Source organism: Magnolia sinica, chromosome 2 (genome assembly GCF_029962835.1).
Source record: "Magnolia sinica isolate HGM2019 chromosome 2, MsV1, whole genome shotgun sequence".
NCBI classification, from domain to species: Eukaryota; Viridiplantae; Streptophyta; class Magnoliopsida; order Magnoliales; family Magnoliaceae; genus Magnolia; species Magnolia sinica.
This window is the reverse complement of record NC_080574.1, coordinates 78,928,988-79,001,076: the sequence shown is the minus strand read 5'-3', so window position 1 is coordinate 79,001,076 and position 72,089 is coordinate 78,928,988. Positions and strand designations below refer to the sequence as shown.

General features: G+C 41.1%; 1 protein-coding gene across 1 annotated transcript; it reads left to right on the top strand.

The window, feature by feature from the left end:
• Positions 1–67,185: 67,185 nt before the first annotated feature.
• On the top strand, positions 67,186–71,450 carry LOC131237211 (NEP1-interacting protein 1-like). The gene is made up of 5 exons (XM_058234888.1): positions 67,186–67,533; positions 68,555–68,733; positions 70,032–70,115; positions 70,331–70,498; positions 71,062–71,450. Exons 1-5 carry the CDS (start codon positions 67,362–67,364, stop codon positions 71,182–71,184), a joined length of 726 nt encoding a protein of 241 aa, XP_058090871.1. The 5' UTR covers positions 67,186–67,361; the 3' UTR covers positions 71,185–71,450.
• Positions 71,451–72,089: the final 639 nt, after the last annotated feature.

Below are 72,089 nucleotides of genomic sequence, written 5' to 3'. Positions count from 1 at the left end.
CGTGGGTCCCGCTGTCCGTCTGCCTAACGCCGCAGGCATTGCCTGCCCGCCTCTGACAGCAGCAGCGTCTGCTGCATATATATATATATATATATATATATATATATATTACATCTTATTTTTTTTCTAGGTTTTTCATGCGTGGGGTCCACGTCTGGAGAATCCACCCATCCACTGATTCCCATAGCTCAAGACAAGCCAAACAAGCCCAATATCCGAGGTGTTTTGGAGTATAGAAACATTAGGTGGTTTTTCAATGGTAAAAATGCCATTTTCCTTTGTTGTGGCCCACCAGAAGGTCGGATCAGCTTCATTTTTTGGCTCAACGCCTAAAATGAGGTGGGGAAAAGGATGGATGGCTTGGATTGAATCCATACATCAATGTGGGGCCTACACAAGTGGCCCATCCAAAAGCTTATGAATCAAGCTAATATTTGTATTTTCCCAGTTCACGTCCAGACGTATATAAGGTGGGCCTTGCTCATGTCGGCCACCAAATGGTGGATGGTGTGGATACAACATATATAAAGTGGGCCCCACCTACAAATGGCTTGGATAAAATACATGCCCCATGGTGGGGTCCATCCGAGTGGGCCATATGGCCACATCATCACATATAATAATTAAAAAAATGAAAGAGGGAGAGAGAGAAAGAGAGAGAGGGAGACACACATATGATGGAGGGACCCCAAACTATGGGCCCTCCCTTTCAAGCATTCAATCATAATCAAGTGGGTCCCAATACATGTGGGCCCACCAAATCAAAAATCAACGGTGGAGATTACTTCTCCCCCAAGATGAAAGGTCTAGATGACCTCTTTAAATCTTAGAAAAGTAAACATCATGATAGGGTCCATGGAGAATGGCCCCATCATGGAATGGTAGTGAAAATCAAGGTGGGTCATCGGCCACATTAAGGGTCCAAAGTGAGATCCATACCATCAATCGGTAGGCCTCACTTGGCTCATCATAAAAACATGAAAATCTAACCTATAGAAGCACCCACCGTTCGATCTTCTCGGTCCGATGGAACGCTGGTCTCCTTGTGCTTCACTTTGATGGAGGGTGATGAGGTTTGAATGGCTAGGATGATGCTTTTTTTGGGGCTGGGAAGTGGGCCATACACGTGCACTTTTCTCTCACATGGGAGAGCTTGGACATCCCCTTTTTTACTTAGCTTAGAATGTGTTGAGAAATGAGAGAGAGAGAGAGAGAGAGGGAGTTGTAAGGAGTGATGGATGTGAGGTGAGTGATGTACTTGACATGTATGGGTGTGTAAGAGAGAGGGTGAGACAAAGTTGACTTGGTGGTTGCTTGACTTGGGGAGAAAGAAAGCATTGATTGATTGATTGATTGATGGGACATGTTGTAGAGATTCTCTTGGGGTTGCAAACGCGTGGCGTTTCTTCGAAATAAACGTCGGCCCACATCTCCCTGCCAGGGTATTGGATCGGTGAGTAATACACGGCATCGGAACTGCAACGACGGCGCAGTCGCAATGGCACACGTCTCGAATTAAGCCAACTCAATCTACGGGATACGACTTAGGGTCGCACGCAAATGTCAATTATAGGTCACAGATTGCCGAAATTCGTCAGGAAGGATCGCGGAAGTCGACAGAACAGTACTGGCTAAGACACGGGCCTTACACTGAGAGATGTCAATGATATCGAATTTGACTCAATAGCATCTGACACTACTGTTGTCAGACGTTGCAGACACTAACAGAGGCGCGCAGGCAGCGCTTGCGGCGTTAGGCGGACGTACATCAGGACCCACGGTCCAGCCATGGGACCCACCATGATGTGTGTTATTTATCCACACCATGCATTCGGTGGGCCCCTTCTTGAAGTGGACCCCCTCCAAAAATCATCCACATATATGACTCAGGTGGCCCACATCATAGGAAATAGCGGTGATTGAACGGCTGTCATTGAACCCTTTTGGGTAGCACAGAAGCTTTGGTCAATATGAAATTTGTTTTCCTCTGCCTCCAGGTCTGCGTGACCTTAACAGCAGGTTGGATGGAAAATTGATTTTATGGTGGGCCCCACGTGGGACCCATAGATGTATGTATTGTATCCACACTTCCATTAGTGTGGCCACCACACATGATGTATATGTTTTATTCATGCTGCCCACCATCCAGCAATGGACGGTGGAGCCCTCTGATGTAAGTATTTTACCTACCCTATCCAATCCAAGGGACGTGGACCCCACCTCGATGCATGTGCTTCCTTATGTGTCATCCATCTCAAGGGCCCACCATGATGCATGTGTTGTATCCAACCGTCCAACCATTTTGAGATATCATTTTATAGCATGGGAGGAAGGATGAGTCAGATCTCAAGTTCAAGTGGACCCACCATTGAAAATAGTGGGAACATGACATTCACCGTTCAAAACTTCTTAAGGGCCACGGTAGTTCCAATCAAGCTGATGTTTTTGCTTTCACTTCATCTACCTCTATGTTAACTTATGAATAGGTCAGATCTCAAAAATACAGAAGGGTGACCCTGATTGATATACATGAAGCCCATTTGATTCGGCCCATTGATACGACCCGTTTGATGTATTTAGGGCCCATGGGTTGAAACCCATTGTGATGTATTAGGGCCCATGGGTTGAGGCCCATTGTGATGTATTAGGGCCCATGGGTTGAGGCCCATTGTGATGTATTAGGGCCGATGGGTTGAGGCCCATTGTGATGTATTAGGACCCATAGGTTGAGGCCCATGGTGATGTATTTAGGGCTCATGGGTTGAGGCCCATTGTGATGTATTAGGGCTCATAGCTTGAGGCCCATGGTGATGCATTTGGAGCCAATGGGTTAAGGCCCATTGTGATGTATTAAGGCCCATGGGTTGAGGCCCATTGTAATGTATTTCTGACCCATTTTCCAAGGCCCATTGTGATGTGTTTCTGGCTCATATGTTGTGGCCCATTGTGATATATTTTCAGCCCATGTGATGAGGCTCATCTTGATGTATTTGTGGCCCACATGGCTAGGCCTGATGTGGTGTACATGTGGCTCAATGCTAGGAATGTGCACCCGATGTAATGTGTGATTTCACTATAATGCAGGTAATGATGTTTATGGCAGGCCGTGCCTTGGGAGCAATGTTGGTTTGACGTCCACATTGTAAGAATAATTTTAGTTAAATGTCCGTATTATGACTCTCCCTAGGGCCCATTGATAGGCCCATACTTGTGTGTAGGCCTCTAGGCCTATCTTTGTTGTGAGAGTAGTTCATCACCTTATAACATACTTAATGTAACTCCATGATTTATGCCCATATGCATCATATGTATGCTTGATATGAGGAGTGACCGATCATAGCATAAGCCATTGAGCAGATTATTTATGAGACTCAGTGATAGGAGTTACCCACATGAGCGCATAATACGCGCAAGATTGTTGCATGACTGGATAGTGTGACTCATGCATCTCGCATATGTGTGACTTGATCATTGTATGCCCTAGGGACATCGGGGTCGTGGCCTCCACAGGCACATCGTGGATGGCTAAGTGGGACACTGAAAATACTTGGTTCTATCACTATGAGCACTTAGGATGTCCTTGGGTGAAAATCCCAGAATTTTTGAGGCCAGAAGGTGCCCCAACGTCTAGACCGAGTGGAACATGAGCGCCCGAATACCGAATACCAGTAGGCCGCGTCTCCTACTGTGTCATGGTCGATTAGGAGGGGGAGTAGCCTTATCCGCCTAAGTGAGGGGGATATAAGCTAGGCTGAGTATGACCATCTCATAAATGGGTCCACTATCGACGAGCCGAGTAGGTATTGGTAGACTACTGGCTAGGCAGATAGTGAGGTCTCTTCCACTCGCTGGGTTATGCAACTAGGGAGGAGACAGTCGGTGTGGAGTGTAATAGACCCCGATGATTTCTCTAGAGAACAACCGTACTGATATATGGACTTATTGAGTAGGAATTGCATATCCATTCATTCATTCATTCACTATCCACTCGGGCTGGTGGTGCGTAACTATTTGTTACATATACCATCACATGGCCAGGATTTCGGTTGGGCACGTGATTAACCTAAGATTAGGAGTTTACCATATTAAATCTGACTATCTAAATTTAGGTATAGGACTGGTTTGGATAGAAGTCCCTTGTGGTGGACCTCATAGCCTGTGATACTACATACTACCATCCCGACTTCACATTCCAGCATGGTCATTTCATTTGCACCGCATATTACATTGCATCCGCAGTACTTAGCATTTTGGGTTACTATGTTTTTACAGTTATATGGCCTAGACGAACTTAGCATGATTTGCATATTACATTGCATCATCGGCATCTGATATTTGGCTTCCACATTTGCATAACTGATCCACATTGCATATGCTGTTATAAAATGATTTATGGACTTACCAGTATCTTTCTGCTTACTCTGATATCGTATGATTCATGATCTTGTTAGTATTTCTGCTTATTCCAATGATGTATGATTTATGGGCTTTAGCATTCATGGACTTACCGCATATTTCTGCATTACTCTGATATTATACACTTGGCACTTGCCTTACACACACTCTCACTACCCTCTAAGCTTTCTATAAGCTTATGCACAATAGATGCTTGCAGGTGGCGTTAGGTTGCAGTAGCATTGAGCTTGGAGCGTGCAACGGTCTTCTGGAGCTTTAATTTTTGATTTATGTATTTCCCTTCCAGCATTGTACTCAAATGATTATATTAATGGATATGTGATGATGATGTTGCCTTTATGATTTGGGTTATGCTTGTGGTTATGCTCCATTATAAAAAAAAATCATACTGAAAATCCTCGTTGTAGGATCCCAAGATCGGAATCGGGCACGTGAGTGCCGGGATCCGAGAATGGGGCACTAGGAGGCTATCAGCACCAAATTCGGTGATCGAAAATTTTGTGAGCCTGTTTTCTGAGTTTGGGGCGTGACACTCAGGAAGACAAAGTCTTAACCATTGGTCCTTTCCAACAGACATTGGAAATAACTGTTGGTTCCTCCCAATGGACATCGGCACAGTCTTTTATGTCATTATCAGCCCAAGCTCGATGAGATCAAAACTAGTTCGATGTCATCGACACTCTCTGCTATAAAAAGGGAATGGGAGCATGAAACATTTCACAGCTTGGTTCCATCTCTTCTAGTTTTCTCTATCCTCCATCCTTATAAGCTCACGCAAATGGTAAATGGCAAAGGTAAGGAACTTCTTTCTAAATCTTCAAAAACCCAGAAATCTAAGAATAAGACACCAACAACAAATAGCTCTCCTCCTAACCAATCAGATTAGGAGCAAGTAACGATAGCAGAATGCATTATCCTTACCAGCGTTATAGATCTATACAGAGTGGATCTTCTATTGGAAACAATAGGATGACAGAATATACTCAATCTACGTGGTCCCTACCAATATGAGTTGATTCTTCAATTCTTCAATAGCTGCCACATTGTTCATGATAATCCCCCATGTATTCGACTAGAGTTCATGCATCAAACAAAACTCATTACTCCAGTCATAATTGGTCGTCTCCTAAACATTGAAGTGACTTGAATCCTAGTCACTAAGTGAAATCTGAATCGGTTAAGAATATGGGGGGAGATTACACGTGTATTGCGCCAAGGTGCCACAGTTCCTAGAGATGATGAAAATATGCTTCAAATCAACTATCTTAGAACCACTTCCAAGATCCTCCACAGTATCTTCAATACCAATGTGTATCCATGTGACACAAAGGGAAGTAACCTCACTCCTTTTGCACTCAATGTACTGTATGATGTGTATCAAGAGGTTCCTGTGTCTTCCGACCCTTATACTAGGGCAATTGACTTGTATAGTCAAAGGGGAACATCCTAATACACTCCCTTTTCCATCACTCATATGTAAGCTAGCACATTTTGTGGGTCTGCCGCCAACTTCAGATAAAATACAACTAGAGGTATGGTTCGATGATGATGCATTCCACTAGTTGTACCTAACCACTTCATACCATCCGGATAGGCCTCCTGTTCCTAATCCTGAGGTAGAAAACAGTTAGCAGCCAAATCTGCCAACACCATGGGGATCTAATCAGACGCCGCTTCACAGTTCTGAGTCCGTCACCAATCGCCAGCATCGCAAACTTGAACATCATCTGTTGAATGGACAAGCTGGTATTGACAAGTGCCTTCACAACTGCGAGAAGCACTTAATTGGGATCGAGGACAAACTCGTTGCACTCAAGCACACTACATAGCAATTCCTTTACTTGCTGACAGATGTAGACACGCGAGCACCTTAATTGCTAAAGGAGTAGTCGGTATGAATGTGCCCATAAATGGAAGTGTGGTTACCCTTTATTTTTGCCTATGAATGAGGTCCAACATGATGGTTGTTTTTAGTTGTATAGCCCATGGTTAGGTTAAATGTTTTGGATTGATCGCCCTCTAGATGAGGAGCATACTTCATTTTTGTGTGCCCATGAATGGGCTCGATGATATCTTTTTGGATGCTTATCTTCTGCCAAGCTTGGGCAATTACTTTTGATTATGCTTAATATTTCCATTGATGATAATATCTCTGAATTTACATTTCTATGGGAATGCATACTGGTTATGGATTAATGATTACTATTCAACTGTTCTTGAAAGGATTTAATTATGCCGTGAAAGAATGTTTCTAGTACTCTATATTCTCCTGCATGTCTGTGTATCAGCTGTCATCTATGGAATACTCACTACTTTTTAAGGATATATTTACATACTAGAAACTGCTAATCATTTATTCCTTGAACTGCGATGGCTCTTCCTATTGTCTTGATTCTCCTCGTTGCTTCAATTTCAACTTCAGTCAATCGATCTATTATAGGTATACATTAACCTTTGCCAATGACTGACAAAAGGGGGGAGAACAAAATCCCACCATGAGAACAATTTTTGTTGGTTTATATGCATGGTGATACAGTTGATAGGGGGAGCAGCTGCAAGATAGGGGGAGCAGCTACATGAAGAATGTGTGTATGAACTCAATAGATTATTTGTAAAATTGTGTAAAGTTCATGTACATACAATTTAGGATGTTGTTCTAAGTGTTTTGTGTTTTGTCATGTAATTGACAAAGGGGGAGATCGAAAGTGCCCTGGTTTGTCAATTAGCATGAGTATTAAGTCAGTGAGTCAGGTAAGCCCCGTATAAAGATTGATCAAGCTATAGCCTCAACCGGATGTGTGTTCCGAGCTAGTCACAGGTAAATCAAGCCTCACATCCCAAATCCCAAAACACCCAGGTAAACAAAAGTCTTAAGAAAAACTTAAAACAACATAGGTGTTAAAAGTCTGAAAACCTGGTTCCAAAATGGAAAATTCTCTAAGTTTTCAGCTATGTTCGATATCATCAATTCTTGGTCGATACAATTGAACACTCATTCTCGATAAATCAAACTGCTATCCATAACATCGAATTGAGTCCTCTTTATGTCTAGCAACCACAAAGTATTTTGGACAAAATATTTAATAAATCGAAAGCACTTTCGATAAAATCGAATTTCAAATATCGATGTTATCGAAGGACAGTCGATGATATTAAAAACCTCAAAGCTCTATCCAGCAAAGGCTTGGAAAATATTCTTAATATTGGTCGAGAAATCAAAGGACAGTCGATATCATCGAAATTCAAATCTCAATCATATCGACACAGTATCAATGACATTGAAATGGGACAAGTTATGTCCAACGAGTTTATGAAAGAAAAACATCTAAATGATCGAGGAATCGAAACCTACGTCGATGTCATCAAAATTCAAATCACAATGATATCGATATATACTCGATGCTATCGAATCAAGACAAAATTATTCCAGTAAACTTGAAAGGAAAATCTTATGTGAATGATCAAGGAATCGATATTGTCTCGATATGATCGTAATTCAAAAATTGATGAAATCGATATGGGATCGATATCATCGAATTAGGTAAAAAATGCCCAGCAAGCTTTCTAAAATATTCCTTGAAAAGATCAATGTATCGAACCACTTTCGATGAGATCGGAATTCAAAATTCAATAACATCGACGCATGTTCAATGTCATCAATCTTCATTCAAAAAGTTTCAGGTATGTGCTTCAGCTGAGTTCACATCATCGAACCCTGATTAGATGAAATCGAAAGTATACATTCAATGATATCGAGTCAGGTCCAATAAGATCGAACTCAATTAGACTTTAACATATTTATTACTGTTGGGACTTTTTGCCTATATATAGGGAGCTTGCTCTTAATTGTTGAGTGAGAAAAATAGAGAGAGCTTGAGAGAGTTTTGCATACTACCTACACTAAGCTCATTTTCTCATGTAAGTTAATCCTTCAATCTACCATCATCATTGATATTCAATAGAGCAGATTGAGGAATAAACTTCCCCATTCAAGGATCATCCAACTACTATCTTAATGGCAAATCATTGAGTTAGGATACCTTGAATGACTGAATGCTTGAAACCACTCCTTCTCTAAAATAGGAAAACATTTAATAGAATAGGATTCCAACATATTCTTGACCCAACCCGTCACCTTTATTGGAACATCTTCAAGTGTTGCGGATCAAGGAAGCTGAAGAATCTTCATCATCAAGGAGAAGATCTTCATCATCATGCTTAACCGGGCTCACCTACTTATCTGTAAGTCATTAGAGTCTAGAGACCTTGTTGATCATTCCTTGTGTAGGTTTGGGTCACAGGTGCTTCTCACCCCTTTAAAGTCCCCATAGGAGGCCTCCAATGGGAGAGTACATGTGGGTGTTGTGTGTTGACCCTTGCTCTTATGTAGGGCATAAACTCTAAGTTCCTTGTGTGGATCATTGGCCTGTGTGGATCCTTGGCCGTTGTGGCCTAAAATGGAGGTTCCTTGTGTGGATCATTTACTCTTGTGTAGGGCATAAAACTTAGGTGCTTCGTGTTGGAGAGGGAACAACCGTGTGCTCAGAGGGTACACCTGTCGAGAGAAGGCAGCAATCCGATTACCGCCGGTGGTAGTTAGACTACCGCTCGCGGTAGTCAGACTACCGTTTAGGTACAGTTGCTCCCGCAATTTGGCCGGTGGGCTTATTTCGGGCCCTGAGAGCGGCCCGAAGCCCTTTTTAGATATTTGGCTCAAAATGGCTCAAAAATGGCTTGGAAACACCTCAAGAAATGGATCGATTTTGGGCATGCTCTGGCTTGGGTGATGGATTAAGTTAAGTTGGGGTTCGGGGTAACAGGATGGTTCGAGTTCGACCAGGGTTTGGATCAAGTTTGGGAAATGGCTGCAGTTTTGGGTAGGCTACGGGGCTCAAGTTCAATTCCTAAGGATCATCCATGCCTTGTCAAGTTGCTAGCCTAGGAGGGGTGTCTACAGATGCCCCTCTTTGGCAGAGGTTGCGAGCAACCGAATGCCAAAGCAAGTAGACACCCCACCCCTCTTATCAGAAAAGATTATGGTATAGATCTGTTACCTGCCATGGTATCATTATTAGTTTATTTTCTAGAAAAGAGATAATTTGCACAGATCATGAGGGTTTTAGGAAAATGTTATGATTGTCCTTGCGCTTTGCAACATTACGGGCCACGAATCACACCCTTTTCGTATCGGCTCAGTAATAGCATCAGAGAGTAAATCTGAAAAGTAGGGCCCCAACGCTTTGCAGCTTTATAGGGATTCTCATAATGTTTGGATGTGTGATGTTCATTTATACATGATCACCCTAAGAGTACTTGTTCCATTTTATCATCAAAGTGGTTAGCTGCCCTGCACGTTCTGCGGCCTTACGGGGAACTCACTACGCCGACTTGGACTTGATCAGACTTTTCAAGCATCCCGGACTAGGTATGTGCAGGTGACCTTTTTTCCATGCAGCCTTCTGATTTTGATAAGTTGGTTACAATTTGATTTTTTCCATTCTTTTGAAATGATCACTCTGACCAGAGTAGGATCATGCTTATCATCACTTGCATTGAACTTCATCGTTGCACAGCTGTCCTGACATTGAGATCTAGGTCAACCGTGCTTGTATCGCATATGGATTTGACAACTCTTGGGAAAATTGAAAGTGGTCGAATCTTATTTTACTGTTCGCGCTAGATGCCACTAAGAGGTATAGAAGACCTAGTATATTGGATACCAAGCGCCATGTTTTTTTTAAAAAAAAAAATTGTTCTTAAAACTATCCAGAATGAGGAGCTGCACTCCTTGGGATTTTATTGCAATTTTTGAAGATTTTTTCGAGGCTTTTTAAAAGGATTCATCTGATCTTGCAGGAGGGTGTCGTTGTTCAGTTTTTATTGTGGCCTTTTTTTTAATAAGGCCAGATATTCTGTTGGCTCCACTGGTTTCATGGGACTGTTTGACTAATATGGTTTTATTGGAAGATTAATTTATCAAAAGACATGGTTTTACAATTTTTGAAAATGGATCTGATCCGTCATTTTGCATTCTATCCCTTATGATCAAGATCAAATTCACTAGGGGTGCGTGTGTTTTTTTTTATAATTTTTTTTGAAGGGATAAGATCATATTTGAAAAAAAATGAAATGAAATTTTCTCACCATATATGTCTGTGTGTGCTTGTGTCTGGATGGTGGAATCAGAGTATTGAACTTAACCCATGTCGAATCCGGTATTCTGAGTTGTTTAGTAGGGATCCCGGTTTCCTGAGAGTAGCGCATACCTGGATCATGCCCATTGGATTTGGGTAGAGTCTGGCAAAATTCTGATCCGGGACTTATCGTTTCCTTGTACTTCTTCACTTTGCTTGTTCTCTTGGCTTCCTCTATACCTACACTTTTTAGTTTTATATTTTTTTTCTTTTCTATCCATTTTTGCTCGTAGTGCCTTTTCAGGTTTTCACCACGACTGAATTTCCCATCATCTTTGCTTGGCGCCCTTTCAAATTTTCACCACGTCCCGGGTCCTATCTCTTACCTGCCCCTTGGCAGCTGTACTCATTTTACCCTTGGTGTCTTTTTAGGTTTTCGTCAAGTTCGCTACATGCCCGCTATTTTTACTCGAGGCACCCTTTCAGGTTTTCTCCTCGCCTATTTCGCTTAGACATGTTATTTTTCTTTTGATTTTGCTTTTCAAGTTATAGAAGCGAGAGGCTAGATTCCATTCATTGTCGGTCGACTGGTGAGCGGCCTGACTTTGTCTTCAATCATGATCGTGAAGTTGCTAACATTGAGATAAACTACCCTGAGGGGAAATAGGCTGGTGACTTGTGTTCTCACTTATTGGGTTCGACTCTCTTTTTTTTTTTTGCTTTTCTACTTCTTCTTCTTCTTCTTCTTCTCACTTTTCTTCTTCTTTTTTTTGGACCGCGCTCTTTTATTTGTCCATTTTTTTAACCCTTTATTTTTTTTGGATCACTTTATTGAAGGCAATAAATAATGATGGAATATACCTCAGGATGCTAACCTCTTGTTGTTTGACCTTAGCTTTACAACTGTAGTTGCTGACATAGTGAGGTAGATTACACACGATAGATATTCACGTTGTCAACGTTGATGGGCTTTGGAAGATCTTTGCCCCTAATGATGGCGAGATGAAGGGAATACCCAGATGAATTTTGCGAAGGATCAATGGATCATCCCAGGATTGCTTGGACTTGCCCCCCTTGATCTAGTAGGCGCAATGATAAGATGTGTATTATTACCATGTTGCTAGCCTTTCTTTTAGACTTGCTTATCGTTGGTCCTAGCGATCGTTGTGTGCGTTATGTCTGCGAAATGTAGTTGGTTGCATTGAGCTTACGACCACTCATTTTCCTTGACTTCTTTCTTCATTTGTATCGATGATGTGAAATGTTGTCGCCACCCACTTTGTCTACCACGAGAATGCACTCATGACCATTGGATGCCTTTGGGTTCATTCTTTTGATGATGTTGACACCCCATAATGAAAAAGAGCTAGGGTGTTGCCAAGTTATAACGCATGCACATGGATCCTTTATACAAGCTTTAAATACTTGAAGCACTTCCCAACATGTCACAATAGCTTATCTCCATCGTTCATCAGCAGCTGCTTAGTCGCAAGTTCTTCTTGAACATTACATGTTCATTTATGCACGAGTTGTGGACTCCATCATGGACTTCAGACATGAGCTTGACAGATTTGATGGGCTTAACTTCAGGCTTCATAGCAGATGGTGTATGACTAGCTCTTCATTCGATCTGGGTAAGGCTTCATAAGAGAACGTGAGGTTAGATAGCCCTAGCCATAAGAATTCTCTCATCCTCTACTTGTACTTTAGAAGTGAGGATTTCTTGATGCATACCATTCTAGGGAGCTCAAGGGATCTCAAGTTCACAATTTCAAAATCGTCCATAATGACATTAGCCTTTGTTTCAAACTTTCTGAGGGAATCCTCTAGCTCGAGAGTTGGATCATCATTTTACACATCATGAGCTCCGTCCAAATCCATAAGTTTGAAATATAACTCTAGATCGAAATCATATGAGTTGACTTTAAACTTGGGTGTTGTAATAGACTCATTTGGCACATTATTGCTTGTGAGTTTTGAAAGATTTTCTATTATTTTTGTGTTTTGTGAAATTTTTGATTTTTTGGATTTTGACAAGTATCTGATTTTTTTTGGCATTTCGGAAATATAGTGTTTTTGGCTTTTGGGAATTTTCTAATTTTTTTTGGATTTTGACAAGTTTCTAAATTTTTTGGCATTTCGAAAATATCGAATGCTTTTGGCTTTTTAAAATTTTTTGATTTTTTTAAAATTTTTTGAGAAAGATGGCGATGTGAATCAGGGATTGCCTAATTTGGCTCGAGGAGCCAAACACTGTTTTCTTTTATTGTGACGTCTTGGAGATCACAAACCAGCTACTGCCTACACTCCCTCCCCTCGGGAGGTAGGGCCAGACAGATTAGTAGGTGGGCCCTCACCGTCGTGCCCAAACATCATGATGAATTCAAGATTAGGTTTTGAGTTGGTGCTGGATGTCTCTTTTCTCAGCTCATCCCCGATGCATTGTGAATCTTTGGATTCTTCTAACTCGGGTGGGACCTAAATTGTGGTCCAGTTAATCAGGGGCAATTCTTGCCCCTTGCCCAAGTCCTTTTCAAATAGCTCAGTTAGGCTCATTCCGCTCATTTGATCCTCCATGGTGGATCTCGACCTGCCCACCGGATAGATGATCCCTTCCTTGATGGATCTGATTGATGTTTAGATGAAGGGATCATCTTCCTCTTGCCGACTTTGCCTTCCTTTGATACATCTGTGTTTTGCTATCTCACCCATTGGAGGCTGATATCCCAACCCTCTCATGCTTGCATTCTCTTGATATTTGAGCTGATAAAAATGTTGGCGCTCGACTGGAGGGAGACATAGTTTGATCCGATGGGACATGCAAGAGGAATGTAATTCACAGTCTCAATCTTGAAACTTTGGTATGGGATGTCCTCATCGGAGCAATGTATGTCTATGATCGGGATATTTAGCTCTTGATGGTTGGTTACTTCTATCAGGAAGATTTGTTTGGGATCATCTAAAATGGTCAATTCCTTATCTCTAAAAATGTACTCGGCCTTTTGGTGAAGAGTCAAAGAGATGGCCTTAACTCTGTGGATCCAAGATCAGTCAAGGAGGAGATGAAATGAAGATGTGATTTCGAAGACCTGAAAAGTGATGGTCGATGTTTTGGGACTAATCAGAATCTCGACTTCAATCTCTCCCTTGTCCTGTCTCCTAGAGGCAGGAACCACCCTCCTAAACTCTTCTTTGGAAGGATCGAAGACTGAGTACAGCTAGTCAAAGCAGAATATCCTTCCTAGAAAGTCACCGCATGATTGAAGCTAGGCCCTAATTTTGTTAGGGGATGCGGTATGTTGATCGAAGAAGGGGCATTTTCTTAGAGCATGATGGTTTGTGTAGGGGTCAAATGGGCAGATTGTACCCCTTACAAGATAGAGGATGTATGGACTGGATTGATTGGACGTGCCTCTTGTAGACTTGGGGGCATATAGATTGGACTGACTGGAGATGCCCCTTGTATATCTCAATGCACAGATATTGGACTGGCTGGGTTTGCCCTTTGCAAAATTGGGGGCATTGGTGTTGGGTTGGTGGTGATCGCATAGATGGATTGAACTGGATGGCAAGGGGATTCTCCCTAGATGATATTAATGGCAAGGGTGCTCAACGAGATGGAACTTACTTGATACAGTGGCAGGGGATTCTGGAGGGTGTAATTGGTGATGACAATAGCAGGAGAGGTAACCACAATCGTTTGGTTGTTAATTAGATCTTGGACTGCATGCTTCAAGATGAAACAACGGTCCGTTGTATGGCCTCGAGATTGGTGGTATGCATAGTACTCATTCTTATTATAGTTTGGTGGTAAAGGATTTGGTGGAGGCCTAGGCAATAGCAGGGTAAGTATTTACCTTTGGACTAGCATGGCTAGTATCTCGCTGTAGGTTTGGGCTACTTGTATGAACTACCTAGACTCTTGGGCCATCACCATCTGCTGACCATGATTAGGGTATTAGACATTCCCTCTTGATTGTTGTTGTTGTTGTCCTTGTTGAGGGGTGAATGGTGTGCCTTGGGTAGAGGCGACAAGATTATCTTCTTCTGTTGGATGGAGGTCAGGAACACTTTTTTTACCGTTCTCGTATCCAGTAGGCCTTTCTTCCACTATCCGTTATACCAGGGAGGCCTGATGAGGCCACCAAGGGGAGATCGTCCCAACCCTTATTCCGGCTTCGACTCGTTCCCCAACAAGGATGAGTTGGGTAAAGTTGGCATATGGATATGATACGAGGTATCCGGAGATACTCAGCTTTGCCGAGTGGATGATCATGTACATTTGCTCCTTGTCATCAATGGGTGTTTTTATTCTAGCGGCCATGGCCCGTCACTATCCAACTAAGCTGATAATGACTCACCATTCCTCTGCCTTAGGGCAACAAGATCCGCCCTTTTGGGCGCTACATTAAGATTGTACACAAAACTATTAATGAAAGCTTGGGAAAGTTGTTCCCAAGTTTTAATTCGATGGTAGTCTAATAACGTGTACTAATCTAACACATCACCTTTCAAGAATTTTGAAACAAACGGATCAGCGCTCTGTTGTTACCTACCACAGTATTAAGCTCTCTACAAATTTCTCTTAAGTGGTCCATAGGACACCCTATACCATCATATTTGTTGAATTTTGGTACCTCAAAGTCTTAAGGTACCTTTGGATTAGGGAAGGGACAAAGATCCCTGAACTTGGTGGATGGGATATCCACCCCTTGCTGCTTTCGTAGCTTCCTCTGCATATCTCTCAATTTCTCACAGAGTTCTTCAATTTCAGAGGGACTAGATAAGAGGGGTTTTGCCCCTTGGAATTAACTGGATCTTCTATTAAGAAGAGGATGTTGGAATTGCTTAGGTTTCTTGGCTGCGGTAGGTTGATTTTGATGGCGGCTCTCATCAATGAGAGACTGTTGGAAAGGATTGCCCGCTATGAAAATTTGACCTTGAAAGTGACTCCCATTATGGGGAGGATGCTGGAAAGTTGAGATGACTGGGGCACTAGGTGATGACACTTGCATAGTTTGGACAGACTCTCTTTGGATACATTGGGCAAAAAGGTCCTACAAAGCATTAAAAATTTTAGGCCACATTGGCCATGAATGCAGTGGTTACTGTATTACTAGTCATAAGCTCAAGTGATCTAAGGGGTGCCTTTTAGGTGCAATGGTTTCCTCTTCTTGGTTTATCGTGGCATCTCTGGATTAGGTAAGCATGGGGTGAGCAGAAGCCTTGAATTGGTGCAAGCCAAAGATCGATGCTCATTGTTTTTTATGAGAAGAAAAATGCAAATGTTTTTGTGATGAATATCTCTTAAGATTGGACTATCACATTCTTTCAAGTTGGGTCTCAGCTAGTGTTGACTAGCAATTCCCCAGTGGAGTTGTCATTCTGTGAATGCTAGGAAATTGGCACCCATGCTGGTTCTGGTGATTTTTGTCGAGGTTTCTGTTCGTTTGACAAAAGGGGTGATTGAATATGATGTCTTGGAGTCGCCACTAGCCACTTAATCCAAAATTCCGCAGTCGGCTAAAACCCATAGAATATGCAAAGCTAGAGAATCCAAAGACTCCCTTGCTTTTAATTGACTCCTGGTCTGCGATCCAAAATCCTGAGTAAGGGACCTCGGTTATAAAAAGGGAAGGTGTTAGGCACCCTCTCTGCCTATTCAAGTGTACGGTCTCTACTCCGTGTGGTAAAGTAATCTTAAGGGATGAGGTGATATAATCGAAGTGGGACTAGGCAAACCCAGATTTTTTATGTAGCAAGATCCGGAATTCTGACAAAGTACAAAGCATGCGTCCAATGAATGTCTAGAAAAGCGGATGCGATGATGCTAATTTAGTAAAAAAGTGGACTAGACTACCATGAGTTTCTGTTGTGATAGGATCCGATATTCGACAGGTCACAGAGCATACATTCAATGGTGATCTAAAAGAGCAAAGGGGTTGAGAAGAGAAATAATGATATGATGAATGCTTTATGGAGATATAATGACCCTGAAAATTTTGTGTTATTCTTTCCTTAGTAGTTGTTTTTGGGGTAATTAGCATTATACTCGATTGCTTGTGAAATTTGCATCAATCACTTTAAATTTGATCTGCATGACTCAAAACTTGTAGATTAGTTAGCACTATGTTACTCTGAAATCTGGGATCCATCACTTAATCCAGTTGTTCTTAGGAATTTTTGGAAGATCTGGATCGGACCTGGATCGCGCGTCAAAAGTACGATAGCAATGATCTTAGGCTGTTGCGGTCACCATGTTGGGCTTGACCATCACCTCGAAAATCAAGTCCAGATGATGTTCTGGGTCGATTTGATTGAGTCTGGAGTGAAGAGTGTGAGAACGGTTGGAAATTTAATAAGATTTTATGAAATCTGAGTCGTGTCGGTTGCGCGATGATTTTAAGCAATCTGACCGTTGGATTCTGATCCAATTTCACCCTCTGATCAGGAAAGGTGGCACAGGCATGTCCTTGTGCTTGTGGACCTGTTCGAGATTCTATGACTGTTGAATTGAGTGTGATCCGCCACGGCTGATCTGAAGATCCGGTCGGTACGAGAACTCAGCTTGACCTAGATCCATGGTCAGTGAGCTTAAGTCCGACCTTTCGTGGTTATAGGCCCACCGAAAGTGCTTCGTTGGATTGCGAGAGGCCGGTTTTGGTTATACCCTAAGTATACCTTGGCCCTGGGTTATTTTCATCAATGTTAGGCCTATTTATGGACCTTAAAACCCTAGCTCTCTTTTCCATACGAATTTCCTAACCCTACCTAAGAAAGAGAGTGAAAAAGAGAGAGAAAGTGAGAGAGAAGTTGGTGAATCATCTTAGATTCTTTCCTGTTCTTCTTCATCCTTGAACCTTCACTTTAGAATTGTTATTCCGGCGATTCTGAGTTCATCTTTGGGTAAGTTAACCTAACCCTAATCTGTGTTAGAGCTTAGAATAGTCTTGGTGTTGTTGTATCTCATTTCTATTCTTGCTTTAGGGTATTCTATCGCCGTTGACGAAGACATATCGTCTGAAATCAGTTCGGTGTTCTTTTCTTGATTAAGGTGCGGACTTTAATCGTATAGGTTATGGTTTTCAAGGCTTTCAATGCCAGTGAATGGTTTATTCTTGCTATGGATGAGATTTCACATGCTAAATATTATGTTTATTTTGCATTCCTGATATGCATGTGTTATATTGAGGTTTGTGTATTCTATATGTATGTATAAAGTACCATATGCGTATAAAATATGAACATGTGATTGCCATGATTATTTGTCGTGTACTTATGCTAATGGTATGTGCTGCAACTCCTTGACAAAAGGAATTGTCCAAATGCGTGTATTTCAACATACGTCATGCATGTTGTATTATGTATTCTAAGTGTTTGTAAAAATGTCTGAATGATCTAAAGTGTGATATATCAACCTAGTATGGGCGTTGAGAAGCGATTCCCAACTCTCCCACTAGTGTGTATGATTTCCTTCATGCGAGTTACATTCCTTGTTGTTTAAGTTCAAGCATTACTTATGCTTACATTCATGTTAAGTTGATATTCTTCAAGTACTCTTATGCTACATGGTTGAGGTTGTTGTTCCAATACTGTTCTACATTTAATACGAATATCTGTTGTAGTGTAATGTGTTTGGGACTATGATTAGTCCAGGAAATCGGTAATCGGCCTTAAGTTCGTGGCTGAGATTACTTTCGCCACGTAGGATGTGATTAGACGAACCCGAGTCATATTAGAGTTTTCGGCAGTGGTTTGGCCACGTGGAGTGTTTGCGCACTCTATATCGTTCAATTCAATGTGCGCTCATGCTAGTCGAGTTCGTCAAGTAACCTGATTTTTTGATGTATGTTCACCATGTATGGACGCTACTGTATGAATCTAGGGTACCGAACTTACCAATGGAATCCTATTAACCATGATACCTTGATCCGCTAAGACTCATGAGCCGGACATGGTGGTATGGGACACCGTGGTCGAGATGTCGGCCTACGCTGGGGTGACGAGCCTCCCCGTAGTGACCAGTGAGCAACCAAACTCGTGAGCCGATTATGGTGGTATGGGACACTATATTCATGCTGTCGGCCTACATTGATTGGTGACGAGCCCTTTATAGTGACCTCGAGCATGCCTGGATACCGCATTGAGGTGACGAGCATTGGTGTAGTAACAAAGGTATGATAGGGGTGCATTGATTGGTGACGAGCCATTTGCTAAGACTTACAACCATATGATCGTATGAGATGTCTAGGACTGACGACCCTAGAATGGATTACTGTTTGGATGGTGATATGAGGAAGGTATCTTAGCTTCCCAATCCTGCTGTATGAAAAGGACTAATAACAACTTGGTAATCATGTTCATGCACCGCATTTGCATGTGCTTTGTAGACATGGCGCACTTTGAGGCGATGTCATGCGTAACGTAAGATGAAGACGCTGAGGGTGTACGCGCGAGGGCACGCATCATTCTGCATACATCCTTACATTAACAAGAGTACTTAGGACTTGTTTAATTGTTCTGCTTTATCATTACTGCTTGATCAAACTGTTAACATGTTAACCCTTGCTTTATTGTTCCACTGAGTTGATCACTCACTCCCACGTTCTGGGGCGGTGTTAAACACCCACCAGACTCTGTCTCAGTTTCTGATGTTGCTGATGCTGATGCGACTTCTGAGGCAGACCGGGAGATGGATGATGATGAGGCTGCTTTCTCTTTTATGCAGTTTTCAGACGGGTTCTAGTGAGCCTTGTTCTGATGCGCGGGATGCTGGGACTTCTTTTGGGATTTAAATGATGTAATTTTATACTTGGAATTTTGATAATAACACTTGTCATATGACCTGGTATGTGTATGTATTTCAGGGATTCGCACATATACACATATATTTCTTTGAGTCTTCCGCTTGCTTTCTTCACTTATCCCTGAATTATATTTGCACTTTGGCTTAATTTATTCCATGTTTTATGCACTAATACAGACAACATACATCCATCATTAAATATGTTACATAAGTGATGTTTTGGAACTCGGGAGCTGAGTTATGCTCGACCCCCGAATTTCAGGATATTACAGGAGATAACATGATCTTTGACTTGTACTTGAAATAGCTAGGACATGGATTACACCATGACTAACCCAGATGGGATTGTAGGAGTTGAGGATGGCTTGGAGGAGGCAGGGGAAGGCTAAAGGGTGGGGCTTGAAAACTCAAGAGCTCCCTTTCACTCTCACTCACTTTCTCTTCCTCTCTCTCTCTTACTCTCCCTTAGAAAATTTTGAGAATTTTATCTCTTGGGTAGAAGTCTTGTGTTGTGTGAAATGAAGAGAGGTGAATGCTATTTATAGCCTTTTAGGATGGCACTTTGGTAATTCATGGGTTTATAGAGGGTAAATGTTGAAATGGCGACTTGCGATTGGTTGAGGAGAGAGAAGTGACATGTGAAATGTTCTTAAAGGCTCTTTGGGTTTGGTAAAATGGTAATTAGGGTGAACTTCAGGGGTAATTTTATAAGAAATTTGACTTTAGGAGGGGGGACAGCTGTGTGCTCAAAGAAGACACCTGTCGAATAGGGGCGGTACTCTGATTACCACTGGCAGTAGTTAGACTTCTGCCCATGGTAGTCAAATTACCGCCCAGGCTGGGTTTTTCCTGGGTTTTGGCTGGTGGGCCTGTTTCGGGGCCTCTAGTTGGCCCGAAGCCTGTTTTCGGATGTTTTAGATCAAAATAGTCGGGTATGTTTTTTAGGAACTGGATCGATTTTTGGATAGGCTTTGGTCCGAATGATGGTTTGAGTTAGGGTTTAGGTTGGCGCTTGGGTTAGAGTTTAGGTTAGGGTTAGGGTTTAGGGAATGGTTGTGGTTTCCGACTCTTTTCCTAAGAGTCATCCTTGCCTTGTCAAGTTGCTAACCTAGGTGGGGTGCCTACAGATCTGTAGCATTCTCTGATCTATCATTTGACTAAGGACATGGTAGATGCTTTGAACTCTCTACAATCAATACAATAAGACTGTTATATGTGGAATTATTACTATGAATGTTCAGAATTTGTTTTAAATTATTTATGATGTTTTAACTGCTCTATCATCCAACTGGATAGATTAGGACTTTGATTCCAATTAAAATATTGATTGAATCAAGTAAGCTGGCATTAAAATGACTGCACGTGGATCCTTGGCACTCTAGTTTTTTCATTACATTGATAGTTTACTTCATGACAATATTCTTCTTAAATTCCAAATTTAGTTTAGTTTCTAGTTCTAATTCTGAAGTATTCAGAAAGTCATAACATATTCAATCCCAGTGGATTCGACCTCGGTGAGACTGAGATTATTACTACCTCACAACCTTGCACTTAGGGTACTAGTGAATGGGGTTGTCAGTCAATCCATTCGAGATAAGGCGTATGGTGGATCGAGATGGTATTGTGGCTAATGAATTTTTCTACAACTTCTTAGACCATTTGCATGATCTGGTCAGAATCTATCCACTGTGGTTCAACCATGGGCGGTGGATCAACACTTATTCGGTTTGTCCCTCATGAAATAATGAATTTATAGAAAAATGCTGGAAGGGTTGTCCTCCTGGCATACCTTGATTCCGAACTTAAAGAATAAAATTCTTAACCTCCCTCTTTGGTTGCCTGAACTTGGCGTACAATAGAGCATTCCACCCCTCTTAGATTGGGACATGAGGTGAACTCCACTATAAAGGATGCATCAATGGTGGTTGAACCATATTAGCGAAAGAACATCCTTCAGCATGATACTGCATTGCCGTTAGTGCTCTTTCGGTCATGATGGCCATCAATCGATGTATGGCCCCAGTTTGGTTAGCCATCTATCTATTCACAATCTCAATTTGAACACGAAATTGCTCGGCTTGAGCATGTAACAAATCTGGTTGAGCTTTCCCATATTCTTGAACGTGCTAAATACTCATTTGCACATCTCAGAGTCTAACCATTATCTATTCTAGAGATGCGGCCCGAGAGGTTGACGCCCCTTTCTAGTTCGCAGGACTGGGTGTTGTGCTATTATTCAGATTCAATGATTTGTGAGTTACATAAACCGGCACATCCTCGGTCGAAGGTGGTGAGGTTGGTGTTGAGGGTTCAGCCCCAGTAATTTGATTACTTCTTCTATTAATATTTCTGATTGATCGATTGGCAATGTCATACCGATAAGTAAACTAGGACAAGGGTCCCACCGGGCTTGCCAAACTTATTTTGTGGTTCGATTTTAAATTTGGTCACGTGATTAATGCGAGCATGCCAAAATTGAATGTGTGACACAATTCAAATCGAACAACTATGACCCCAAGTGCTAACATAGGAAAATACATCAGAAATCAATTGTATATGACCGAATTCTAATAAGATCGGTCACCTATTCAACCATTTGCACAACATTACTTAAGATGATCAGGCGATAGTCAGAGAGTGGGGTTCATCCTCTGAAAATGGGTCACACCTCAGCCTTCCGTATGAAATGACTTCTTCTCTTCAATACAAATAAAACAAAATGGAAATTCTTATAGTTGTTCATACATTGTTTCCTACACTGGGTATGCAGGCGTACCAAAATCGAAATTGTGGCTCCAATTCAAACCAAACAACAACGACCCCGCGCGCCGAGGTAGGCAGACATGTAGTGTATGACCGAGATCTGGAGAGATCGTTCACCTATTCAACCACTCGCTAGATGTGTAAATTAGATCAGGCGACATTCAGAGGGTGGGGTTCGTCCTCTGATGATGGGTTACTCCTTTGCCTTCCGTACGAAAGGACTTTTCAATATAGATGAAATGGAAAGAGAAAGAAATTCTTACAGTTGGTCGCAAAGAGCAACTAAAGACTACCTTTCTGATCGATGAACTAAGCCCAATGTGTGAGCATAGACTCAAACTATAGCTAAAATTGTGTTACAGGATTATCTCTACGATTTATGCTAAGTAATGTAAATCAATAGACTTGAAAAGTAAAGATCGTGCTGGAAATGTAAATTTTCTTGATAAGGAAAGTAACATATTACACTAAGAAATGTAAATTTACATGATAATTTAAAAGATAGATTTGGTTTGTTCGGGTTATTCTGAAATGATTTTTCTTGCTACATTCTTCTTCTATTTATAGCTATGATCCAGCCGTTCTGGATCCTTTCCATGTTCTAACTGTTATCATAATTGCTTTCCACTATTCGACTTATGGAGGCTTCCCACGTTCTGTTTCCTTTGCTTCCTATTGCACCACCTATCATGCAATCAATCAAGCTCGACCACTCCCCTCTTGGCCGCCTCAGTGATACACAACACCTCCTGATATGTCCTAGCTCCACTCACTGAGAGATCTCTGTACATATAAGCAGATCTCTAGTCTTGTCATGCCCATCCGTATAAATCACACGTACTCCCCTCTGAGTGGTCGTTCCAGGGAATGGTTATAACGGGGACGAATAACAATTAGCCATGGAGAACAACTGTAGAACACCTCTCTGGATGGAGAACTTTACTTGATACTCAAATTGAATCCAACATATGAGCCTAGACTCAAATTACAGCTAAAGTTAACAGTTACTTGATTACTACTACGGATTATACTAAGGAATATAAATAGCAGGTAAAGGTAAAGATTACACTAATAAATGTAAATGACAAATAAAATAAGAATTAAACTAAAGAATGTAAATGACTAATGCTTGAAAGGATAATTGAAAGATTGATTTGGTTTGGTTTGGTTTACTTGGTATGAGATCATTTCTTCTTATAAATTTCTTTATTATTTATTACCTTAACTTGGCCATCAGGATACTTCTCATGTTTGGATGATTCCAATAATTGTAAGGCCCGTATCCTAGTCCGTACCATTTCTTAGACTCCCGTGGTCCTTCCGGTCGAATTCTGGCCACCCACAACACATAAATAGCATTTACGCGCGACCCTGAGTCACACCCTGTCAACTCGAGTCGACTCGACCCGAAACTTGTACCCTAGCGACCATGTCGTCACCACGGTTCTAACTCCGAGTCTCACGCGCCAATGTGATACCCAGGCTAGGAGTTGTAGGCCTGTGTATATTTTGAGGAAATGTTGCACGTTGCAAATCCCGAGAGAATCTCTACCACCTTTCACATCAACTAATCAATCAAAAGCAAGTACACAACCCATTCCTCGCCCATCTCTTTCTTATCAATAAAGACAAGCAACCCATACCCCATGCCACCTCACCCCCCACAAGTCAACTCTCTCTCTCTCCACCCATCCCTTTCTTACACCACACCATCCCTCTCTCTCATCCTTCCCATCCTTTTCATCCCATCACCTTCTCTCTCCCTCTCATTCTCTCCACCATTCCAAGCAACCAAGAGAGAAAATCCTAAGGAGAGAAAAGATCAAGGCCCACTTCTTACCCCCTCATCTCACCATCCAACCCTTTAAACTTCATCATCCACCCTTAAAGAGGGAGCATAGGAGCCAAGGATTCCAAGGAACTAAAGAAGAGGACCATCGGTGGGTGTTTTATAGGATTAGATTTCAATTTTTGTGATGGACCAAGTGGGGCTTACCGATTGATGGTATGGATCCTATTTGGGACCCATCTTGATGTATGCATGTACATGGAGGAGCTCATAGTGGCGGAGCTCCTCCCATATCCACCTCTCTCTCTCTCTCTCTCTCTCTCTCTCTCTCTCTCTCTCTCTCTCTCTCTCTCTCTCTTTCCATGTTTTGTGGACCCCACTGTGATGCCCACCCTGTCCAGCAACTGGGCCCATGGTTTGGACAGCCAGCACCATCCACCTGGCCAAAAGGCCTGAACGGGCCAGCTGCTGGGACCATCCAGCACCCCTAGATGGGAACAACAAATATCAACTTGATGTAAATGTGGGGCCCACCTTAATGATGTGCTACCTCCAGCACGTGGGACCCACCTGCCGTGGGAACAGATTGCTGCTGTGCTTCACATCAACTATATAGCTGTTGTATTAACATCAACAAGTTACGTGGGGACCATGTGATGTTTATCCATACCGTCCTTTTTCTGGATAGGTGGGAGTCCACCATGATGCATTTGTACACCCATGTTGTCCGTCCATGGGTCCTACGTGGGACTACCATGATGTATGTGCTTCAGATCCACACCGTTTAGACCTCTGGACGATGGGTCTGATCATAAGGCATGTGTTATATCTGGACTATCCATCTGCTGGACGGCCAGCAACCTCAGCTGTTGTATTACGTCAGCAAGTTCTGTGGGACTACCATGATTTTATGTGTTATATCCTAACCATCCATTCATCTGGACGTGGACCCCACTCCAGCTATATAGCTGTTGTTGACGTCAACAAGCTAGGTCGGTCTGATCATGAAGTATGTGCTATATCCTAACCGTCAATCTATATAGACGTGGACCCCCACACCAGCTATATAGTTGCAGTATGATGTCACCAAGTTCTGTGGGTCCCGTTTGATGTATGTATTACATTCCATGTCGTCCATCTGTTCCATCCATGTCGTCCATCTGTTCCATCCACACCATCCATCTACGTGGGCCCCACCAGAACATTCTGTGGGTTTGATCATGAGGGATGTGTTATATCCCAACCATTCATCTGAGACCCACCATGATATATGCATTTTATCCCACCGTCCATCTGGATGATGGGGACCACCTATATAGCTGTTATTATAACGTCAGCAAGCTCCGTAGGTCTGATCTGAGGTGTGTTATATCTAAACTGTCCACCCACTTGTGAGCTCGTTTTAAGGCTTGAGACTAAAAATAAGACAAATCTGCCTATCGGGTGGACCACACTACAAAAATCAGCGTAGGATTGAACATTTACCATTGAAATCGTTTGGGGGTCACATAAGTTCTGGATCAATATGAGATTTATTTTTCCTTTTAATTCAAGTCTTTGTGACCTTATGAACAGATTGGAGGGAAAATAAACATTAATGTGGCCCCCGTGAATTGTTAAGGTGAAAATCATTATCTCTACTGCTATTTCTGGTATGGTCCAGAAGATCTTTCAATATGATTCATTTTTTTTGGGTAATGCTCTATAATGATCTCTAAAAATAGATGAATGGTGTAGATATAATAAAATGAAAGTTGTTTACCCACACGTGTGGGTCCCACCTTAATGTGATGTATATTAGTCCTAGATATGAGGCCTATTGTGATGTGTTTGAGGCCCATGGGTCGTAGCCCATTGTGATGTATTTGAGGCCCATGGGTTGTGATCCATTGTGATGTATTTGAAGCTCAGATATGAGGCCCATTGTGATGTGTTTTGAGGCCCATGAGTTGAGGCTCATTGTGATGTATTTGAGGCTCAGATATGAGGCCTATTATGAAGTGTTTGGGGCTCATGGATTATGGCCCAATGTGATGCATGTGAGGCCCATGAGTGAGGCCCAATGCGATGTATGTGAGGCCCTTGTGTGAGGCCCAAAGTGATGTATATGAAGACCGATGTGATGTGTGATTTCACCATGATGTATGTAATGATATTTATGATGGGTCATGCCTTGAGAGCAATGATGGTTAAATGTCCATACTGTAACTCTCCCTAGGGCTCATTGTTAGGCCCATTCTCACCTCCCCTTAGTGGGCTAACCCAAACCGTTGGGCCCCCGTGATCGTTAGGCCCATTCTTGATATGAGTAGGCCATCTAGGCCCATCCTTGATATGAGGAGAGTACATCATCGTCATATAACATGTTTAACATAGCTTCACGATCCATGCCCATGAGCATCATATGAATGCTTGATATGAGGAGTGATTAATCATGGCACATGCCATTGGGCGGATTATTATGGGACTCCCAAATAGGAGGATTTACCCACATGAGTGCGCGGTACATGTAAGATTACTGCATGACTGGATTGTACGATTCATGCATCTCGCATTTGTGTGATATGATTTCTGTACTCCCTAGCGACATTAGGGCCATAGCCTCCATAGGCATATCATGGATGGCTGGATTAGACACCAAAAATATTGTTACTAGTATCGAGGCACCATAAATGTCCCTGGGTGAAAATCCCTAAACCCGATAGTACCAAAGGAAGACTCCAATGTCTAGACCGAGTGGATACATGAGTGCACGAGAGCAGTATACCAGTAGGCCGCATCTCCCACTATGTCGTGGTCGGTTGGAAGGGGGTGTGGCTTTATCCGCCCGAAGGTAGGGGGCATAACTAGGCTAAGTTTGACCAGCTCATAAATGGGTCTACTATCGATGTGTCGGGCTAATATTAGTAGGTAGATAGTGAGGTCTCTTCCACTTGCATGGTTACGCATCCAGTGGGAGGTAATTTGGTGTATAGAATATTAGACCCCAGTGATATATACATTCCAGAGATAAACTGTATTGATATAAGGATGCAGATGAGATTTGGTGTGCTTGAGTTGCACCTCACATATGACATTAGACCTGTAGGCCTTGCATCGCTTAGCCTCGTTATGGCCGATAGCATTCATGGACTTACCAATAAGTTTTTGCATTACTCTGATATTGCATCCTGAGCACGCTTATATCGTGCACATACTTACACCACCCTCTAAACTTTCTATAAGCTTATGCATGACCGTTATGTGTAGGTAACATTTTGTCATAGCTGAGTAGGAGCAGGACCGTACCGCAGAGCTTCTGGAGTTTTATTACCATTATTATTATATTTCTCTTTATGTACATTGTACTCAAGTTTTGATCATAGTGGATTTTTGTGATGGTGTCCTCGTTATTGTTCGTGGGTTATGCTTATAGTTATACTTATTACAAATCAAATTCATGTTCAAAATCCTCCTCGTAGGATCCCATGATCAGAACCTGGTATATGGGTGCCGGGAGCCGAGAATGGAGTGCTACGGAGGCTGTCGGCACTGAATTCGGTGATCAAAAATTTTGTGAGCCTGGTTTCCGAGTTTAGGGCGTGACAATAATCATCTTAGTACTACTTGCATTCCCTAATTCTAAACTTGCCATTTATTCTTATAACCGCTTCAGCACGACTACTCACTACTTTTTACTGATAGATGAGGTGTCACTGCTTGATAAATACCATATATATTGTCGTAAAATTCTCTCCATATATCTCTAAAGTTCTTCAAATACACCGCCACCTTTCCTAATTGGCCCTTACATGAATAGATAAAGATAGGGATGAACACCTGCTACCATTGTTGGTCATCCAGTTTAATATTGGGATCACCACAATCTAAGAAAGGAATCCAGTCTCCACCACCAAAGCTACTCTTCGGTATAACATTGGTACAAGTTTGTATCATTCATTACTTAAAGTGGGTGTAGATAGCAATTCTTTAAGAACGGTGGAAAATGGCGTACCAATGCATGTCGTATCAATGATCAACCAAAAGTTGGTGCATGTTGAGGCATAAAAATGAGAAGAAAGAATTGAAGAAAAAGAAGATTAAAAGTGAAAGATGGAAGGAAATAGAAAATGAAGAAGAACAAGTACTTTTAGAGGGGGTTTACGTGGGTCTACACAAATGATATTGATTGCACGGGTCTGCACAACCCATATACCAATTGCACAGGTTCGCACAACTGACTCTGGACTTGTTCTCTGTAAATGATTTGAAGCAATGAAAGGTGGGCCCCTAGGCACCAAGATCGAGGTTTCACACCTGCGGAGGCCTATAAATACCCCCCTTCCCCCCTCATTTGGGGGATCGAAGATTTTAGAGGAGGTGCAGAGCAGCAGAGAAGACTGAAGGTAGGACTGAAGAGAAGCCAGTGGCTTGCCCGGACCCATGCAAACCATGACCCACACAACCAGACTGCCATGCAGTCTATAATGGTGATCGAGCCGAAATGATCAAGCTCCAGCTCTTCTTCTGTCTAAGCTTCGAGGAGAGAAATCAACTGATATGATTCGTACAATATTCCTCTTAAAGAAATGATCAAATTACGAGTCGAAGTACTACCGAATTTGACATCCGGCTTGGACATTTGAACTTTGTCAATTTCTGTATTCTAAATAATCTATCTTAGAATCAAGGGATACCCGAGGATGTAAATGAAATCAGTATTAATAATATGATGATTGTTCTTAATGGACTCTTTTTTCTATTACATTTGAATAAGATAATCTCACAAATCAAATGCATTTGTTTCTTGTTCGAAACAAAATGGCAACTCTACTGGGGACTCTATCTTATTTTATGTTAACATTGAGATAGCTATAGAACTTTCATTATAGTTTGGCATCTTTCTGACACCAAAATGGCAACTCTCAGTGGAAACATCCTCCCCTTCATCTCTTAGATAGATTATATTGATTATCCAAATAATGATTACAATTTTTGTCTCTCATTTTGAACGTAAAAAAGATAAGGTTCCGAACTATGATCAAATGGTGAACTCAGCGACGTAGATAAACTTCTATTTCACTGTGACTGGATTTATGGTGGAATATGCACTGGACCAGCCATTGAAGTGTGAGACTTAGTCTCCCGTAGATAAAAATGACTCAGATCGAACAATGGTTGGAGTCGTATCTACTTCACCTCGAGTACCAAAAGATGGTGAGAATTGGACTGTCGTGACATCTCGGAGAAGCAGGGCTCGAAATGCAAGAAGCTTTAGAATGAGTATGCCTTCGCCGCGAACTAGGGGACCGATAACACGGAACGCTACCAAAAAGAATCCTGAATTGGCCCCTCCTACCATATATCTTCGGCATATGGCTCCACAATTAGCATCGGCTCTAATTGCTCTAAGAGCTTGATGGACAAAAGAACAAAAGGGAAAAGTGTTACTCGTGCGATCACCTACTTCTGTGTCATTTCAATCAATCAATTGCAGTGGAAGTATGGGAAAATCAAACAGGACTCCCCTCCTTGTGAGCCCCATTACGTCAACACGTTCTTATCCCACTCTGAATACGGCTTCATCAGGAAGTGGGGAAGCCATAGTACATATGGTCGGAGCAGATCAGGGGACTATGCCGACTACGGAAGACTGCATGAATGAAATGGCGCAAGCATAGAGAACATTGATAGAAGAATGCAGAAATCTTAGGGAAGCCCTAGCAACTCTTGCCCACAACATAGCCTAGATAGCGGCTCCTCCGATGATGAGCACAATGAACGGACAAGAACATCGACCTGAAGGTTTTCAGCCCCTGGGGGTAGGATCACTCAGGTCTACTCCGGCAGTAAGGACTATAACTTAAGAGGAAGTGCGGCAAGTTGTTGAGGAAGCCGTCAGGGTGGAAAGGGAGCGTGAAAATGATAGTTGATTCAGATATCGAACTCCATACCCATGGGAAATAGAAGATGTCCCATTCCCAGTTAACTTCAAGCACTCGGATTTTCAAAAGTTTAATGGGGAAGGGTCGCCGAAAGAGCATTTGATGCACTTTACTAGTATGGGGAATTTCTCCACGATACCACAATACTGCCTACGTTTGATCGGATCATCCTGGACAAGCAAAGCATTTCGATGGTATACTAGTCTGGCTCCAGGATCGATACACACATGGGAACAGATGCAGGATGCCTTTATGTCAAACTTCTTCTCTTCAGAGAGTGATGTCAGCATCACAGAGTTGGCTTCAGTACAGCAAAGAGAATGGGAATCAATGGAGAAGTTTATAGACAGATGGAAGACATTAGGGGCCTCGTGTAAGCAGTTACCGAAAGAAAAAGAACAAGTCAAGATGTGTTTAAATTCCATGGAAACGGGAATTGCGTTCGTGTAACGCCCTGAAATTCTGGGGTCGAGCATAACTCAGCTCCCGAGTTTCAAAACATCACTTATACAACATATTTATTGATGGATGTATGTTGTCTGTATGAGTACATAAAACATGGGATAGATTAAGCCAAACTGTAAACATAATTCAGGGATAAGTGAAGAACGCAAGCGGAAGACTTAAAGAAATATGTGTGTACATGTGCAAATCCCTAAAATACATATATACATACCAGGTTGTATTACAAGTGTTGCTATCAAAATTACAAGTATCAAATTACATCATCTATTTCCAAAAAGAAATCCCAGAATCCCACACATCAGAACAAGGTTCACTAGAACCCACCTGAAAACTGCATGAAAGAAAATGCAGCCTCATCATCCTCGAACTCCTGTTCTGCCTCAAAGGTCTCATCAACATCTGCAGCTAAGACAGAATCTAGTGGGTGTTTAACACCGCCCCAGAACGTGGGAGTGAGTGATCAACTCAGTGGAACAATATAGCAAAGGTTAACATGTTATCAATTCAATCAAGTAGTAATGATAAACCAGAATAATCAAACATGTCCTAAGTACTCTTGTTAGTGCAAAGATGTATGCAGAATGATGCATGCCCTCGCTTGTACACCCTCAGCGTCTTCATCTTATGTTACGCATGACATCACCTCAAGTGCTCCACCTCTTCCAGGCACATGCAATGCGGTACATGAACATGATTACCAAGTTGTTATTAGCCCTTTTCATACAGCAAGATTAGGAAGCTAAGGTACCTTCCTCATATCAATTTCTAAACAGTGATCCATTCTAGGGTCGTCAGTCCTAGACAATCTCAGATGATCATATGGTTTTAGGTCGTTGCAAAGGGCTCGTCACCAATCAATGCACGCCTATCATACCTTCGTTACTACAATAAGGCTTGTCAGCTCAATGCGGTATCTAGGTATGCTCGAGGTCACTATAAAGGGCTCGTCACCAATTAATGTAGGCCGACAGCACGAATATAGTGTCACATACCACCATAATCGGCTCACGAGTTTCATTGCTCACTGGTCACTACGGGGAGGCTCGTCACCCCAGTGTAGGCCGACAGCTCGACCACGGTGTCCCATACCATCATGTCCGGCTCATGAGTCTTAGCGGATCCAGGTACAACAGTTAACAGGATTTCATCGGTAAGTTTGGTACCCTAGATTCATACAATAGCGTCCATACACGGTGAACATACATTAGACAATCGGGTTACTTGACGAACTCGACTAGCATGAGCGCACGTTGGGTTGAATGACATAGAGTGCACAAACACTCTGTGTGGCCAAACCACTGCCGACAACTCTAATACGACTCGGGTTCATCAAATCACGTCCTTTGTGGCGAAAGCAACCTCAGCCACTAACTCAAGGTCGATTACCGATTTCCTAGACTATTTCATAGTCCCAAACACATTCCACTACAACAGATATTCATATAGAATTTAGAACAGTAATGGAACAATAATTCCAATCATGTAGTATATGAGCATTTAAAGAATATCAACTTAACATGAATTTAAACATATGTAATAGTTGAACTTAAACAACAAGGAATATGACTTGCATGGTAAATCATACACATCAATAGGAGTGTTGAGAATCGCTTCTCAATGCCCGCAATTTGGTTAATATATTACACTTTAGGCCATACAGACATTTCTACAAACACTTAGAATACATAGTCTAACATACATGATGCACGTTGAAATACACGCATTTGGACAATTCCTTTTACCAAGGAGTTGTCACACATACAATTAGCATAAGTACACCACAATTAATCATGGCAAGTACATGTTCACATTTTATACGTATACGGTACTTCCTACATACACATAAAATACACAAATCTCAATATAACACATACATATCAGGAACACAAGATAAACATAGCATTTGACATGTGAAATTTCATCCATAACAAGAATAAACCATTAGCTGGCATTGAAAGCCTTGAAAACCATAACCTATATGATTAAAGTCCGCACCTTAAACCAGAAATAGCGCACCGAAGTGATTCAGACGATATGTTTTTGTCAACGGCGACTAAACAACCTAAGGCAAGAATAGAAATGAGCTACAACAACACATAAACTCTTTGAAGCTCTAAAACAGATTAGGGTTAGGTTAACTTACCCAAGAAGGAACTTAGAATCACCGAAAAAATGATTCAAAAGTGAAGGTTTGAGGATGTAGAGCAACAGGAAAGAATTTAAGATGATTCACCAACTTCTCTCTCACTTTCTCTCTCTTTTCCCCTCTCTTTCTTAGCTAGGGTTAGGAAATTCGTATGGAAAAGAGAGTTAGGGTTTTAAGGTCTATATATAGGCCTAACATTGATGAAAATAGCCCCAGGGCCAAGGTATACTTAGGTTATAACCAAAACAGGCCTCTCTCGATCCAACGGAACACTTCTGGTGGGCCTTTTTCCATGTGCAGTCGGACTTAAGCTCACTGACCATGGATCTAGGTCAGACTAAGTTTTCGTACCGATCAGATCTACAGATCAACCGTGGAGGACCACACTCAATTCAACGGTCACCGAAACTCGATCAGGACCACAAGCACTATGACCTGCCTGGGCTATCTTCCCTGATCAGAGGGTGAAATTGGGTCAGAATCCAATGGTCAGATTGCTTAAATTCATTGCGCAAGCGACACGACTCAAATTTCATAAAAGCATACTTAATTTCCCACCGTTCTCACACTCTTCACTCCGGACTCAATCAAATCGACCCAGGACATCATCTGGACTTAATTTTTGAGGTGATGGCCAAGTCCAACATGATGACCATAACTGCCTAAGATCATCGCTATCGGACTTTCTATGCACAGTCCAGGTCCAATCCAAAGCTTCTAAAAATTCCCAAGAGCAACTGGATTTAGCGATGAATCCCAAATTTCAGAGTAACATAGCGCTAACTATTCTACAGGTTTTGAGTCATGCAAATTAAATTTAAAGTGATTGGTGCAAATTTCACAACCAATCGAGTTAAGTGCTAATTACCCCACAAATAGTTTCTAAGGAAAATAGAGGTAGTACTCGGGTCTTGGCACAAAATTTTCTGGGTCATTATAGTTCGGTCTTACTAGCGCCGATATTATGACTTTCCGTGATTTAGCCACCAAAGCCCATGCTCTAGAACTGATGACCCAAAAGATTTCAGCATTTCACTATGAAAAAACCAGAAGGGGATCCACTAGGTTAATCGCAAATACTGTAGACTATGATAAAAGAAGTCAGGAAACAAGGGATTCAAGAGAAAAAGGGACAAAAGAAAAGGAAGAATCAACCCGCCCTAGAAGCAGATTCATGGGAAAAAGGCCCAGGTCGCTTAATTCTCACGAAGGATTTGCATTCGATAAAGAAGACGTTCTTCCTATAATGAACTAGTTGTTGAAAGCTAGGACAATATAATTACCCACGTCCAAGCACCCTGAAGATGCAGGAAAATGAAGAGAAAGAGATTTCTGCCGCTACCATCGTCTGGTAGGGCATCTAACAGAAAATTCTTATACATTAAAGTGCATAATACAAAGAATGATAAACAAGGGTGAAATAGTGATCGAAAAGAAAAGGAAAGGGATGCAAAGGCAACGGTGAATGTGCTGATAGTTCAGGACAGTGTTCATGAAAGAGCAGAGAAAGAGAGTTGTGAGATGATAAGAAAAGCCGTGGTGATTACTCTATGATTGGGAAAAGGGATGGCGAGTCCCCCGAGGAAGAAAGTCAGAACGACAAGGACTGAGATCATCAAGGATCAACATGACAGTGATAAGAGAGAAGAAAAGAATGAAACAGTGAAAGTGACTTATGATGTCGTGAATCATTTGAAGAGTATACCAGCTCAGTTAAGTGTTTACGACGCATTAAAGTTATCAAAAGATTTCAGGCAAAGTTCAATTCAAGCGTTATCCGACCACAATGTCAGAGAAACATTACTTGTGGAAATGGAACATGAAAGACGCAAAGAATGGGAAGACTGTATGCCAGTAGTCACCTTCTCTAATGATGATCTAGCTTGTGATGTAAGGCATAATAGGCCATTGATGATAGTAGGCCACATTCGCGTAAGGAAATAAAAAGGATTATGCTCGACAATGGATCTGCAGTAAACCTTTTACTGTTAACAATGTTGAAAAAATTAGGTTACCGTCATTCCGAATTGCACCCTAGTGAAATAATGATACAGGGCTTTAATCAAGATGGGCAGCGTGTGCTCGGCAAGATTACGGTGATATTAGAAATAGGAAACTTAACTACTAACGTTGTTTGTCACGTGATTAGTGCAATCACGACATATAATCTTCTCTTAGGGAGACCATGGATACATCAGCATGGTATTATACCTTCCACTCTTCATCAATGTTTTAAATACTGTAGGGATGGGATACAGTATAAGGTAATGGCCGATGCAAGACCATACACAGAAGCAGAAGCCTTCTTCGCAAATGCCAGTTACTATGATGGATTTGCTAGAGGGGAAGAGAAAAAGAATGACGAAAGCAAAACCCTAGAAAATGCTCATGTGAAAACAATAAAAGGAGATTTTGAAAAGGTAGGGTCATCTGAAACTTCAGAAGTAAAGAAGAAGTTTTATTTTGTGCCAAGACATCTGAGACAGCCAGGACAACCACCATTAACGTTACATTGCCTGAACAGTTGAAAATCCTGTAGTCAAATTATACAGTGCCATTGCCATATGTTGAGAGGAATAAGCCATTCCCAGCTGTCCCAGGAAAGTTTTGTGTGGAAGCCAATGCAAAATATCTGGAGTCGATTGAGTTTTATGCCTCTTTGGAAGAAATGATAGAAATACAGACTAAGGAAAATGTGTATCACGACAAGCTAACACCCTATAATCTCAAGAAATACAATCTGGTAAGCAAAAGAATAACGAACAGGATGGATTTTGATGATGAAGAACTGACTAGTTTAAATTACGGGAAAGGAATTCAAGTGCCTATTGGAGTAGGCCAGAAGACGAGAGAAAGATTTCAAGGATTGGGGGTAGAATCTTCAGTAAATATGGTCACGGTTGATCAAATATCAGAGATAGATGCCAAAATAGTCAAACATCCTAAGACAGCTCCTAAGCAGATAGAAGACGGGGGGCAGCCAACAATCGACAGTTTGCGAGAGGTAAATTTGGGGACAAATGAAGAGCTGAGAAATACATTCCTAATCGCCAATCTTCCTGAAAAGGAAGCCAAAAAGTATATCCAATTGTTGAAAGAAAATAAAGATGTCTTCGCTTGGACATATGCGGAAATGCCAGGTTTGGAACCTTCAGTAGTGGTGCATCGGTTAAATATTTCTAAGGACAGGAAACCGATTAAGCAAGTGCAAAGGCGATTTCATCCAGATCTGGTCCCTCTGATAGAGAAGGAAGTAAATAAACTGATCAAAGTCTGATTTATCAGAGAGGTGAAATATCCTACGTGGATATCGAATATTGTCCCAGTAAAAAAGAAAAGCAGACAAATCAAGGTGTGTGTAGATTTTAGGGATCTGAATGAAGCTTGCCCGAAGGATGATTTTCTCCTCCCAATAACGGAACTGTTGATCGATAGTACAATGCAATATGTTGTAATGTATTTAATGGACGGATATGCTAGTTATAATCAAATTAGGATGGCACACGAAGATGAAGAAGCAATGGCATTTAGGACTTCGCTGGGAATTTATTGTTACAAGGTGATGCTGTTCAGTCTTAAGAATGCTGGGGCAACATATCAAAGGGCGATGCAAAATATCCTTCAAGATATGATGCATAAGCACATTGAATGTTACGTTGATGACTAGGTGGTTAGGTCAGGGAATCATTAGGAACACCGCGAGCATTTAGCATCGGTCTTTCTTCGACTCAGAAAGAAGCAGTTAAAGATGAACCCGACCAAATGTGCTTTTAGAGTTTTGTCAGGAAAGTTTCTTGGCTTTATCATCAGACACAAGGGTATTAAAATCAACCTAAGAAAAGTCAAGGCCATTCAAGATATGCCACCTCCAAAGACATTAAAGGAATTGAAGAGTTTGCAAGGGAAACTGGCATATATTTGTCATTTTATTTCAAATCTAGCAGGGAGGTGTCAGCCATTTTCCCATTTAATGAAGAAAGGAACAGAATTCGTGTGGGACAAAGCCTGTCAGAATGCATTCAATTCAATAAAAGAATTACTAATGCAGCCTCCATTATTGACAGCTCCTATAAAAGGTAAACCACTTATCTTGTACATATCTGCTGCTGAAAACTCGCTCAGAGCCTTATTAACATAGGTGAATGAAGATGGGAAAGAAACTGCTCTTTATTATCTAAGCCGAACTCTGATGGACACGGAATGTAATTATTCTCCAATCGAGAAAGAGTGTCTGGCATTAATATTTGCAATAAAGAAATTAAGACATTATTGTCTCTCCCATGACATAACTCCGATCTCAAGAGCAGATCCGATAAAAATTTTAATGACAAGGCCGATGTTATCAGAAAGATTGGCCAAATGGATGTTGTTACTTTTGGAATACACAATTACCTATGAGCCAACAAAAGCAGTGAAAAGACAAGCAGTGGCAGATTTCTTAGCAGCACATCCAGTAACAGAGAGTGAGACAGTTTATGACGATTTTCCCGATGAACATGTAATGATGACTGAACCACAGGGCCTATTGCAGATGTATTTCGATGGTGCTTCTCGAGCGGCAGGAGCGGGGGCAGGAGATATTTTCATCACACCTCAGGGTGATTTATTACCCTATTCCTTTACATTGGGCATTGCTTGCACGAACAATGAAGTTGAATATAAATCTCTCATCATTGGAATGAAAATTGCCCATGAGATGAAAATAAAGATGTTGCAAATTTTTGGAGATTTTAAGCTAATTATAAATCAACTAACGACCGAGTTCGAAATAAGAAAGCAAGAACTCTTACCATATTGTCGGAAAGCCCAGCAGTTACTAGAGTAATTCTGTCATGTTGAAATCAAACATATACCTCGATCTAAGAATGCAAAGGCAGATGCTCTGGCTAGTTTGGTAGCAGCCCTGTCCTGTTCAAACCAAAGCCCGCTCCAAGTGATTATAGAAGAAAGAAGATTCCTACCCTCTCCCGAAGCTGTCAATGAAGTTGTTGAAATACTTCCTATATCATGTTTAGAAGTGACAATGGATGATTAAAGACAACCATTCGTAGATTACCTCAAATATGATACCTTGCCAGAAGATCCAGCGCAAAGGCAGCAAATCAGATAGCGAGTAAGCAAATTCATCATTTGTAGTGAGTTGCTTTACAGAAAATCTTACAATGGGATGCTGCTACGTTGTTTTGACGAACAAGAAGCAAGTTAAATGCTACGAGAAGCTCATTCCGGAGAATGTGGGGCACACCAGTCTGGATGAAATTTCTTTCATCGAGTACATCGAGTGGGGTATTACTGGCCTATGATGTTCAAAGATGCGATAAATTATGTAAAAAGGTGCCACGAATGTCAGATTCACGAAGATGTCATGCATGTTTCCCATGAAGCTCTCCATCAAATGGTTATTTCTTAGCCTTTCGCTGCTTGGGGACTCGATGTCATTTAGCCCATAAATCTGCCTTCATCTAAGGGAAAACAATATATTTTGGCAGCAATAGACTACTTCTCTAAATGGATAGAAACAATTGCATTATGTAATGTCAAAGAAAAAAATATAGTCAATTTCATTCGACATGCGATAATATATTGCCATGGCATCCCAAAGAAGATTGTTACCGATAATGATACCCCCTTTAAGAATAGGGGCATGGAGAAACTGTGTCAGAAGTTCAGTATTCACCATTCATTTTCAAGACCTTACTATCCACCGACAAATGGGTTAGCAGAGGCATTTAATAAAATGATTGTGAAGATACTAAAGAAGACAGTGACTGGAAATAAGCATGACTAGGACGAAACGTTGCAAGAGGCATTATGGGCGTATAGAACTACTCACCGAACGGCAACAAGTGCAACACCGTATTCGCTAGTTTATAGCGTAGAGGTAGTCGTTCCAATCAAAACACAAGTCGCTTCACTCAGAGTGGTTGTGCATCAGTTAATTACAGATAATGAAAATGTAAAGATAAGGTTGAAAGAACTGAACTTACTCGATGAGAAGCGTTTGGCAGCCTAGCAGCGGTTACAATAGTATCAAGCAAGAATATTAGCTGCCTTTGATAAACAAGTGAAATATCGCTCTTTCAAGAAAGGGGATATGGTGCTAATGTTGAAAAGAGCAATAGTGGTTACCTACAGAACAGGGTGCAAGTTTGAGCCTAAATGGGATGGGTCGTACATTATAAGGGAAGTATATTCAAATGGAGCATACAGAGTGGTTGATCAAGATGGATGGGGAATTAATATACCAGTCAATGCACACTTTATCAAGAAGTATTATCCCTGAAGAAGGTTCTGATTTCTAGAGGATTATTGCCATAATGCCTCTACATCAAAAGGGGACAGGACAAGTAGAAGGGAAAAAGGGCTGCGAAAGACAAAGTCATGTACTCTCCCTCATGTGAATGAATAAAAGGTGCAAATTTTCAAGTAAAGCTTCTCAAACATATCAGAAGCATTGATGATTGCTGTCGTTGATAATTGCTGCTCAAGTATTGATGATTTCTACCAAGCGTTGACGATTGTCGCCGACATTGACGATTATTGTCAAATTTACCAAACATTGATGATTATCGCCAAAATTAGCAACTATCGCTGTCATTATCAATCGCTCATTTTATCAAAATTGCTATTATCGCCAAGCTGACACATTATTTTAAACATAATATGAATGTTCTCAGAACGTTATCAGCGGCGGTGAAATATCAATTATTGATTCACCAATTCTGGCAATGGTACAAACTATATAGCCAACCACATATAAAGTTAATGACAGTGATGGCAGCTTACTTCTTAAGGCAGCGTAGCCAAGCCCTATATGACTAACTATGCAGAAAGCCTATCTCCATCGCCATTTGGCTAGCGGTGAGAAGCTAGTGGCCCTAAAAAGACCGTGAAGGCCATCGTACGTATACCCATGCGAGCGACGGATGAAGTCAGTGACTGAAAGTCCTAAAGGGCCAAAAAGTCCTCGACGGCTAATCACACGTAACACCCATGCCGTCTGTATAGCTTTCTGGCAGCGTCACAGGGAACAGATGAAATTACTCTCCTGTGAATGGGCTTGACCTTGCAGACGAAGAAAACATGGGTGACAATGTGTGCTCTTTGGTCGTTAACCATAGATTGGCCAACCATGCATAAGACCCCCCAGATCCTTAGCTTGATTTCAGTAGTAACTCATGAGGAAGGGCCTAAACCTACTCATTGATGGACTGGTAGCCCTGGATTTCGTACCCCAAAGGTCGCCTTGTGGGCCCCGTGAACTCTAGAGAGTTACTGTGACCAACCCTATGCGTAAATCCAACCGAGTTCACAGCCCCGATAGCTTCATTAGGCCCCTCTGATGGATCGCGGTTTATGGGTGTAAGAAGTTCAGTGAACTCATGAGAGTTACAGAGACTATCACGTGAGACCCGACTCCACTACTCAAGAGTCTAAAAAACTAGGTGGCTCCACTACTCAAGAGCTTAAACTATCTGTGATCATCTAACTGAATTGAAACCTAGTACCGCCTATCAAAACCAAAATCACATAGGAAATCCTATACTAATAATTGTAATTTGTTGATATTTTTATTTGTTATGCTTCATTAAATATTAGAATATCTCACAGTGCTTTCAGAATATTTCATATGAGAGTAAATAAATATGCTTACAATAAATCATGACCTGAAAATTTATGAAAAGAATAAACCGTCTCAAAATATTGTGATACTTTCAAAAGAGAAAACATGACTATATGGAATGTTTCCAAATATGCCGATTGTTTGATATAATGACAAAAATCATGAAAATTTCATGTTTAGAACAAACAAGCATGCAACATAGACTGTGATTACATTAAGTCTGATCAAAATGTTTGATACTCGAAACTTTCTATACTAAGTCAAATGTCTCAAAATATGCTTATCTTTCTGAAGAGGATGAGTCTTCAATAACAATATGTATATCTTGCTGAGGTGGGCAACGATGTTCTCCACTTTCTGCCTTTTTTACAGTAAAGGAGAATTATCTTGTAATATTCGCAAAGGAGGAGGAGGAAAGAACTGCAAGGAATCATTAGTCTCTGTCAGCAATTTGTGAGTGTCCCTTAAAGGAGTACTAAAAGCTATCCATCCTTCAAGAGCATCAGCAGGCTTTACTTCATGAGCGTCGTCTTCCGAAGAGATTCTTATGCAAAGTTGGCCTGGAGAGGGGGCACGATCCATTTCTTCAAAATAGCCGATACCTTGGTCTTTCTGATGATCTTTCAGGTAAGGTGGAGGGATCCATATAGCATGATTCACTGGGTAACATTGGTCTACTAAGTAATATTGATGGACCCACCAGCGCATCCAACAGTAAGAAGCACTAACTGGACAATTGTAACCGGGAATGAGGAAATGTGATCCAGTGTGAACATTTAGGAGTTGCTTCCATATTAGGGCCCAATTATATGGCCCAATGTCGTAACTTCTCATTGCTCTGGTGACAATATCACAAGTCTTTGGCACAGTTTGATCAAATTCGAATTGGCGAGCGAACCTACTAGGATAATATGGTTCATGCCAGAATACGCTATTCTCCCTCAAAGGAAGGGTACTAGATCTGATGGAAATAAGGAAAGAATGTTCACCAGACGAGATGGAATCATCATCAATAGCTTCTACATCTTCAGGATACCTAAACATTGAAAATTGATGAAAGTTGATAGGATCATTGCTTTCTATTTTTCTAGAGATCCATTGATTTGATTTCTTAATCATATCTCTCAATTGATAATGTTGAAGAGGAAGTCGGTTAGGGTTTGAATATGCTCTTCCAGAATCAGCAAATGTCCAAGGAAAGTATACCCCTAGCTAGCCTATGAAGAAATGCCATGGAGTGCAGACAGGATCCTTTGGACCAAGAATAACATCTCCGAAAGCGCAATAAAGGGAACATAGAACTGAAGGAGCTAACGAATATTTTTAACATTCCACCATTGCACCTACGACCACAAAGAAGGAAGGTCTGATGATGTCCGTTTGATCAGAATCCGGGAATATCACCAAGCTTAACTAATAAGCTAAGAAGGCGGCTAGTTCACAAGAAGAACTATATTCCGCAGTGTGCTTAATGTTCTTGCGAATGGCCTTGAGCTCTGAATGGTTATGATTTACAAAGCTGCCAAGAAGAAGATATGATGATCAGGCTAAAATCATTTGATATTAAAATTATGGAAATAGAAATCGAAAGGGGAATGAAGTACCGTAACTTTTGAGAAAAATAAGCCAACCATTCAAGAGAAGTAATGTGATCAGGATGAGGGAAGCTGGCTAATGCACTGAAAAGTTCAAGGGTGGTTCCAGAAATTTTAGATGTATCTCCTCCCACCAATGCTAGCGCAAGTTCTCCATTAGAAGGCACATATGCATCAAAAATGTTGCCCATAATGGGAAGACCCGCTATGCAAAATAGATCCCACAGGGTAATGCTCATTTCACCTGAAGGAAGATGAAATGAATTGGTGATCAGAGACCAATGGTTGAGAAAGCCTCTGAAAATAGCAGCATCCGCATGAAAATGTTCAGATGTGGCTATGATTGCATCAGAAAGAGAAATCTATTCCAGAATGGCATTATGTTTCTGAACAACAGCACAGGCCCAGGCACTATAGAAATCATGAAGAGACAGGAGTCCTGTAGTTAAGAAGTTCTCCATGTTCCAAGGCAATCTCTCAGAGAAGAACAGTTGTTGAGCTGTCTCAAAATAATGGGTGGGGAAAGGTTGTTGAGGAGCATAATATGGGCGTAAAAATCTCATCTTATGAATTCTGCCTACTCTTTGGTAGTGTCCATTTCCCTCCAAATATCCTGTCAAGATCCTGGGTTCTTTTCTGACCCAATTTTCTAGAGAGATAAAGATATTTCGACGATCGAAAGGTTCATTATGAAAAATTGACCAATGACATTGCATATTGATAGGAATAATAGTTTGATCGCTGGTGAAGGGGTTATGAAGATCCAAAATTTCTTCATGAATTTCTATGTATTTCCAAGAGTGGTGAAGAGGTTGTTCGGGTTTTGAAGAAGATGGATGGTTCTTTCTTTTTGGAAAAGGGGCTTGAGAGCGATGCATGGTGGAAAGAATTGGAGCATGCAAAAGAATGGATCCAATCTCTCCCCAATAACGCATTATAACTTAAGGAAGTTTCCACCACAAAAATTGGTGCCATAACTATTTTGGTGCCCATGGTCAAATCGACCTACAAGACACCGTGTGTATTTGTAACATGGCCGGCAAAATTTATAACGTTCACTTCTGATGGGATAAGATCAGTTGTAGTTTTCCTTAACTTGGCCATCATTTTCCATGGCAACAAATTTACAACAACTCCATTATCCACCAGAATTCGGGTAACAGGGCATCCATCTAGATGAGCCGATATGTATAACAGCTTAAGGTGTTGTGTCATTTCATGGGTAGGTTTGTAGATAATCACCCTTTTAGACGCGCCCCCAACCGCGACGGTAACTATGTCGACATGTGACGCTTTGTCGACTCCGGCTTCACTTTCCTTGTTTTCATCAAATGGGAAAGAAGTGTATTGTATGATCACTGGAGGAGTGTATTCTTCTACATCACCAGCCATTATGTTTGGTTGGATGCGGCCTCACTTGAAAGCTGGATGGCAATGTGAGAACCATATCGCAATGGAACCTGACTGGCAGTAGTAAACCAAACACAATTTTACCACTTGAACCTTACCCCCCTATGTTTTAGATTTGACCTCCTTGATCTGAATAGGGTATTCATCAGCCACGAGTCTGGCTAATAGGTCGACGGGTGAAGAAATCTTCAGAGTGTCAGTGGTCGATGAGAGTTCATTGGCTAGCCATTCCTCTGTTGGAGAGCAATGTTCGTTGAGGTAATCTGACAGATTCCTGCTACTATCTCCTTCTTTAAGATCCCCCGACCGACCTAATTGTCAAGGGCATCTGGACCGTCCTGCATTGTACTTGGAAGGATTGCTTCAACTGTGTTTATGGCCAACTATTCATTAAAAATAGGGATTTTCCAAAAAGGAGGGGGCATTTTAGCTTCTGGTCGAGGAAATTTCCTTTCTGCTTCCATTTCCTTTCTAGCAGCAGCTCGATGTCTTTGTCATCGGTGCTTCTGGGTCCTTGTCAAGGCTTCTAGTATTGTTGGAAACTTTGGATGGGTGACTCGTTTCCATACTCCTTCAAGTGTAATAGGGGGTTTGACCATCCTTTGCAAAGGTGGCCCCCATCGCACACATCGTTTGGAGGCTGGTCGTAGCGGCTGGTAATAGTCGAGACTGTTATTACAATCTTCCCTCCCTCTCTTAGGAGAATCTCTTGTCTAGGATGCAATCTCCCGAGCGCACCAGTTGCAAATTCAAGGACCTTGGTGTCTTCTTCTGATGGCGATCGACCGATCATCTTTACGACGAGGAAACCAACAACATCCTCGCGTAGGTCGGTCGAGCATTCTGAAAGTGCCCTTGTTTGTCAATATGCATGAGGATTGAGTTCGTTAATCAAGTAAGCCCTGAGATGAAGACATCAAGACCAAGACTCTTCAAAAGATGAAGGCATGCGATCATGCTTAACAGGTAAACTAAAGCCTCATCAACCCACAACAAACCCTGACAGGTATATGCCCCCATAAAAACCTAACTTACCCTAAAAACTACTTCAAAACATCTTTTGATAAGTTTGAGTTAATTGGACATTGAGTATTGTTGGAAGAAAGGAACAAAACAAGAAAATCATATGTCCATGTCGATTGCATTGAGCTGCAATTGAGGACATATTCAATGCCATCGAACATTAATGTTCAATGGCATCGAATACGTGTCCATACTATCCAGTAAAAAAATGGACAAATGTTGGAATTATCGATTGCATCGAATGTTGTTCGATGACATCAAAGCTTATGTTTTGATGACATCAAACGCATTTCGATTACATCAACCTTGGGCTTACTTCTTCAAAAAACAAGAATACTCTAAGTGCTCCTCGATGTAATCGAACCCTTCTCGACGACATCGAGAGTAAGTTATCGATGGCATCGAAGGCTAATCGATTGCATCGAAACTAACCTCAGTTTGTCCAACAAGCATTCCAGGAAAACCTATTTTCTTTGAGTACATCGAAGACCATTCGATGTCATAAAAAATCAAAATTTGATGGCTCGAAGGTCTATTCCATGGCATCGAACAAGGGACAAAACTGTCCAGCAACCTTCATGTATTTTTTAAAAAGAAATCTCGATGGCATCGAGACATCCCTCAATGGCATCGAACTGCACGTCGATGACCTCGAAGGATGCTCGATGAGATCGGACAGGATCTGTCCTACATTTAATTGAATATCAAGTGTCGGAAGTTAATGCAATCGAAGATGGTTCGATAACATCGAAATTCAAATTTCAATGGCATTGATAATATCATATTTCTGCCCGTTTTTTGACCGTTGGGATTTCAACTTTATAAATACACTAGGTTTGCTCCTTATAAAATGAGATAGAGTTTAAGAGAGTTTGAGAGAGTTGCTTCAAAGATTAACACCCTCTTTGTCATTCCCTCTTTCCCATTAGAGTTCATCATTCAATCATTGGCATAAGCATTTACTCACATTTTCATTGCTCGGATTGAATTATGAACTGTAGCATTCAACGAGTTTCCAAATGCTCTCATAGGCAAATCATTATATTGGAACTCTTGAATGCATAGCTCATGAGAACCTTCTCTATGTGTGTTTAAAATCATATCATCTAAATAGAGAAGAACAACAAAACCCTAAACCTCACAACCTCGGAGCATTGATCAAAGCATCAAAAACGATTGCGGTTCAAGGGAGCTAAAGATTCTTCATCAACATTGAACACCTTCAGATTGTGCAAGAAAGGGGCTCACTCACTTATCTGTAAGTATAAGGAGTCCATTAAGTCTAAAGCCCTTTCCTTGTGTAGGATTGGGATTCAAAGTTTGAGTGACAAACTCGCCAAGACCTCGTTGTAGGCTTCCGACGGGAGAATATGTACTCCTTGTGTATGACGTGTTGTCCTTGCGTAGGTCGTGTTGTTCGTGTAAAGGACATTGTTGAGGGTTAAAATTTGCATATTAGACCCCAATTATTACTTGGTTTTATGCACATGATAATGCTTAATGTTCTATTTTAATCATGTTCATGTTGCAAGGTGAATTTAAGAGCTTGGATTGAAAAGGTTGCTAAAAGCATGGATTTAAAGCTCAAGAATCACCAAAGCCAGTAGACAGATCATCCAATGAGCCGATAATCACTGATTTGGGGCCCACCTGATCTTTGGATAAGCCTTAATTTTGGACTCAACCCCTAATCACTCCAAAAAATACATCCACCTACATAGGTGGTCGGAGTGTTAACCATCAAGTTCTTTTATTTTAGCAAGTCATCTGACCATCCGTCGTGTTTGGATCCACCAAACGGGCCACACAAATATCATGGTAAACCGATCATTACGAAGATCTCAAGGTATAGGCCCAAACCACCTGGTAATTCGTCAATTAGGTAAGTACAAATGTTATTGTGAAAATTTGAAACATATTAACTATTAAAGGAGCATCTTACTTGTCCTTAAGAGATCAGGGTTCAAATTTGGGAGACGTAAAGAGCACGAAAAATAAAGATCACCCATCAAATCTCATCACATTTGGACGGTGGAGTCATGAGTTACGGACGACGGAAGTTTGACAAAAGAAAGGGTAAATTTGTAAATAAGATGATACCATGTGCGAGGCACTATGCGGACGAGAATTTCAACTGAGTTTCAACGGTGAATGTTCTCGATGCTCTATCGGTTAGTGTGGCCCACCTAATTACTTGAATCATTTCATTTTTGACCTCATGTCCTAAATTAGTGTAACAAGTTGGATAGATGGAGCAGATCCTTGAAGGAAATAATTATGTGGGCCCCACACAATACCACAACCAATCACGTAACTTTGTTACATTATTTTCAATAACGTTTAACCATTGTGAAACACCCACTCATCACATGTGTTGTGGCCCATCCGAAGCCCGAATCTGCCTCATATTTGGACTCATAGGCCAACATGACCTGACTAGTTTGATGAATGAAATGGATTTCCCAAAAATTAATTAAAGTGGACCCTATGCAATTTGAACAATCCAACGTAAGTGAAAGTTGGGAATTTTAAGCGGTGAGCACCACTTGGCACCCTGACTGATCGTGTGGTCCATCCAAAACTTGGATCCACTCCATATTTTGTCCTATGGCCTAATATGACCCAATGAATTCAGCAAAGGGCACAGATCCATCGAAATATTACTGCAAATGGACCACACCGAATCAACAACTGAACCAAAAACGGCACTTCTCCGCTTCATCGTTGTGACGCCCCATCACTGTGGTCACATGTGGGCGGGCACACGTGGGCGAGCGCGCATGTGGGCAGACCCCTAAAGGTGGTTGGCAGGCGACTGTGTGGCTTGCAGGCTACTGTGCTGGCAGGTTACTGTGCACACAGTGAAGGTGAAACTTTATCCCACATCGAAAGCGTTGTCCTAAGTTATGGTGGCTATAAGTTGGGATTCCTTCCTTAAAGATACAACGTGTTTTAGGGGTAACCCCGAGAACAAAGTCGTGAGCCCTGTGGGTAAAGCGGACAATATTATGTCCTTGGGTCAGGCCTTATAATCATTGCTGTGAAAGAATCCGAACGAAACACGGTATTGAGATTTCCTCACCAAAGCTTTCGGCTCCACCTTCTAATGAGATCTGACCCGTCCGATCCTCACCAAAGGAGAATCCGACTATAACCGATGAATAATCTATCCAATCCGAGAATCACGTCTATGCAAAAAATTTCTAAATTCTCCCTCCTTCATGTGTCCAACCCCGGACATTAATTAAAACAAGGAACTTCGGATGAACTAGGGCCCACCATCACCATGAAATGGATAGATCCAAACCATTCATTGGACGCGACTCTCACCCATGAACTAGAAACTCGTCTCTTGACATCAAGGGAAAATCAGATATCAACCTACCATTCGACCCAAATTAAGCTCCACATAAGAATGATGGCTGAGATCAGAAATCTCCCAGAACTTCACCACAATAATGCTTGCTAATTTGGGCCATTCAAAATCGAACAAAAAAGGGTTCGATCTTAACCAAGAAGATTGGAAGAAAAGTAAGAAAATAGGGAGTCGGTTCTGCTTACGCTGAACACCACAACCCGAGGTTTCTGTCGCAGGAAGAGTTTAAAGACTCTTATGTCTATAAAACCCTTCGTCTGATGGGCGGAGGATGGGACGTAAGAAAAAAGGAGAAAACGCATGAGAGAGAGGACGGGAGCAGAGAGGGAGCGGATGGCCTGCCTAAGAGTTTTTATTTCCTTCCCCTATTTGTTTTTTTTATGTTTTCTTAAGAGATTCTAGTCAATCATGTCTATGGCTGGCTAAACCTCTTAGCTAGGGCTAAAAGGTGAAGCTTGTAGCGTGATGGGATCTTTTCTATGGCTTTGATTCATGTTTAAGTTAAACTATCTTTGATTTTAGTTTGATTATAAGAAATACTTTTAGTTTTTAATGGTTTGTTGTGACTTAAATTACAATAGATCTGCGATAGCTTTGAGTATGTTCTTTTCATTACTGAGATTGTGAATTTAGGAAATCCTGTTGTTCACCATCGTCCCATGGGCATGGTTGGATGATGGAATTCTTCATAATGTTTACAATTCTCTTAGATTGGTTGTGGATTGGTAAATTTTGTTGTTTGCTTTATCTCATGGGCATGGTTTTGTGATGGAATCAATTCCAGCTCCTATACCTCTCATCCATTAAGAACTAGATCAAAGGAAGTTCAGAATTGATTTTTAATGAATTATCTTCCAATTGGATGAAGATGGGACTCTAATTCTAGTTGTGTTTGTGAATCGAGCATAGATCTCCCTGATCTCTACAAGTAGATCCTTGGAAACCCTAGTTTCCCACTTTTGAATTTTACAAGTTTTAGTTTAATAATTCACCATGCTTCTCCTACATTCTTCTAATTTAGATTACATCTTCTTCTAGTTCTAGTTCTAGTTACTTTCAGAATACGTATAAGGTTCAGTCCCTGTGGTTTCGACCTCGGTCTTACCGAGATTATTACTACATCGCGACCCTATACTTAGGGTTGTGAACAGAGGTGTTGCCTTGTATAGGGATGGGTTGCCTTGTGTAGGCTCCCAGTTGTGTCCTTATGTAGGACTCGTCGCCTTGTGTAGGCACCTAAGGCAACTTTGTATAGGTCCCGTAGTTAACCTTGTGCAGGTTGTAAAGGTTTATGGTTAACCTGATTTAAAACCATTGGATAGTGAAATTCGGTACACTCTAGGAGAGAGTGCATCATCCAGGAGTGGAGTAGACAAGTAGCTGAACCACTATATATGACTATGTTTGGGATTGCTTTGTGTACATTGACCTAGTTATGCTTATGCCTATCAAATGATCATTATGATACATAATTTAGTTAATGTATAAGTATCGATAGGAATCACATCCCACACACTATCACATACGCTATCCTTATAGGCTTATTCTTTACATGTAAATCTTGTGTAAGCCTATGTGATTTGAATCCTCTATTGGCTTGGAAGCCATAGAGTTACTTTGCCTTACTCTTTTGTTTAAAGTTACACATTGATTGTTCTTATAGGAAAATAATTTTTGAAAAGTCCTATTCACCCCCCTTTAGGACATTTAGACATACTTCCATACTTCAATAAGAGCAGTTCCACCACAATTTCACATTCTTCGTGGACCATCCGAGCGAAGATCGATCTTTGGTCGTGGCTGGTTCCTAAGATTGGCAATGACCATGTTCACCTCAATATTGGTCGGGAATGGGTCAGTGTCGATCAACATCTCATCTTCACCTTTTTCCAAGAATGTCAACAGCCCATAGTCGATGTAGTCTTGAATGACGTTTCTGAACATAACACACTTGTTAGTTGAGTGGAACCGAGTTCCATGTCACTTGCAGTACTCGATCTTCTATAATTCATCGACCAACAGAATTTTAATAAATTTTCTGGCCAACAAAATAATAAATAGCTCTTCGGCTCGGGTGATATCAAAGGTGTACACTATCTTAGTCTTTTATGTGGTCGGTGCAGTCGACTACACTTTGATCTATTCTAAGCATACCAATGGCTTCTTAGCCACTACTTTGGCAATTACGATCTCATAATTAGGGTCGTTGTAATATATTCTCAATGATGATTTTTTCTACCTAGACCCTTCTTGCAGGAGCTTCTCATACCAAGAGACCTTTTTAATCAAGTCATATAGATCGACAATGTCACGCCCCGAACTCGAAAACCAGGCTCACAAAATTACCGATCACCGAATCCGGCGCCGACAGCCTCCGTAGAACCCCATTCTCAGATCCCGGCACCTATTCACCAAGTTCCGATCCTAGGATACTACAAGGAGGATTTATAATCATCAATCTGATTCATAATGAGCATAACCAAAAGCATAACCCACGAACAATAACTACAAGAACACCACTACAAAATTCACTATGATCAAAAACTTTTGAGTACAATGCGTCTGAAAGGGAAAATACAATGTAACGAAAGAAACAAAACTCCAGAAGCTTGGTTGCATGCTCCAACTACGGCGAGACTATGGCTGCGACTGCGTCCTGGCATCACCTGCACGCATCAATCGTGCATAAGCTTATAGAAAACTTAGAGGGTGGTGTAAGTATGTGCGCAATATAACGTGCTCAAAATGTAAGGTCAGAGTAATGCGGAATCATGGTGATGAGCACATGAATGCAATCAGCCGTACCAAGGCTATGCGGTGCAAGATATGAATGTTATCGGCCATAACACGGCCATGCGATGCTTAATGCAGCTCAAGCATGCCAATCCCCATCATGTATCAGTATAGTTCTCATTCTGGATAATCACCGGGGTTTAGTACACTCCAAGAGGCACTGCCGCTCTCCAAGCCACACAGTCCAAATGAGCGTGAGAAACCTCACTATCCGCCTGGCCAATAGTCTGTCAATACCTATCCGGCACGTCGATAGCGGACCCATTCACGAGCTAGTCAAACTCAACCTAGTATTGCCCCCTACCCTCGGGCGAGTAAGGCCACACCCCTTTCCAACGACCATGACACAGTGGGAGACGCGACCTCCTCGTATTCAGCCCTCGTTCGGTCATATATCCACTCGATCTCAACGTTGGAGTCATCCTCTGGTACCATCGGGTTTAGGAATTTTCACCCAGGAACATCTATGGCGCCCGTATGCTACAACCAAACATTTTCGGTATCCAACCCAGCCACCCACGATGTGTCTGTGGAGGCTATGGCCCAGATGTTGCTAGGACATACAATGATCATAATCACACAAATGCAAGTGCATGAATCACCCTACCAAACATACAACAATCCTACGCGTACCGAGCGCTCATGTGGAGTGACTCCGCCTATCCAGGAGCCCATAAATGATCAGCCCGAAGGCATATGCTATGATGAATCACTTCTCATATCAGGCATATATATGATGCGTATGATCATGAATCATGAATCTATACTAAGAATCATGAATTTATACTAAGCATGTTATGTGGTGATGGGTTCTGATCAAAACGAATATGGGCCTAGACAAACTAAATGCTACAGGTATGGGCCTATTAATGGGCCCTAGGGAGAGAGTGACAATACGGACATTTAACCAACATCATCCTCACAATGTGGACATCAAACCATCATTGCTCCCGAGGTATAGCCCATTATAAAATCAATATATATATCATGGTGGAATCACACTACAATGGGCCTTATGTACGTCCTATTGGGCCTTAACCCATGGGCCTCCAGTACATCAAATGGGCCTCATAAATGGGCCTAATACAAATCAAGGTGCGCCTCAACAAGGACCACCAATACATGAAGATGGGCCTCCACAATGGGCCTTAAATTATCTCCAAAACGGTTGGACAGTTGGATGAAACACATGCATCATGATGGAGCCCACACTAATGGAGGGTGTGGTTTACAATACATACATAAGTGGGGCCCACCATAATGCTTATTTTCCACCTAGCCTAGGGTCCAATATAATGTTTATTTTTCACCCAACTTAGGGCCCAACATAATGTTTATTTTCCATCCAACTGTTCATAAAGCCACGTGGACCAAGGTAGGGCCCACTGTAATAGTTATTTGCAATCCAATCTATTCATAAGGTCACGTGGACCTTGGGAAACTGGGGCCCACCTTAACGTTTATTTGCCATGCAACCCATTAACAGGGTCACACGGTCAGGGAGGGGGTCCCACTGTAATGTTTATTTGTCATGCAACTTGTTTACAAGGTCACGTGGACCTGGGGGTGGGCCTGGGGCCCACGGTAATGTGGTCCACAAATCCAATCCACCCACTATGCGTGTCTCACTGGACTGACGATCCAGACCAAGTTTCAGCAACATCCAAAATCAGGTAGGCCCCACCAATTGGTTTTATATGTTTCAGCATGCCTTCACATGATTTTAAATGGTGTGAGCCACCGGAGTTCCGTATACGGCTGATCTTTGGGGTGGTCACCTGGTCCAAAGGGACCCATCAAATGCATGGTGTTGATGGTCAAAACGCATCAAGGTGGGGCCCACAGCTGGGGCCGTGAGCCCCAGCCCATCCGTCCGTCAGCTGCCAGCGCAGGCATTGCCTGCACCTGCTGCCAGTAGCAGCAACAGCAGCGCTGCTGTTGAGTTTGTTTTTTTTTTTTGAAAAAAAATCATTTTTCTGCGGTTTTTCACTGACGGGGCCCGCATCAGCAAGATCCACACCAGCCATTGGATTCCTTGGTCCAAGACCGACTAAAAGAGTCCAATATGTGCCCCGTTTTGGGCGAATAGAAGCTTCAAGGTGTGTTTTAATGGTATACCCTACTATTCCCTATGGTATGGCCCGCCTGAGAATCGGTTTAGCCTCAAATTTTTGCTCAACGCCTAAAAACACATGGCGAATAGAATGGACGGCGTGGATTAGATTCATATATCAAAGTGGGGCCTACATAAGCGGTCCACTCAAAAGCAACCTTCCTTCCCTTTTCTTTTTCCTTTTTTTTTAAAGTACACACCCACGTCAGTGTACACACTCCAGGTTAGCCTCTCCCTCCCACAGTTACACATCCAGCATCCTGGACAGTGTTGCTACAACACATGCACCATGGTGGGTCCCACATGTACATGGCCCACCACCATGTATAAATATATATATATATATATATATATATATATATATATTAATATAAAAATAAATATAATATACTATATAACATGTGAAACTTTCCACCATCCCAAAATGGACGATGGATTTTGCCTAAGATGTGGTGGGCCACACCATTGATGAATGGAGTGGATTTAACATGATTTGGTGGGGCCCACTTCATTCTAGGGACAGAAAAGAAAGAGAGAGAAAGAGAGATATACGGTGATAGAGAGGAGGAACCCCGCCACTATGGGCCCTCCATTGATACAACACATACATCAAGTGGGTTCCACAACAAGTGGCCCTTAAAATTAGAAACAATGGTAGATCACCCACCTTATCTTCCTTCTTCTTGGTCTCTTAGACTCCAATGCTTCTTAGCTTCCCTTTTAATGGAGGTTGATGGGAGATTGTTGGTGTGGATGAGAGATGAGAGGGTGGGCCACACTTGTGGTTTGGGAGAGCTTGGATATTGGAGCTCTCATGAGATTTTGAAAAATTGCTAGAGAATGAGAGGGAGAGATAGAAATAATGGATGAAGGGATGGGTGAAGTGGTGGTTGTAAGAAAGGGTGATGAGAGATATGGCTTAGTTTGAAATTGGTGGGAAAGAGAGATGATTGTGGTTGAAAATGAGAAAAAGAGGAATGGTGAGGTGGAAAGAGAGTAAAATTTTGAAAAAGTAGGGATGGGTTGTTGTACTTGGGGTAAGGGATGCATTTTGGTTGATTGATGGGACTAATTGTAGAGATTCCCTCGAAATCTGCAACGCGCTGTGTTTCTTCGAAATAAACGCAGATCGACATCTTCTAGCCTAGGTATCGGTTCGGTGCGCGAGTCCCAGTGTTCGAACCACGGTGACGACGCGGTCTTTATGATACAAGTTTCAGGTCGAGCCGACGTTGGTGTGCGGGACCTGGCTTAAGATCGCCCGCAAACGTCGGATATGGTGCGAAGGTTGCCGAAATTTGACCGGAAGGACCGTGAAAGCTAATTGAACGGTACGGACTAAGATACGGGTCTTACAGACAAACTCTGTACCTAGGAATTTCTTACGGAGTTTATATTCCAGTCCGTCTTGCGCCAATTGCATAAACTCAGCCTCAGCCATGACAACTTTGGAGCGGCTCTTTGCCCACTTGAACCACATAATGTTACTCTCATAGGATTCCCTAGGCAACTGTCGAAATCTTACGAGATCGACCATGGTAAGCCATGGTAATCTTTCTATTCGTGGAAAAGAACTGAGCGTGGAATTTCTCTTCCAACTCTTACCAAGTATGTAATGAGTCTGGCAATAAGTTTGAGTACCAAGTGAAGGCTGATGCGGTCAACAAGTGACCGAATAACTGTAACTTATAATAATCATTATTGGCAAGATCGCCACACTGCATTGTGAACCGGCCGACGTGTTCAATAGTCAACTGACTAGGCTCGCCCAAGAACAAGGCAAAATCCAATCGATGATTTCTCGACAATGGATGTTGCCAATCTACCCACTCAAGGTACAGTTTGTGGTACATAGGAATAGTGTTGTGGCTGAGCACTTGGCCAGTAACTTCTTGAATAATTTGTACTATCTGATCTCGATCCACCCGCTAAGGCTCCAAAGCTAGTGGGTGATATGGACCAAATCGATTAAGATTATACTGGAACCTAAGCCCTGTTGTGGATTGAATCCACCTAGCAGTCCATGATTCTTATTTTTAGGTACAAAATTCCCGATTTCCCACTCAGGCTGCCTAACTTCCATAGGAGGTGGTGCATTCCTTACCTCCGCAGCAAAAACTGGTGGCAGGTTACGTTGTAGAGGCGGCATTGGTGACAATGGAATCGTGTTGCCAACCGAACTTCCATCGACATTTTGTTGTTCTTCTAGTGGTATTTATTCCGTTATTAAAGCTACGAGTTGTTGCATGGCCTCAGTATGGCTAGTCATGTAACAATTATTGCTCTCGGCCTGAATACAGAATTGTTCCCCATGGGCGCTTCTGTATTCTTACACCCTCTGAATACTTATTTGAACATCCCTGAGTACTACGAACACCTCGTCTGGGAGCACGGTTCGGGACATGGATGGCCCAGCTAGGTCTCCAGTCGGGTTGTTATTCAGATTTAACGCCTCAGGAGGCAAAGGGACCAACACATCCTTGCCTGGAATTGGTGCGGTCGGTGTTGAGGGATTAACCCCAACAATACGAGCACTCCTTCTATGCATTCTTGGTAATATCACACCGATAATTTACAAATAGGGTCCCACCGGGCGTGCCAGGAAATTGTTCGTATGTTGTTTCTTACACTGGGTATGCGAGCGTGCCATAATCAGAATTGCGGCTCCAATTTGAATCGAACAACAATAACCCCGAGCAATGAGGTAGGCAGACACGTAGTGTATGACCAAGATCTGGAGAGATTGGTCACCTATTTAGCTACTCGCTCGATGTGTAAATTAGATCAAGCGATATTCAGAGGGTGGGGTTCATCCTCTGATGATGGGTTACTCCTTTGCCTTTTATACGAAAAGACTTTTCAATACAGATAAAATGGAAAGAGAAAGAAATTCTTACTGTCGGTCGCGAAGAGCAATTAAAGAACAACTTTCTAATCGATGAACTGAGCCCAGCGTGCAAGCGAGACTCGAACTACAGCTAAGATTACGTGTTACGGCATTATCGTTATGGTTTACACTAAGTAATGCAAATCAACATACTTGAAAAGTAAATATTGTGCTAGAAACGTAAATTTGTTTTATAAGGAAAGTAACAAAATACACTAGGAAATGTAAATTTACAGGATAATTTGAAAGATAGATTTGGTTCATTTGGGTTGGTGTAAGATGATTTTTCTTACTGTATTCTTCTTCTATTTATAGCTATGATTCAGCCGTTATGGATCCTTCCCACATTCTAACGATTATCATAACCGTTTTTCACTATTCGGCTTCTAGATGTTTCCCACGTTTTGCTTCATTTGCTTCCTATTGCGCCACATATCATGCAATCGATAAAGCTCGACCACTCCCCTCTCGGCCGCCTCAATGATGCAAGGCACCGCCTAATACATTCTAGCTCCACTCACCAAGAGATCTCCGTACATATCTGTAGATCTTTGATCTTGCCATGCGCATCCGTACAGATCACACATACTCCCCTCCGATTGGTTGTTGTAAGGTACGATTGTAATGGGGACAAACAACAATCAGCTACATAGAACAACTGCAGAACGCCTCTCTGGATGGAGAACTTTAGTTGATACTCGAATTGAATCTAGCATATGAGCGTAGACTCGTATTACAACTAAAGTTAATAGTTACTTGATTACCACTAAGCTTATACGAAGGAATATAAATAGTACGTAAAGGTAAAGATTACACTAATAAATGTAAATGAATAATAAAAATAAGGATTAAACTAAGAAATGTAAATGATCGGTACTTAAAAGGATGATTGAAAGATAGATTTAGTTTGGTTTGATTGGTATAAGATCATTTTTTCTACTGAATTTTTTTGCTATTTAATATCTTAACTTGATAATTTAGATACTTCCCATATTTGAATGATTGTTATAACTAGCTTAATAATACTTACTTTCCATACTTCTAAACTTACCATTTATTCTTATAACCAATTCACTGATTGATAAATACCAGCTATACTGCGGTAAAATTCTCTCCGTATATCTCTAGAGTTCTTCGAATACACCGTCACCTTTCTTAATTGGCTACCGCATAAATAGATAAAAATAGGGATGAACACCTGCTACCAATGTTGGTCATCCAGTTTTATTGTTGGGATCACCGCAATCTAAGAAAAATTCCAGTCTCCACCACCAAAGTTATTCTTGGGTATAACACTGGTACAAGTTTGTACCGCTCATTACTTAAAGTGGGTGTAGATAGCAATTCTTTAAGAATAGTGGAAAACGGCATACCAATGCACGCCGTATCAACGATCAACCGAAAGTCGGTGCACAATCATCTGTCACCGTCCAAAGGCGTGGCAGGAATCCGGATGCAGATGACAAAATGGGACATATCATGCAATGCTCGACCAGAGAATATGCATGCCAAAAACGGGTGGTCAGTGATCTAAACCGTCGATATAGTGGACCTCATCACGGATGACTCGTTAACGAAACCATCCCCCGTTGGATTGGACGAGTATTTCGCCTTTCTTGGATCGAACATGGGCTTTTGCACTATATTCTTCGTGACCGAGCGTCCATTAATATTACAGTAAAATGAAATGATAAATTTAGAAAAGAAAATATCTTCGGTGAATGTTCAATTTTTCATAAGTAAAATAAAATCAACGGCTTTGATTGCTTGAATATGGATCCAATTGTAAAATATAAAAGTATGGAGAACTCTTTATTCCATGCTCCCGCAGAGCAATGTGTTATTCTTCATTTGGAAGCCGTGTTGGGATTGAGAAAAGGAAAAGAGTAAATAATTTCTCGCTGAAAAGGAGAAAGGACAAAAAACAAGAGAGAGAAAAAAAAAAACTTTAATAAATGAGGGTATGGGTGACTCGTCTCTATCTCTCTCTTTCCTTAGGAATTATATGCTACGTCGCGCATGCATCTTTGCATGGTACCCATGTTATTTCAGTTCTTCTACATGGATCGCATATTTAAGTAATTCAGACCGTCTATTAGGTTTGTCCCAGTATAGATGGAGAATGAAAATAATAATATATCCCATATTGAAATATTTTAGATGCATATGGAAAAATTGTTTGAATTTTCGTCTTGACCGTCTTATATAGACAACGAATTGGAAGGTTGATATTTGCCCGGAAGGGAGTATAGGTAACCTCCGTTGTTGGAAGATAATACTCCAATGGCTTAGATTATCGAACATGCATAAGATATGGCTTAGATTACCGGAAGAGCAAATAAAAGCTGATATGGCCACACTACACGAAAAAATTGTTAAATTTTTTTTTGGGGAACATGACCACTGTAGACAAAACCTTTTACCCAGCGGTTTTTACGAAGGATTACAAACTTATGTTACCAACTTAGACTAGCACGTGCGGACAGTAAATTTGAGGACGAAACTACCCCTCCTTTTAACTTTTCACTGCCGCGTCGTTTCCTCTCGCTCCCTTCCCTCGCTCCATTTTTGAAAAAAACAAGAGACGAAAACTCCGCTTCATCCGTTGCTTGGATCGCACCACGCTCTAGCTGGATCCCACCTCTCTATTCATATCAGCATCAGGGCGTTTTTCTGAAAATGGTCCCTCCACGGAAGAAAGTACGTACTACAGGTATAATGTAGGCCATTGAACTGTTGGATGAAGCTCGCATCTTGGTTTTCGGTTCATCTATGCAAAAATCAACCTATGAACATGATGGATTACAAGTAAAACATCATTGTGAGGGCATAATAAGGTTTCTACGGTAGAACCATTGTTTCCGGTGGTGTCATCCACTTGATATTTTGATATGCCACCATTTTGGGCTGAAACCCTTACTTTAGATGGAAAAACGGATGAACATCGTGGATAGTCCGCGTACATTCAAGGTGGGCCCAACTCACTTTTATTTATTTATTATTATTATTATTTTTTACCATTAAAATTTTTTTCTGAGTTAGCTTATTAGTACAGACCCATGTCAGTAAACACACTCATGTTAGCCACCCCCGCTAGGGATTGATAGCAAGACTGCAAGTGTTGACACGAGGTATCTCTACTCAGTCTGCCAACTGAGCTATGGATCTGGGTGTGCCCAACTCAGTTAACTTAGCACTATAAGTGCGTACTGAGCAAATTATAAATCCAAATTGCGAGAGGTATTGGTCCATTTAACCTACTTCTCGATTCATGATTGGTGAAATTCCCCAAGCAATTCATAAATTTGATAGAGATATCATAAAAATATGATGGGGAACTTCTGCGGATTCATGTAATGTAATGGAAAATTTTATCAACCGGCTCGGTGAATTTGAGAATTTCATTAATTGCTCGGTCAAATTCACCGAAGAGAATTTCATGTAAATCTCGATCATTTCATTAACTGCTCGGTCAAATTCACCAAAGAGCAAATTCTTAGGCTAGGTCAATTACATTTAAAGTTCATTCCAACTCATGTTAGCCTCACCCAATTTCAAGCTTGCCTCGTTCAAATTCATGTTTCTCTTGCTCAATTTCTTGGTTGCCTCGTTGAATTTTTACGTTGCCTTGCTCAATTCCTAGGTTCCCTCGCTCAATTTCTAGTTTCCCTCACTCAATTCCTAGGTTGCCTCGCTCAATTGATAGGTTCCCTCGCTCCATTCCTAGGTTGCCTCGTTCAAATCCTAAGTTGCCTCGCTTAATTTCTAGGTTCCCTCGCTCAATTTGTAGCTTCCCTCAAATCCTAGGTTGTCTCACTAAATTTCTAAGTTCCCTCAATTTCTAGCTTCCCCCGCTCAATTTCTACCTTCCCTCGCTCAATTCCTAGGTTGCCTCGCTCAATTCTTAGGTTGTCTTGCTCAATTTCTAGTTTCCTTTACTCAATTTCTAGCTTTCCTCACTCAAATCTTAGTTTCCCTCGCTCAATTTCTACCTTCCCTCGCTCAATTTGTAGCTTTCCTTGCTCAATTTCTAGGTTCTCTCGCTCAATTCCTAAGTTACTTCGTTGAATTCCTATGTTGCCTCGCTCAATTCCTAAGTTGCCTCGCTCAATTTCTCAATTCCTAGGTTGCCTTGCTTAATTTCTAGTTTCCTTTGCTCAATTTTAGCTTTCCTCGCTCAAATCCTAGCTTTCCTCGCTCAAATCCTAGGTTACCTCGCTTAATTTCTAGCTTCCCTCGCTCAATTTCTACCTTCCCTCGCTCAATTCCTAGGTTACGTTGCTGAATTCCTACGTTTCTAGCTTTCCTCGCTAATTTCTAGATTCCATCGCTCAATTCTTAAGTTGCATCGTTCAATTCCTAGGTTGACTCGCTCAATTTGTAGTTTCTTTTGCTCAATTTCTAACTTCCCTCGCTCAATTTCTACCTTCCCTCGCTCAATTCTTAGGTTACCTCGCTGAATTCCTACGTTGCCTCGCTCAATTCCTACATTGCCTCGCTCAATTTCTAGCTTCCCTCATTCAATTCCTACCTTCCCTCGCTCAATTCCTATGTTACCTCGCTGAATTCCTACGTTGCCTCGCTCAATTTCTAACTTCCCTCGCTCAATTCCCAGGTTATCTCGCTGAATTCCTACATTGCATCACTCAAGTCCTACGTTGCCTCACTCAATTTCTAGGTTCCATCGCTTAATTTCTAGCTTTCCTCGCTCAATTCCTAGGTTGCCTCGCTCAATTGATAGGTTACCTTGCTCAAATTCTAGGTTCCCTCACTCAATTTCTTGCTTTCTTTGCTCAATTCCTAGGTTGCCTCGCTGAATTTCTAGCTTACCTCGCTCAATTCCTAGGCTGTCTCACTCAATTCATAGGTTTCCCTCACTGAATTTTTAGCTTCCCCCACTCAATTTCTAGCTTCACTCGCTAAATTTCTAACTTCCCGAGCTGAATTTCTACATTGCCTCACTCAATTTCTAGGTTCCTTTGCTCAATTTATATACCGCCTCGCTGAATTTTTAGGTTCCCTCGCTCAATTCCTAGGTTCCCTGCTCAATTCCTATGTTCTCTCGCTCAATTTTTAGGTTGCCTCGCTGAATTTCTAGCTTCCCTCGCTCAATTCGTAGGCTGTCTCGCTTAATTCATAGGTTCCCTCGCTGAATTTCTACATTGCCTCGCTCAATTCGTTGGTTACCTCACTGAATTTCTACTTTGCCTTGCTCAATTGCTAGATTGCCTCGCCCAATTCCTAGGTTCCTTCGTGCAATTTATATATTGCATCGCTGAATTTCTAGCTTCACTCGCTCAATTCCTAGGTTACCTCGCTCAATTTCTAACTTTCATCCCTCAATTCCTAGGTTCCCTCACTCAATTCGTAGGTTCTCTCGCTCAATTTTTAGGTTGCCTCACTGAATTTCTAGCTTCCCTCGATCAAATCATATGTTCCCTCGGTCATTTCCTAGGTTGCCTCGCTCAATTTCTAGCTTTCCTCGCTCAATTTGTAGGTTGCCTCGCTTAATTTGTAGGTTCCCTTGCTCAATTCCTAGCTTCCCTCGCTCAATTCGTAGGTTGTCTCGCTTAATCCCTAAGTTCCCTCGCTCAATTTCTAACTTCCCTCGCTCAATTCGTAGGTTGCCTCGCTCAATTTCTAACTTCCCTTGCTCAATTCGTAAGTTGCCTCGCTCAATTCCTAGCTTCCCTCGCTCAATTCGTAGGTTGCCTCGCTCAATCTGTAGGTTCCCTCGCTCAATTCGTAGGTTGCCTCGCTTAATTTGTAGGTTCCCACGCTCAATTCCTAGCTTCCCTTGCTCAATTTTTAGGTTGTTTCGCTCAATCCGTAGGTTCCCTCGCTCAATTTCTAGCATCTATCGCTCAATTCGTAGGTTGCCTCGCTTAAGTTGTAGGTTCCCTTGCTCAATTCCTAGGTTCCCTCGCTCAATTTCTAGCCTCCCTCGCTCAATTCGTAGGTTGCCTCACTAAATTCCTAGGTTGCCTCGCTCATTTTCAAGGAGTGTGTGGTCCCGATTTTGGATAAGATTTTAGATGCACCTTTGGCTAGGGTATGACACTTTTGGACTGTTCTAAGCTTTAAGATAAAAGTCAATAAGTCACATGGCATAGTCCAATTCGTAGCATGCTTGGAATACAGTTATTTCAGTAATTTTTAAAGGCTACTGCAAAATAATCGAATGGGTTAAGTTGTTGTGCGAAAACTTATGAACGGTGACCATTAATTGCAAATCGGACTCTTGCGATAAATCCCCACATCTGTTTGACATTAAACATTGGACAGTCCCTTATTTGACCATGGGACACCCATTGGACAATCCCTTATCTGACATTAAACATTGGACAGCTATGACGCTCAATATTATCCAAAGTTACAATGTTGTGTTCTTTTACTCCAGTAACAGGTCCGAAGATATTATCTACGATATGTCGATAATATCAATGATTACATCTTTTGTTTAGTGTATTGTATGTGATCGATTCAGTCTCCAAATTACTTGTCTTCCAAATTACTTGTCTTCCTTAAGACGTTCTAACAAGCACATTACACTGAGAGGTATGTTTTCTACTTAAGACTTGTTAGATGTGCTGTTGAAAGTAAGTTTAAATGCACATGCAACTGCCATAAATTTCTATCATCGTAGATTTCTTAAAATTTTAGAACTTCAGTAGAAATCTGATGTAGTTTTTCCATATTGCTTCAACATGTTGAAATCTGATATTTGTCAAGGGCATGGGAGCAATTTTGTTGAAATTTTGGTACCATATACATTGTATTTTATATATTGTTGAATATACATTGTACATTGTTGTCCCACTCATGTACCATTTCCTGTTGTATACATTGTGTTATATACATTGTTGAATATACATTGTACATTTGCTATTTTTCTATCTTCGGTAGGGTGACGTGAAATGTCACATATGGATTTGCATTTGCAATCCCTTAAAAGGCTCAAAATTTTCCCTCCCTCATAGATTCAGTTTGCCTCGGTGAATATCATGCTTGCCCCGCTCAATTTCTAGTTTGCCCCGCTCAAATTCGCTTCACTTCATTGTCATTTCCATGCATTTCACGGTCATTCCCGGCGATTTTGTGTTGATTCACGGTCATTTCCATGCATTTCACAATCAATTCCCTTCACTTCACGGTCATTTCCATGCATTTCATGGTCACTCCCCGCGATTCCATGTTGATTCACCACATATGACTTTGGGGTAGGAGAAGCTACTTTAGCCAACCAACCTGGTTATTTTCCACTGTTTTCCATCAAGTCAATGGTCTAAAATCCATTTCATTCACTTCACGGTCAATTTCAATCAGTTCGCGGTCAACTCAATTCATTTCACGGTCAATTCCCTTCACTTCACGATGAATTTCATGCATTTCACGATCAATTCCCTTCACTTCACGGTCAATTTCATGCATTTCACGATCAATTCCCTTCACTTCACGGTCAATTTCATGCATTTCATGGTCAATTCTGGTGACTCTCCTTCACTTCATGGTCAATTCCCTTCACTTTACGGTCAATTCCTTGCATTTCACGGCCAATTACGGCGATTCCCCTTCACTTCACGGTCATTTCAATGCGTTTCACTGTCAATTCCCTTCACTTCACGGTCAATTCGCTTTACTTCACGGTCATTACTATGCATTTCACAATCAATTTTGGCGATTTCGTTTCATTTCACGGTCATTTCCATGCATTTCATGTAAATATGTGTTAGAGAAAAATGTAGGTAGAATAAAATTCTTTATATGCTTATATATACATATTTATATAAATATGTATTAGAGAAAAATGTAGGTAAAATAAAATTCTCCATGTAAAAAAAAAAAAAAGTGCATAGGGATACGACTATAGCTACGGTTATAATCCGTAGCCATAGATCAAGGGGTGGAATTGCGGAAGTCGCAATTAATCGCCGATCGAGACAACGACTTGTGATGGAATCACAGGAGCCGCGATTGATCGCCAAATTTGCGGTTATCTATGGCTAAAGATTATAATCGTAGCTATAGCCGTAGCCAGACTGCGCGGGCGGCAGTGCCGTGGCAATCTTTTTTTTTTTGCTATGTTGCTTTTGTGGGTCCCATCATAAGGTCTGTATTATATCCAAACTGTCCATCTATTTGGCAAGCTCATATTAAGGCTTGAGATGAAAAATAAGATAGATGTAACTACTAAGTGGACCACACTGTAAAAGGTAATAGGGAATTGAACGTCTACCATCGAAACCCTTTTAGGAGTTACAGAAGTTTTGGATCATTATGAACTTTGTTTTTCCTCTTCATCCAAGTCTTTGTGACCCTATGAATGAACTTAGACGGGGAGGATTTCTCACAAACATCATAGTGGGGCCCCTAAAGGTTTCTAATGGTTGACGCTTATCCAACACTGTTTCGTGTAATGTGGTACACTTGAGATTTGGATATACCTCATTTTTCGTCTCATATCATAAAATGATGTGGAAAAATATATGGACAGCATGGATGAAAAGCATACATCATGGTGGGTCTCACTGACCACCGACTATCCGCCATTGGCTGGTGGCAGGGGAGTACCCAATCTGTTTCCGTGAAAGGAGGGGTAGTTTCGTCCTCAAAATCACTGTCCGCACGTGCTAGTCTAAGTTGGTAACTTAAGTTTGTATCCCTTCATAAAAACCGCTGGATAAAAGGTTTTATCTACAGTGGTCATTTTCTCAATTTCTTGAGACCACACGGTATGGCTTGCCGTAAGTTTTTAAACGCGTGATCCTTGTTAAGAAAGATTCACAGTTTCACACCATGGGCGCCGTTGCAACAAACATGGTTGGCATCTTATCCGATTGTTCCTTGTCTCGTGGCCCACCTAGGTTGTTAATCTATCTGATGTGGCCTAAGCTTGAGGATAGTACCTGATATTCAGAATAGATGCCACGTATACAACATAATGGAATCATTAAAAGGTAGTTTAATTGACGGTGGACGGTGGTAAATGGAATCACTGTGAAATGAAATGTAAGGCCTCAATTGAAATGGATGCCAATTGGAATTCTCAGTTGTTATTTGAATTGTGTTTGAATGCATTCGTTAAAATGAATTGGTAATTATTTTTATTTTTAAATAAGCGCTTTCACACGTACACCATGCTACCAGGGGTACTTGAAGCCATGACCTTGTATTGAAACTCCGTTAGTCTGCCACCAAGTTATGAGTAAAGGTCCTTTATATATATATATATATATATATATATATATATATATATATATATATATATGACATTTGGCATAATAATTATAATAAATTTATTTAAATATATTCTTTGATAAAAGATTAAAAAATTATAAGCCTTATGTGGGCTATAAAAGTAGGCCACTGTTAAAAAATCTAATTGTTCTTTAGCATTTGCATCATATTTATAGCTCTTCGAGAGGGTTCCATCTTGCATGATTTTGCTATATTCTATTTCTTGTTGATTCTAATTACCATTGTTTACATCAATTAAAGGACATTTTTTGCCCATATGCATCATTTACCACATGATTACAAACGATTACCATCAACCAAATAATCACCAAAATCATGTGAATTGGAATCCTTTCAAAAGGTTGAGAATTGGATGCAAATGCTAGAAGAGCAATGAGACTTTTTAAAGTGAGCCCACTTTTATGGCTCGCAGGGTGCACAAGGTATATATTTTAATTCATTTATTACAATTATTATGTCAAATCATGTATACTAATTTATAGGATATTAAAATTGATTTGCTTAGAAATTAATTGACACCATGGAGATTGTGGTAGTCTGTGGTAATAGATGGTAAAAATTAAAAAGTATCTTTAACTAGACATAAGATAGTGATAAATGGATTCTCATTATGGTAATAGATGGTAAAAATTAAAAAGTATCTTTAACTAGACATAAGATAGTGATAAATGGATTCTCATTACCTTTGCTTTATGCATTTTTTTTTCTAGTTTAAAGTGTGATTTTGATTCCCATTAACATTATCGATATGGATTACATTAGTATGAAAATCATAGTGGGCTCAAATTCAACAATAGGTGGGCCACACCATAATGTTTAAGTGCAATGAATCCCAATCATTTAGTGTGTTACCTCATTTGGTTGTAAGGCCCAACAATTAGTTACATATGTGATGCAAGTAGGCCACACAAAGGAAATGATTGAGAGAAGGATGCCAACTTTTGATTTTTCAAGGTCCATGGTGATGGTTTTACAAAATTCACTCTAGCCACTAGATGCAAAGCCAAAATGCAAACAGTAAGACAAAAATTAGGCCATTTTTTTATTTAGGTGGGCCACATGAAAAGAAATAATTTAAAGTGTGAGCATTATTATTTCCCTTCATATGGCGCACCTAAATCATGAACCAAATTGATTTTTGGACCTTATGGCTAAAATTGCTTGATACACCTGATGATCGAGTGGATTTTACATAAACATCATGATGGGCTATGTCTGAGAATTTTTTAGTGTGGATGAGTTTAGGTAATGGATATAAATTTGACTTTGTGCATTGGTGAACCCTACTATAATCTTTAAGTAAAATTCACCCTAATCACTAGGTGTGTAATCCCATTTTAGTTATAAGGTTTAAAAATTAGTTGGTCCATAATTCAAGCGAACTATGAGAAGGGAAATAGTTGGAAGATAGATGTCCCTTGTGGTATTTGTAATTGTATGATCCACTTAAATCATAGATTGGGTTGATTTTTGAGCCTCATGACTATAATAGAGTAACACACATGATTGATGAGGGTGGATGATACTTAATAAGTTAAATCAAGTTACATGTGTGAATTGGTAGAATGTGTCACGCATGCGGGAAGGTGACAAACACGTATATTTAATTAAAGTGGAATTCACATGTCTAGTGTAAAATAAAATTGAGGATTTTAATTTAAATAAAATTTTGGTAATTATGATTTGAATACTAACTCATATGAATTCTATGCTATCACATGTCATGCATTTCAATTACAGGCATCGAGCACATCTACGATTATGTTTCGATTCGATTTTACCGTGTCATATGGTTTCCATGTGTTCCGATTACTAGCGTAAAAATGAGCCCTTTTTGTTATCTCCCTCTTTCCCATGGGCCTGTTTGATATTACAGAGGTAATTCATGGTAAATGAGTAATAATTATTTACTGTTTCCGGTTGGATTTCTTTGACCGCCACCTTTCATGTATATCACTCCTCACGCACCTGAGGAGAAAAAAAGGTAAATTGTGAGGCCCACCTTGATGTTTGTGTATTATCCACACTGTCTATCCCTTCAGCCAACTCATTTTAGGACGTGAACCAAAAAGAAAAAAAAAGCACATCTAAAGATCAAGTGAACCACACTATTGGAAACAATGGGAATTGAACTCTTACCATTGAAAGCTTCTTGAAGACCCCAGGAGTTTTGGATCAAACTTATATTATTGTTTCCATTTTATACATGACTGTGTGACCTTATTAATGGGTTGATGACAAATAAACATCACTGTGAGCCTTAGGGAGAAAACAACTTTCAACCATTGACATTTTAATGATCATTGTTTCCTAAGGTGTGGTCCACTTGGGCTTTTGATTTTCCTCATTTTTTGGCTAATGTCTTAAAATGTATTTTTTTAAAAGGATGGATGGTGTGGATAACTCATATATATCATGATGGGGCCCACATATTTAAATCAATAATAGAAACGTTTGTATGGTCTGATTTTCGAAACGTAATTCTTGGCGACTTTCAAACAGGTGTAGTAAGTAACAATGAGTAATTCCGAAATTAAAAAATCAAACAACCCCTTAACAACTAAGCATTTACAAGCGTACAAACAAGCCCTACCTCGCTATCTCGGTCTCTCCCTTAACAACTAAGCATTTCTCTTGTCTATTTAAATAGGTATTGTCATCTTCGTTTTCCTGATTGTTTCTCTTTCTCTAGAAATTTTCTTGGCTCTGTTGTTGCTCCTCTCTCTCTCTCTCTCTCTCTCTCTCTCTCAATAGAAATTTTCTGGGCTCTCTCAATTCTCAATAATCTCAATAGCAGTATTCAACTTGGTTTTTGTGTTTGGATCTAAGGAGAGGCCAAATGGAGAGATCTTTTGCATACCCATCTCCCCTTTTCTATGCATCTTTCTCTTCGTCTTCTTCTTCTTTGGGAAGTTGGGGCGACAGAGGTAGAGAGATTGGCAGGTCTGTACCTGTCTCTTCAGTCCTTGGGAAGCTCATCTCTGCGTTTCTAACCTTCTTCTTTGCAATGGGTTTGTCTCTCTCTTGTTTCCTTTTTTCAAATTTGATTTTGAATATTGGTGAATGTAAATTTGATTTTTTTGATGGGGGTTTTCTGTGGGTTTTCTTCTTCCTGCAATTCAATGAATTTATGCTACTCAAGAGCCAAACGGAAACATCGATATAGGAATGGATTCGTGCAATGCTCATTTGGGTTCTCCTTTTTGTTGTAATTTTGTGAAAATCAACACCAAATGCGAATTGACGCTCTGAATTTCCATAGAAGGAATTGATTTATTCAGAACTCATCTGGGTCTTCTCCTTCTTTTTTTCTTTCTATAATTTTCAAAATCGTGCAGCCAATTCTCTTTAAATGGTCGGTTTATATTCTTTTACTGCATTTTTCTTACAGAGTGAGAAATCATGATCAGAATGACCGAATTGTCTTTAAAGGAAACCATTTTTATAGAATTTCATATGGCTGTTTTTCTGTTGTGGGGTTTTTATTTTCTGGATCAATCGTTGCAGAGAGCGAAATCATGCTGTAAATGGTCTCTATAAGGGCCTGATTCATGTCAATCTCATCTTGGTTGTCTCCTTTTTGTGGTTTTTGTAAGGGGGGAAGCATGTGCCCTTTGTTCCCACAAGTGGGACCCTCATGGTTAGGGGATCCATAGAGCTGAATGATGGGGCCCATGATCCAAGATACCTCCAGCCATTCATTCCTTTGGTCTCTCTCCGTTGAAGTTAGACTGTTGGCGTATTTGTGTCTTAACAATCTATTTGCTGACTGCAATTGAAGGGCTATGATTGTTCCATTGGGGATGTATTATTGGCCATGATCCATCCAGTGGGCCCATTAGATCATTGGCCTGGATCAGCAAACCACAGGCCTCACTTGTACGGGCTGAGGATCATATTAATGGTTTCGGTTCTTCTGTTGTCGATAATGCAGAACTAAGCAATGCCATTGTTGAATTCTCTCCTCTCTCTTTTTTTTTTTTTCCATTCTTTGTTAATGTAGAATTTGTATCTCTTTGTATGCTTTTGCAGTGGGTTCTTTTATCGGGGCCATGACGGGCGCTCTGGTAGGTCAAGCGACTGAGAGTGGGTTCTTTCGTGGGGCTGGGATTGGAGCTATTTCCGGAGCTGTGTTCTCGATCCAGGTTTTTGAGTCGTCTCTTGTTCTCTGGCGCTGTGATATATCTGGAGTTTGGAGTCTTGTATATGTGGTGAGCAGCCCTATATCTATCATGGCTTATTGTCCATTTCATTTCATTATTACAATTTAATGGTAATACACATTCAATCAGTCGTGAATTATCCATTTTTCCCAATGGGCTATCATTCTTTAGGGGGTCGTTTGGATGCCTGTTAGTTTTTAAGTTATAAGAGTCACTTTCAGGTGTAAGTCACTTAAATGCTGTCTGTTTGGATTCTAGCTATATAGATCACTTAAGGGGGCGTTTGGATCTTAAGTTGCTTAAGATAAGCTACTTATTCCACAAGCAGCTTGTTTTAGTTTCTACTTATCAAGAAGATAAGTATGCTTGGCAAACAACATACTTACCCGCTTCTCCTCTCTTTTGTCTCTCCTAGGCCATCCCTTCAGCAACTTACGAAAAGTAGAAAAGCTAAAAAAATTAACTGAAGTGATTAAGTACTTTTAAGTCGAAAAGTTACTAATAACTAATTATAAACCAAATTAATGCATGGGCATTTTCGCACTGGGCTTCAGTGGGGTAGCCTGTGGGATGGATGCGGGGATACACTTGGGGTGGGCGGCCCGTGTGAGGCGGGCCCCACCTGTGTGAGGCAAGTGGTTCGTGTGAAGCGGTACCCATGTGCTATGGGGTCCACAAGGGGGGTTTGACCGAGGTCCTAACCCATGCGATGTGGTGCCTGAGGCTATGAGATAAAAAGATTGATTCACCGTGCTCTATCACATTGAGCTTTTAGAGCAAGTGGTTACTTGTACTGCATCAAAAACTTACTTATCTGAAATAAGTCACTTATCTACTGTTGTAAGTAGAAGAAGTAACTTATTTGGTGGTATCCAAACAGGCCCTAACAGGTAAGCAACTTTTTTCATTTGAGCGACCTGTAAGTCACTTACATGTATGTTGTTGTGTATTCACATCAAATAGAGCTTGGATTAGGGAATCGCTCTCTTCCTGCTACATATTTCTTTGTTTCTATTCATCCATTTGCAGACAATGGGATGGTTAGGTTTTTGTTATGTGGAAGACATTTGCAGCATTGCTCTTCTCACAGGGGCACACTGTTGGGTAGCGGGATCACCAAGAGGTGAGACCCACCTGGACAAAATGCTGGTAATGCAGGTTGAGGGTTGCATCTCAGTCTTATCATTGATCTAATTCTTCTGTCTCATCATTGATCCAATTCTTAAGTCCATCACTTGCATACCCACTGTTGATCAAAAGGCCAAAATCCAAATTGATGGCGAACGTTTGAATTTCATGTATCCGTTTGTAGCTTTATTCATTTGTATTCTATGCAATTGTAACAGATCGACGTCTTTTCAAACCTTCTGAGTGGAAGACTCGTTCGGGAGCAGGTTGGTCCAGCGGTGATGAGTGCAGTTCAGACTCAGGTATAAATACTTTCGAGGTGAATTCAAGTTTTTAAAAACTTTAAAGGTGTGTTTGGTTGCACCAAATTTCATGAAATATAAAAATGTCTGCCAAATTAGTCTGATTGGTCATGAAATTTAGTGAAATCTTGTGATATTAGTTGCAACCAAATGCACCCTAAGGAAAATATTGATTTTTGATTAAATAAATGACGGTTTTGGTTGTTGTCAAGCAGATGAGTGCTGTCGAAACAACCTTTGAAGAGGCTGTTGATTTCTTTGGAACTGGTGGTTCTAAAGGGCTTTCGGGAGATTCGGTCGAGAAGCTACCAAAGATTGAAATCACAACAAAAAACAACGTGGATGCCTCCGGGGAAAGAATCTGTTGTTCAGTCTGCCTACAGGTTAGCCTTACCTACATGATTTCTAAGACCCATGGTTCGGGAATCGAGAACACTGATCCTATCTGCCCCAGATGTTGGCACCTTTGATTGAACATCTGAAGTGGCCAGAAAGCCTCTTTGACCGAGTCAATGAAAACCCATTGTTTCTCTTAATCTTTTCTTCAACCAATTGAAGGATTTTCATTGACTCTGTCTAAGTGACTCATTGGCCACTTCGCATGTCTGCAATCACATGTGCCAACACCTCTCACTTGGCCAATAGAGCCAATTTCACTAACATGTCATAAGGTTGCTCCCACTAAATCGTGGATTTACCCATTATGATCATCAAACTCTATAATAGACAGTTAAGAATAGAATATAACAACAGTCATTGATAGAAAATGGGACAAATGTCAAAATTTTAGCATATTCCAATCTGGATTTTATTTTATTTTATTTTTTTGTTGGGTCACTCTCTATCAAGCACCTAAAGCACATATGCCATTGAACTGGTCATCACCCTAAAATGCCAAGTGTTTAAATTACCATTGATGATGAGTTGGTGTTTTGTTTTTTTTCAGGACTTCCAACTTGGAGAAATGGTTCGGAGCTTGCCTCATTGTCAGCACATGTTTCATCTACCTTGCATCGATAATTGGCTGATCAGGCATGGTTCTTGCCCCCTTTGTAGAAGAGATCTCTAAACCTATGCTATATCTCTAGAGCTCTGCTACTGTAAATAATGACACGCTGAGATGTATATGCTTATCGCTGAGGCTGTAGATTCTTTCTATTTGTTAGTGTATGACTCTTCAATTTTCCACCCTTGTATGTTAGTAGTTCATGCCATGGAGATGGCAGTGTTCTGTTTTCTCATTATGCCACGGAAGTTTCACCATCTGTTTTAGTGTTTATTCATGTTGGACATGTGGTGGAGGGAATGTGAATAGAAAATTGAATTTGAAGCTCTTTTTCCTTTTCTTGTTTACACGATAAGCAGTGAAATGGGAGATTGAGAGGCAAGATATTTCGTATGGTAATGGTGGCCATAACGGCTATCTTTCATTAAACTCAGCATCAACATAAGTCGAGTGGTCAGTTCCACACATAAGCAACCACCAAATGTGTCATTCAGCCTGTCCGCTCATCAGGTGGACTGTGTACAATGAACATACAACCATGTTTCTCACACAAGTGTGGCCCATTAGAGCTTCGTAAGTTTTAAGGCGGGCCAAACCTGTTGAAAAGCGTAAGTGACCTCTCAGCATGATGTGCCGTAGATGCCATCATGGGACATATAGGCCATCATGGTGACAACCATTACACATCACATGGTCATAAAAGTTGTAAAAGCCATTACAAAAAATAATAAATAAGGGGCTGTAACTGTTATACCTCTTGTAAAAGCAGTAACAATCCATTACAGGGCTGATACAAGTTGTCCATGGGTTTTTTTTCAATAAAATAAAAATAAATAAATAAATGAGAGAGAGAGAGACACGCCATAATGACTGTTATGGGGCCGTAACAGCAGTTACAATCCATATTGTAAAGGTAACAGTGCATAATGACTGTAATGGAGCCGTAACAGCCGTTACAATGCATATTG

Excerpts from the sequence above, each read along its gene's own strand:
- LOC131237211 (XM_058234888.1), top strand. The coding sequence starts at position 67,362 with ATGGAGAGATCTTTTGCATACCCATCTCCCCTTTTCTATGCATCTTTC. Across the intron at positions 68,734-70,031 it reads TTTGGAGTCTTGTATATGTG|ATCGACGTCTTTTCAAACCT; the intron begins GTGAGCAGCCCT and ends CAATTGTAACAG. Across the intron at positions 70,116-70,330 it reads TGAGTGCAGTTCAGACTCAG|ATGAGTGCTGTCGAAACAAC; the intron begins GTATAAATACTT and ends GTTGTCAAGCAG.